The sequence below is a fragment of the Balaenoptera acutorostrata genome, chromosome 6 (genome assembly GCF_949987535.1).
Source record: "Balaenoptera acutorostrata chromosome 6, mBalAcu1.1, whole genome shotgun sequence".
NCBI lineage: Eukaryota > Metazoa > Chordata > Mammalia > Artiodactyla > Balaenopteridae > Balaenoptera > Balaenoptera acutorostrata.
Genome location: NC_080069.1, coordinates 18,356,784 through 18,427,423, shown reverse-complemented (window position 1 = coordinate 18,427,423; position 70,640 = coordinate 18,356,784). Strand labels below are relative to the sequence as shown.

The 70,640-nt window shown below is 51.6% G+C and overlaps 1 protein-coding gene across 2 annotated transcripts; it reads right to left on the bottom strand.

Moving 5' to 3' along the window:
* Positions 1-17,993: 17,993 nt before the first annotated feature.
* LZTS1 (leucine zipper tumor suppressor 1) lies at positions 17,994-68,395 on the bottom strand. 2 transcript variants are annotated; one of them, XM_057549338.1, is made up of 4 exons: positions 68,165-68,395; positions 25,256-25,723; positions 23,221-24,012; positions 17,994-21,758 (listed from the first exon to the last, which is right to left on the bottom strand). In XM_057549338.1, exons 2-4 carry the CDS (start codon positions 25,598-25,600, stop codon positions 21,126-21,128), a joined length of 1,770 nt encoding a protein of 589 aa, XP_057405321.1. In that variant the 5' UTR covers positions 25,601-25,723; positions 68,165-68,395; the 3' UTR covers positions 17,994-21,125. The 2 variants fall into 2 exon arrangements, with proteins under 2 accessions (XP_057405321.1, XP_007167983.3); XM_007167921.3 differs by having other exon boundaries at positions 68,170-68,395.
* Between the last annotated feature and the right edge of the window lie 2,245 nt (positions 68,396-70,640).

Below are 70,640 nucleotides of genomic sequence, written 5' to 3'. Positions count from 1 at the left end.
AAATAATATACCATATTTCCTCCACTGTTAACATTTAGGATTTTTTCAATCCTTCACTTACATGCTGCGATGAATTTTTTGGTATATAAATAGGTTTCTCTATTCTGAGATACTAAGAGATTGCCACCAGTACAGGACAAAGAATATGAACACTACTAAAGCTCTTGACTTACATCGGCAAGCTGCTTTAAAAAAATACTTAAGACAACTTATGGTCCCACTATCAGTGTATGAGCGTTCATTTCATTGTGCCTTCTCTAGCACTGGGTGTTCCTTCTTGTTCAGAAAACAAAATCAAAACCAAAGCCTTAATTTTAAGAAAAATGTTCTATTAAAGTAACATATAGAAAATTACACAAATCAGGGAAGGGCCTGGCAGTCCAGTGGTTAGGACTCCATGCTCTCACTTCCAGGGCCTCTCAGTGCAGCCGAAAAATAAAAATAAAATTACATGAAACATTAATGTCTGTATAGCTTGATGAATTTTCACAGAGTGAACACACCTATGTAAACAGACCCATCTCAGCAGACAGGACATTTCAGCACCTCAGAAGTTACCATCACCCCCTCCCTGGGGAAGCCACCGTCTTAACTCCTAATACCATAGGGGAAAAAAGCCTTGATAATCTTAATGCATAAAAATGTACAAAGTAAACCAAGTTACCACAAAATTCCTAACCCTTTTCACCATTTGTTTCTTTTGGTAACCCAGGGCCTATACTTTGCAAAGATAGGTTTCTTTATTTCAGGTTCCCCAACTGGGTGGGAAAAGAGGGAACCCACATGATTTCTAATCCCAGGGTCTCAGATTTGACCTCAGCTGTGTGCCATGCTTGTGCCCAGCATCCCTCCCGGGAATCTGTAGAACTTCTTCCTTCCTGTCTTGCTTAGGTAATGATGGGCTTTTTCCTGCCCTTCATGAATTATCAACCCAAACTCTAGAGGATGCCACTCTAGGATTCTAAGCCAACGACAGAACTTTCACACAGTGAGTGAAGCATTTTACTCAAGGGAAGACCAGAGCTAAACCCATGGCCCTACTCCTGATCAATTTTTCTATAGGAGATGATCTCTTTCTAGAACAGGAGAGAACAAGTACCTTAGGAAGCCATTGCTCTTCTCCCCACAGACCTGGCAGAAGCTTGGAATGAAGGAACTCTTGTTTTTCCAGGTCTGGGAGCACAGGACATTTTTCTCCAGCCTGCCTGGTCAGCTGTGTTCCCTGGTCTTCCTCTTACATTGAAAGCTAAGAACTTGCATATAGGAAATGACGTCTGCACAAATTCCGGTGACTAGAGCTTTTGGGGGAGCACTTGGTCCTCTGCTGCTGCCACGTGAAGAGAAGGAATACAGAACAGGATTTTCCTCAGAGTCTCTTGGAAGATTCTAACATATTGCTGTTCTCAGCCCTGTCCCCCAACCTCACCTCAACCCACTATATTATATTATTTACAACCATCCCAAGACAGGGTGGGATAACATTATTACCTTTTACCCAAGAATCATGGCGGTCAAGTAATTGACCTGCATTTGATGGCAGAACTGGGGTTGGAACTCGGGGGCTCCTGAAATCGAGTTGAGTGTCCTTCTGTCATTCTGTACGTCTGCTGTGGATAGAAGCCTTCGGACTGTGGCAGCCTATGTGGAAAATCATGGGCTTTGGAGCAATCCCATGAAATCTATGCCCTATACTATAAACTGTGAGAATTTAGGTAAGTTATTTACCAACTCTGAATCTGTTTATCATATAAAGGGAGGCAATACCTACTCTAAGCTGTTAAAGATTAAGTGGAAACACTACAAAATACCTTGCCGACTATCTAGGTTTGAATCCTGACTTCGCCTCTTTCTGATTGGAGGAGAAAATGTTTTAATCTCTGGACCTCCATTTCTATGTTTGTAACAGTATATTATTTAAAACAAACAAACAAAAAAACCTTCTTTTACTGATGATAAACTGATCACAGTTACGGAAAAACTCAATGCCTGCACCTCAATGATTAAGTCATTTCAACTTAAGTTCCCTCATCTATAAAACAATCTGAGCAGGGATCTCATCCTTATACTGTAGGGTGGTGGTAGAAATCAAAAGTCATTGAGAACCATTTAAAAACTCATGATCAAGGAAATATTAAGGCTCCATGTTTCTTAGAAGACTTTGTGATCTTAAGATGCCTTAAGTGTCCAGGGGAAGCTACATTGTATTGTGTCTCTTATGTATCTGGTGAGATACTTTCCATTTTGTTAATGTCAGTACTGGAGCTAGATATTAAATAACTTGCCTGAGGTCACAGAGTTAGTATGATTGACCTGGCTCTGACTCACAGCTTTCTTCTTCAAAAACAGTGTTTTTTCAGGATGAGAAGGTCATGACCAGGACCTTAAGTTTTGTTAGAGAAATGAGACCTCTGGCCATAAAGACGGGTCACGCGGAGTCTTGGAGTGGCACCATAGGGCTACCGGGAATGTATTCATAAGCAAATCAGAGGGAGGATGGGCTCAGGCCTGACATCTTTTTCAGAAGAGCAAAACACAATAGCAAACTCTACTGACCCTGTACTGCCTTCTCTCCTCACCCACCATCACTGCTCCCAACTGGATCAGAAGAGAGGCCTCCAGACAGCTGGTGAGAGGCCAGTCTCCCGGCAGCTGGGAGGTCCCATCCTTTTCGCCCACTGAGAGCACCTCTCATTTCTGCTACCTGGTATCCACCAAGGAGCAGGTCTCAGAGGACAGGGTGGCAGTGACTAGGGAACCCTTGCAGCCTCAGGGCAAGACAGGCTCCTGTGCCTCCAAGAAGGCAAGGAGCAGGGATCAGCTCCAGGAAGCTGTTACCCTGCAGGCTGAGGAGTCTCGGAGACAGAGCCCTGTCCTCTCCAAGAGAGGTGCCCTTCCCCAAGAAGCAGCTCAGGAAGGCATCCTTGGCATCACCCCCAGGCAGCAGCTGAGTGCAGAGAGGCGTCCTTAGACGCCCCCCAGGCCCAGCCACCACTGCTCATGGCTTGGCCATGTCTAGAGAGTGTGCCCTCCTAGAGCCGAAGTATTCCTGAACTCAGTGCCCAAAAAGAGGAGGGGAGGGCTTGCATTCCACCCCCAGCCCCCCGCGACCCTGACCAGTTTTATTGAGATGGAATTGACATATAACATGGTATAAGTTTAAGGTGTACAAAGTGATGATTTATGCATCTATTGCAAAATGATTGCCACAATAAGATCCATCTCCTCACAGGGTTACAACTTTTTTTCCCTTATGATGAGAGCTTTAGACATCTATTCATTTAGCAACTTTTTTTCTTTTTTCTTTTTATTAGGAACTTTCAAATACAGTATTGTTAACCAATCATCATGTTGCACATTACACCCCCAGGCCTTAGTTGATAAGTGGAAGTTTGGACCTTTTGATCACCTTCCCCCAGTTCTCCCTCCCCCCACCCCCTGCCTCTTGTTTGTTCAAGTTCAGTCCCCCCCCCCCATTCCATAGATAAGTGAGATCATGCAGTATTTGTCTTTGTCTTATTTCACTTAGCATAATGCCCTTAGGGTCTGTCCGCATTGTTGCAAAAAGAGCCTAGAATTTAATTCTGAGATAGCTGGCTGACAACTATAGCATCCCAGGACTAATTGGGGCATAGATTTCTAGAAAGGGTCAGGTATGTCCTTCTCAAGCTGTCCTCTCTTCTCTTGCTCTCTCCTCCCCTCCTGCCTCCTTCCCCCCCGATCTACACACTCATGTTCTCAAGCTGACAGTTGTCACCCACGCTGCAGCCTTGGGATTGCCTGTTCAGCCAGGGTTTCTTGTACTAATGGGAGGGCATGAGGTGAGGAAAGTTCATATCAGGCAGGCCACCGAAACTTCTACTCTAGAGAACTTTCGAGGGCACAGAAAGCACTGACTCTTTTCTGAGGCCTGCTCTGGGGCTGGCCTGGGCCCGAGTGGGGAGAAGAGGCTGCCCAGCGGCAAACCCATCAAGAACCATGACTTGAATTCCTCTTCAGTTTGAGGTCCAAGTCGGTCACTCAGAGAGCTAGTTGGGGAAACAGCCTAGCTAAATATCAGAGGTGTCTGTGTGTCTGAGGCGGTGGCCAGTGCTTTTAACACTGTTACAGAAATAAAGCAAACTGGAAAAAAAAAAAAAAAGCCCTCTTGATTCTTGCTGCATTTCCAGTATTCACCACAAGGTGGCAGTGGGCTACAGGAAAAGAGGGAGCTCTTAGGCACAGGGTGTGCTCTTCAGCCCATCTGTCCCTGATGGTGATGAGGGGCCCTCCTTGGCATTCATGTCCCCCTCCCTTAGTGGGAATCATCCCAGGCACCTCCTTTCCCCTCCCTGCCCTTCTTCCACCCCTGGGTCTCACCATAGTCCTAATGGTTCTACACCCAGAGCTCCCTTCTGTGTTCTTTCAGGGATGCATCCCTTCCCCTGGGACTGGATAGCAATGGCTGGAATTTATGTGTTTACTATGTGCCAGGCAGAGATCTAAACATTTACATGAATCATTTGATTTAATTATCAAAACAACACTCTGACGCAGGCACAACAAGTCACCCTGTTGGACAGATGAATTGGGCGAATGGAGATTAAGAGCAGTTTTCTTGGTCACGTGGATCAAAAGCCCTTGGGCCCAGGCTTTACCTGAGGCCGTTTCCCCAGAGATGGAGCCTGCGTCAGCAAACCACAGTATGTCACTCACAGCCAAACCCCCAGGAGTTCCCAGTTACCACATAACAAAGCCCAAACACAGGCTGGCCTCCCATCCCTCCCCAGGCAGCAGTGACTGTGCTAGGAGCAGCCTCCTTCCCACCTCCCAGGCCTTCTCCCAAAAAAGACACCTCCAGGCTCTTTGGTCTGGCCTTTTACCATATCAGGGAGATTATCCTTATCTGGTCACAATCCTATTCTACCCTCAAGTCCTATTATGGGATGAAAGATGTTCCCTCAAAAATTCACATGTTGAAGTCCTAACCCCCAGAACCTCAGGACATGACCTTATTTAGAAATAGGGTCATTGCAGATGTAATCAGGTAGATGAGGTCATACTGGAATGGGATGGGGGTGTGGGAGGCAGGCCCTAATCCAACATGACTGGTTCTTAGAAAAAGAATGTCATGTGAAGACAGTGACACAAAGAGAGTGTCATGTGATGGTGGGAGTGATGCAGCTACAAGCCAAGGAATGGCAGAGATGGCCATCAAACCACCAGGATCCAGGAGAGATGGGGAAACAGATCCTTCCACACAGCCCTCAGAGAGAACCAACCCTGCAAATATCTTGATTTTGGACCTGATTTTCGGACCTCCAGAACTGTGAGGCTATACATTTCTGTTAAGACACACAGCTTGTGGTACTTTGTTATGGCAGCCTTAGGCAATGACTACAAGACCCAATTCCAATACTTCCTCTTCAGAGCCTGCAGGGGCTTCCCCTGCTGTGGGTCAGGACTAACATCCCTGGCGGGCCCAGGAAGGCAAGGAGCAGGTATCAGCTGCAGGAAGCCTTTACCCTGCAGGCTCTAGAGTCTCGGTGGCACAGCCCTGTCCCGTCCAAGAGAGGTGCCCTACAAGGAGATGTCTTGGCATCATTCCCAGGTAGCAGCTGGGCATGCCCATGAGAGGAAGCCCCACTTAGTCCTGGCTCTGGCTGGGTCCTTAGACCCCAGGCCAGCCACCACTGCTCATGGCATCGTCATCGGTGATGTCAAATGTCGGAGGGCCTTGCATTTCAGCTGATGCCTGTCTACCTTCGGGCTGAGAACTGTTCAAGGACAGTGTCCTGTCACCTTCAACCAAGACAGATCCGGACTGGGGACCTGAATGAGGCAGGGGACCCTGGGAAGTGGTAAAGTGACCAGGGCCAAAAAGGGGCAGATAAATGGGATGGAAGGAGGAAGAAGGAAGGGAGCAATAATTTCTCATTTGGTCTCAGCACCAAGGGTGGCCCTGAGGTTGTAGGGTCTGCTATTCCTCACTTACCTGCCTTCCACAGGGCAGTGCTGGGACTGAAATTTTCCTGAGGCCCCTTGGGTCCTAGTGGGGAAAGAGCCTGTTAAGTATTACTGATCTGAGCTTTACATACACATTCTCATGCCCACCCCTAATGATCGATCCAGGAGGCATTGTGATTTCTATTTTGCAGATGAGAAAACCGAGGCTTGCATTTCGTAACTAGACCAAAGCCTCAAGGAGGCCAGGCCAGCAGCAGTCCCCCCATCTGCTCTACCTGATCCCCAAGCCCTGGCTTTTGGAGCAGAACACCGCCGCCCCCATTGTGTTGGGTGCAGACTGTGGCCCTGGGGTTTGAGGTGGGGCCACACGGGGTCACTGGAGCAGCCAGCTGTGACCCCTTCTGCCACATGGAAGCTCTGAACCTCCTTATCACCAACCTCCCTCGCTGAGTCTCATCGAAACCACCAAAGGCCCTGTCCCTGTCTTGTGACGGAGCCCAGAAAGCCCCGGGGGCTGCCTGAAAGTCAGCTGCCTTGAAACAAAGGGCCACTCGTGCCCTTCCACCCCTCCCCCGTCACACAGCCCAGCGGGGACAGCAGGTATGTAAGCAAATGGGGGAAATAGGGCCACAGCTGCCGCCCAGTCCGGGCAGCACTCGGTCTTCTGAATTCCGGTTCCCACTAAGTGGTGATTACTGCAACTGCCTGGGGCCTGCTCCTTCCAGCCAGCTGACTGCAGCCAGGGGGGCGCCGGGAGAGCCGGAGCAGCTGGCGGCGTGCACTTCGGGCGGGGGCAGAGCCTCAGCGGCAGGTGCCAGGCCCTGATTATTCCGGGAGGGCTGCAGAGAGGTCGCATTTGCACGTCAAAGGGGGTTGGGGCCCCAGTGCCCTCCTCTTGGGACCTGGGTCTATTCTGGGGAAAATCAAGTTGCTTTGAGTGAGTTCCACACCCGGGTCCACCCCCTTCTTAACACGAGGGCGGGTTTAAACATGACAAGGAGGAGTTACAGCCCACTCACTAGACCCTCCCAGGGACCCTCTGTCCAGCAGCTCTCCTTCTGGTGGAGTCTGTTCCAGTGGGAGGGGCTTTGGCGTTTAGCCCCGGCTCTGTTTCAACTGCCCTTTCATCTCAGTCCCCCCAACGTCCCTCCTTAGGGGGTGAATCATGCCCCCCAAAATGTTGACATCCTAACCCCCAGTACCTGGGAACGTGAACTTATTTGGAAATAGGACCACAGCAGATGTAATTAGTTAAGATGAGATAGGCCTCTAATCCAAGGTGACTGGTGTCCTTACAAGAAGAGGAGAGACACAGAGGGATGCCAGGTGAAGACACGGAGACACAGGAGAGAAAATGGACAGGGGAAGACACAGGCAGAGAAGGGAGTGATGCTGCCACAAGCCAGCGGACACCTGGAGCTGGCAGAAGCTGGGAGAGGCAAAGAGCAGTTTCCCAAGAGCCTTCGGAGGGAGCACAGTCTTGCCAACACCTTGATTTTGGGCTTCTAGCTTCCAGAACTCTGAGATGATAGATTTCTGCCCTAAGCCACCCTGTTTGTGGTACTTGTTAGGCAGCCCTAGAACACTAGTAGACCCCTGAAAAATAGGGGGTAATACCCCTATGTAACTAAAGAAGAAACAGGCCTGGAAAACTGCTGTTCACAGGCCATGCTTCTTTGCAAAGTGTCACGAGGACCTCGCTGTAACACCTGAGCAGTGTGCTGGGGCAGGGGGCGACCAGCCCAAGTCCCCCCCCCACCCCGTCATTACACCCCAAAGTAATTCAGGTTGTGACCAGGGTCCTGAAACCACACGATGAAATGGGAAAGAAGACTGGACGAGAAGCAGAATCACCCCTCCTTTACCCAAATCCACCTTCTCTCCCTCCTGGGGCTCCCGTGCTGTTTGCAAAGGCTGCCTTGTCATTACTCAGGTGTGTGTCTCCTCGCCCAGCCCTGGGAACGGGAGGCATCCCACAACCTAGCTCCTCCTCCTCTCTGCTCAGTAAGTGCCACTGGCTTTGGCTTCTCTCCTGCTGGGCAGTGGGATAGGGGGTTGAAAGGAATTATCGCCCTAAAGGAGCTCACGGTCTGCAGGAAACCATGGAGGAAGATGTGTTCAACTCCTTCCAGGCCTGACCCTGACCCCTGGGCTAAAAAGCCACTGTCCTGCTTAGCCTCTGCGAAATGGGGCTGTTAACAGCCATGGCGGCCTTGGGTGAGATGTTCTTTGCACGCTGCAAATGCTGTTGTGAGCAGATAGGGTAGGGGGTCCCTGAAGAAAGAGAACCAGGCATGGCTCTCTTGACATAAGAGAAGGCATTTTGGGTCTAAGCCGTTTTGTGACCTAAGCCTGGCCACAATGCTTGCCCTTGAACGGGTCTCAGTATTTAATGATCTTAAGGGAAGTGAGGGAATGCAGGAACAAAGGAAAAGTAGTCAAGAAACAATAGTCCAGTGATAGAACAAAGTCCTAGTTTCTCCTCAAAGAGTATATGTAACGGTCTGATACATACCGTTGAGTTCTGTGGGAACTAAGGCCCCCATCCAAGCGGAGGATGGAAGGATGATGTTGACTCTCCTGACTTCGATGAACTAAGCTAGGACTCTGCTGACCTTCGCCCCAAGTCTATGCTGAGCTCTCCTCTGCCCAAGCCCCTTCATGAATATGCATGTACCCTTAGCTTAAAACTTCCCCAGTTCGGCTGTTCGGAGAGACATTGCTTTGGGAAAGATCCCCGGTGCTCTCCTTACTTGCTGCAAGTCATAAATCCTGCCTTCTGCCCTTTGCCTCAGCTGTCTTTGGGCTCGACACCCAGCAAGAGGCGAACCCAGCTTTCGGTTAGCACTGTGTCCTGTAACACTCCACCTCACTCCCAGCAGTGGGTGACCTAACAGGTGGGGTTGTCTCCTCACCCACAACCCAGGCCCCCCAGTCACGACAGAACGGCCCTCCTCCTGGTCCTCCCCTTCCAGAGACACTGGCCTTCAGCTTTCCAGCCTCCGTGCCCCTCACTCAGGCCTGCAGATGCTGCTAGCTTCTTGGCGGGGCAGGACGGGAGGCTGTAGAGGTAACGATTCTCCTTGTCTGTCCCTCCAGCCTCAGGAGGTGCAGATTGGAGCAGTAAGGGGGAAAGACAGCCAAGTGGGAACCAAGGGAGAGCGTTGTTCCAACAGTCACTCGCTGTGCGGGTGACCCTCGCTGAGGGCGCCTATGTCATGGGGATGGTGTATCTCACAGCACAGGGTTGCCATGGGTCCTGGGGGATGTGGACCTGCAGCCACGTAATCAGTGTGCTTTCGCCACAGGGTCTGGAGTCATTGGCCTCTCACCGCCTAGAGAGAGAGAGGAGGGCCAGTCACTGTGCCTGCCCTGTGGGGACACAAAGCAGGGGACCCCGCCCCAGCCTCCTGGCCAGGACGCTGCAGCAGCCTTAATGATCTCCGCTTCCTCATTAGGCTGCTGAATGGACAGCCTCCGCCCTCCCCAGTCCGGCCTCCCCATTGTCTGGCCATTTGTCTCCAGCCTTTTCCCTCTCCTCTGTGTACAGCACAATAGCCTGGAAATGGCCACTTCCTCTGTCATTTACTGCCTGGGATGGCCTCACCACACAGTCTGAGGATGAGAGCCTTCGCTAAGTACCCTCCAGATCACCATAGCCGGGGCGGGGGTGGGGGGACCTAGACCCTCGGAGGTGAAGGGGTTCGCTCAAGGTCATGTGGGGGAACTGGCAACAGAGCCCCGTGTGACGTCCGATCCCCCATCCAGAGCCCTCTGCTGAGCACCCACTGTGGCTGAGGAGGTGCCAACCAGCTTTGGGGGCCCCTGCCCGGAGGTCACCTACAGCTAAACTGGTGGGCTGGCTCTTGGGCAACCCCGAGAACAGCACAGCACAGCCCGCCCCAAGCCTCCCTTCCCTTGCGGGCCCCACTTCCTCCCCATGCCTAACGTCCCATCCCTGGAGATTTGCTGGGGACATCCTAGGAGTCCTTAAACGTACCCTTCATCAGACACATTACATATATTCAACCAGTGTTCCTTCTCTTCTCTGTAATGGCCCAAATTCATAAACAAATACGGCTCTCGGCAGTGAGCGTCAGTGGGCACCTACCGAGTTGTGTTTTGGAGGCTCGAAGAGGGGAGTTGTGGACGTAAGCTGCACCTGAGCTTCGCACAGGACCCTTGGCTTGATCTTGGTGCCATCCGTGAGGGCTCGGAGGCTGCGGTGGAAAGAGCTAGGACGGAGGCCCCCACGCAGGAGGCTTTGACTGGTGGTGCTGGGTTCCGAGGCGAGGGCAGACAGTAATGGGGAGGCAGCGAGGAGGAGGGGAGAAGAGGGAGAGTAGGGACCGTGGTGGACGCACGGTGGGTGACCCGGATCCCCCCCTCCAGGAAGAGACTCATCCCCCCACCTGTCCGGAGTGTCGTGGCTGCAACTCTCAGCTGAGTCCCTCTCTGCGCTTTGCCTCCTGGTCCACACCTCGTCCCGGGAGTGGGGACAAAGGCCCAGCCCTCCTGCCCCACCCCGTGGGAGGCTCAGCGGAGCCTCACGGTGAAGTCTCCCTGCACGCAGTCCTGCTGGCTTCCTTCCCTGCGGCGTGGCCGGAGGCCTGCTCATCTCGGTTGCAGAGTCGGCCTCCTGGGAAGCCTCTCCTGTGTGAGAGGCGCTTTCTGGAGGTTGACCTGTGCCCCGATGAGAGGGAGGGGTGAGATGGGAGGCACGCAGTGCCTTTCCCCGTTGAGAAGCCCCTCCACCCCCTTCCCACCCACACCCACATGCACACACCTCTCGGGCCCCAGTTTTCAACATCAACTTTAAAAACACTAGAAACTAGGGGAAAGGAGCACTGTCTTTTTTTTTCTGCTTTCCCTTCTGTGTGTGTGTGTGTGTGTGTGTGTGTGTGTGTGTGTGTGTAAGAAAAGTTAATTAGCTTAATAGGCTTTTTCCTTTTCTGATAGAGTTATGCCCTTTGGGGATCTGTAGGTAGAAATACCCTATGAAACTAAAATATTTGAAAGACGGCAGTATGAAATTGAGCCTGAGAACGGTTTGTTTTTCTCGGGCTCAGGAAGCAGGAGGAGTGAGGTGGGAACCAGATTGGGAAAGACAGGCTTCGGGCTGGGGGGATTTTACTTAGGTGTTCCCGTAGCTGTGTCCTTCTGTGATGCCAGCTCTCGCTTGGAGCTGGCCGGCTGGCATCACTGTGGCCCCTCCCGCTTTCTAAGTATAGTCTTTGAGGCCCAGCCAGCTGGGAGCCAGAGCCAGCATTTCCCTGGAAAGCATTTGCTTGCACAGGGGCCAGGCCAGGGAAGCTGGTGCAGGGGGCTGGTGGGACTGGACTGCGGGCAGAGGTGCTCAGATCCCTCCTGTTTCTTATTTCCTCGGATGGGCCTGGCTCCCTTGGGCTCCCTGTGGGTACATCAACGTCTTGGATGGATGGTCCTGAGGCTCCTTCCAGGCTGACCTCTGGGTGGGCGGCCCTCTCTTCCAACCTGGTGGTGACCAAAGTGGGGATCAGAGCAGGCTGAGCTGCAGGCTGAGCTCCAGGCTGCTCAGCCGGGCGTTTGCAGGGGCTGGGGGTCAGCTGGGCCCCCAAGAGCCTGAGGCAGTCAGACGGGAGTGGGGGACAAAGGCAAGGTGACCTTGAGGAGCTGAATCCCTCGCTGCACCCGTGCCCAGCTCCCCCGACCCTGGAGCCGAGCGATCTCACGTGACCTCACTTTTCTCCAGCTTGGGAAATACTTCAGAAAGCAACTCACTTCCTCCGAGGTCACCTGTCCCGGGATATCTATACTTCTGAAAGCTCAGCCCAAGGACGTGCATTGCTAACAGTGGAATTCCAGGACTCTGTGAGGGAAGGGCCTTCTTGAGGGGAAGAGGGGCCTCTCAGCCCGTGGGAAGGTGGGGAAGAGGAGTTCAGAACACAGCCTTTTATGGTCTGTCAGCCACCTGGGGGCTGTCTTAAGGGCGGAAGGAAGAGGCAGCTTCCTGTCAGAGCGAGAGGCTGGGCAGTGGCCACCGTCAGGCCTCACACGCTGGGGGGTCCTGGCCTCTCCGAACCGCAGCTTCTTCATACATAAAATGCACGGTTGCTGTGAAGGGTAAACATAGTGTGGATTTGGGAAGTCATCCAGCCGCAGCCAGGAGCTGATAACTTCCCTTCTAGGGGTGGACCGCACCCCCTAGTCGCCACCCTGTGACCTGCTCTGCTTTGCCCACCCTCCAGCCTGGAAGAACCAATCGAGCCAAGGGAGCCCTGGGCCTTGAACCCTCGGGCTACGTGCTGCCTCGCTCTCGGCCCGCAGCCCAGGAGGGTGCCACCGGGTGATGGATGCTGGCAGGCAAATAGTCCTGTTATTTTTGTTGCAAGGAATTTAATTTGCCTCACCTGTCACCGGTTACAAAAGCTGTCGTGAGCCTACTTACCTCTAAATTAGCCGTCATTGAGGCAGTAGGGGGTGGGGAGAGCAGAAGGGAGAGTGCGGTGGGGACTTTGTGTGTGTGTGTGTGTGTGCATGTGGGCACGTGTGCGTACACGCGTGTGCAGGGCGGAAAGAGGGGAGGGGCCGTGAGAGCCGAGAGGCTGCGCTGGGAGAGACAGTGAACTGGGTTCTAACTGGCTCCCTCCAGGCGGGGGGTTTGGTCATTGCCACAGGCTTGCTCGGGCCCAGGCCTGCTCCAGCCCCTCCACCCCAACTCCCAGCAAATCCCTCTTTGTTCCTTTCTTCCCCCAGCTGTGCCCTTTCTCCCAGGAGCTTCCCCTGACAAGCCAGCCTTCTGGAGTTGAGAGCTGGGGAGAAAAAGCTGGGGGTGGTAGGGAGACAGCTGACCAGAATAAAGTCAGCCGTTCCCCAAGGCGGGGAGCTTTGCTAAGGCCACTGGAGCCTGGGCCACCATTGTAGTTTATCACAGTTTGAAGCAGTGACATTATATTAACAAATAATAATAATTACAGTAACAATAAATTATGATAGCAGTAATAAAAATAATAGCAACACTCGATCTAACTTTTATCGGCATCGTCTCATTGAATTGTCAAAACCACCCTCTGAAGCACAGGGAGGTTAAGTCACTGATCCAACATCACACGGCTCAGCAGCAGTGGAGTCTGGAGGTGAACTCAGCTAGCTCTGAGGCTGCACTTGACCCCTTGTCATGCTTGCCATAGAGGCTCCCTTGGCCAGTCTCACAGTAGAACACGGAACTGGGCAGCGGAGTGGGTTGTTTTTTTTTCAATAAAGATTGTGACTGATGAGAAATGTCTTCATGTTTATTGAGATTGTGTTGATCGTAGTTGTGCTGTTTCAGGGACCGTGCTTTGACGTGTGGTTAGAGTCTGGTTTGCTGAGATAGGTGTTGTAAACATAAAATGTAGGGACTTGAAGCCGGTTAAGGGGACTGAACTTTATTCTGAGGTTAGAGGGGAGCCCCTGAAGGTTTTGGGTAAGGGAGGGGCATGGAGGGAGCAGCACGGGGGGGATAAAGCTGAATGCTGTGTGTCAGTGGATTTAATGGACCAGAGTGGGGGCAAAGAAACCAGCGGGGATCTGAGAGTTGTCAAGGTGACTAGCTCTGTCATTCCCCAGCTGCATGACCTTGAGAAAGTCCTCTCTCCTCTCTGGTCTCTCTTTTGCACATCTGTAAAAGTGAGATGGTTGGAATTAGAAGATATCTAAGATGTCTTGGGCATTCTGTGATTCTCTGGATGACCTCGGCTGGGCCAATAGATGCTGAAAGAAAAGAAGACGCTTTTTTTCCCAATTAATTAATTAATTAATTAGTTAATTTTTGGCTGCGTTGGGTCTTCCTTGCTGCGTGCAGGCTTTCTCTAGTTGTGGCGAGCGGGGGCTACTCTTCGTGGTGGTGTGCGGCTTCTCATTGCGGTGGCTTCTCTTGCTGCAGAGCACGGGCTCTAGGTGCACGGGCTTCAGTAGTTGTGGCTCACAGGCTCTAGAGCACAGGCTCAGTAGTTGTGGTACACAGGCTTAGTTGCTCCGTGGCATGTGGGATCTTCCCGGACCGGGGCTAGAACCTGTGTCCCCTGAATTGGCAGGCAGATACTTAACCACTGTACCACCAGGGAAGTCCCAGGGGGAAGGCTTTAAGGAGTGGAATCTAGAGAATCTAGGATCTGATTGGATAGGATGATGGAAAGGTGGAGTGTGGGGTCAATGATGGCTCCCAGTGCAAGGAGAGATTGATGGGACATCATGGGAAAACAGTCTGTATTAGACATACAGTAGGCTGATAAACTTCTGCTTGGGGACCAAACAAGGCAGACCCCTCCCACCAAAACAAACATATATATATATATATATATATATATAAATTAATTAAAGCTGAACATGTCTCTGTCAAGTTATGTGGAAAGATGCTATTTTACCCTTAGCATCTATGTAAGGATTGTGCTACTTCGCAAAATTTGGTTCTACACATGGAAGAACAATGTTTAATGCTTCAGACTTCTCAAGGGTTTTCATAGGAATTGCTGGGCAGAATTGTGTTTGAGGGAGAGGAAGGTGAGGTTAAAGGCTGCTCAGGCCTGGGAATTCCCTGGACTTCCAGTGGTTAAGACACTGTTTGCGGGGGGCACGGGCTTGATCCCTGGTCAGAGAACTAAGATCCCACATGCCACGCAATCAAAAAATGGGCAGAATACCTAAATAGACATTTCTCCAAAGAAGACGTACAGATGGCAAAGAGGCATATGAAAAGCTGCTCAGCATCACTAATTATTAGAGAAATGCAAACCAAAACTACAATTAGGTATAACCTCACACCGGTTAGAATGGGCATCATCAGAAAATCTACAAACAACAAATGCTGGAGAGGGTGGGGAGAAAAGGGAACCCTCTTGCACTGTTGGTGGGAATGTAAATTGACACAGCCACTATGGAGAACAGTATGGAGGTTCCTTAAAAAACTAAAAATAGAATTACCATATGACCCAGCAATCCCACTACTGGGCATATACTCAGAGAAAACCATAATTCAAAAAGACACATGCACCCCAATGTTCATTGCAGCACTATTTACAATAGCCAGGTCATGGAACCAACCTAAATGCCCAACGACAGGCGAATGAGTAAAGAAGATGTGGCACATATATACAATGGAATATTACTCAGCCATTAAAAGGAACGAAATTGGGTCATTTGTAGAGACGTGGATGGATCTAGAGACTGTCATACCGAGTGAAGTAAGTCAGAAAGAGAAAAACAAATATCGTATACTAACGCATATATGTAGAACCTAGAAAAATGGTACAGATGAACTGGTTTGCAGGGCAGAAACTGAGACACAGATGTAGAGAACAAACGTATGGACACCAAGGGGGGAAAGCAGCGGGGCGTGGGTGTGGTGGTGTGATGAATTGGGAGATTGGGATTGACATGTATACACTAATATGTATAAAATGGATAACTAATAAGAACTTGCTGTTTAAAAAGATAAAGAAAATTCAAAAAAAAAAATCCAAGATCAAGGTGAAAAAAAAAAAAAAGAACCTGCTGTATAAAAAAATAAAATTAAAAAAAAAAAAAAGATCCCACGACCAACAAAAAAAAAAGCTGCTCAGGGCTGCAGGGGATGTTTGGGGGCAATAATGAAAGATGCTGAGGTTACAGCAGTGCCGTGAGCCACCTGGCAAGAAAAAGCCTGCTGAGACCCACCCCCCCCATCCCCCCGGAGACTGTAAGTTTTCCAGGAGAGAGAACTTGGGGTGCAAAGGAGTCCAAGTTAGGAAAGGACAATGGCACAGTCTCCCCAAATGTAGAAATAAGGGGATATTTTGATTTTCCAACTTTCTTTCCCTGAACCAATCCCCCCCCCCTTCTAGATACAGCACCGCCTAGGCCCTACCAGCTATATCATCCTGTTTACTTCCTTCATATCACTTCTCAGAATGCAAAAATCACTTGATTTATTTGTTTAGTTCCAGAGCGTAAGCTCCATTAGGAGAAAGAAACGACCACTTTTGTTCGCCTCTGTACAATTTCCGGTCTCTAGAACAGGGCTCGTCATGGAGTAGGAGCTCAGTCAATATGTGTTGAATGAATCCATGCATGCACACATGAATAAATGTAATGGTGATATTTCAGGCCTTGAGAAGCCTGGGCTGGGGAGACATTTGGGGCAGCATGACCTTCCTCATATAACTCAGAAAGCACCCGCTGCAGAGGCTGCTTGGGAACCATCGCTGGTTTGTCTCCCTCCTGATGGGCCCAGCACACAGTTTGTCTATGGCTCCGCGAGAAACCCTGAGAAACTATATATATATATAGTTTCTCTTTTGTTCTATTTTTTTCTAAAATAATCAGGTTTATGGGGGCTGGGGGTACTCAAGGAAGGCTTGCAGCCTTGACGGCGCTCCAGAGCAAGTGGGGTGGGGAAAGCCTTTGCCCCCCACTTTGCTGCCCTTCCTGCAGCTGGAGCATCTTCCCATGACCGCATCCCTTTCCAGGCACCCCGCTTTTCTGTTACCCCAAGCCCTATGGACGGAGAGAGGCTTGTTGGTGTGGCAAGTAAGGGGATTGCCAGAGGGCATTTGGGTTATCTTTTCCTATGTCACGTAATAAATCACCCTGGGTTTATCAGGTGGCTTAAAAACACTGCCATTTAATGTGCTCTGGTCAAGATTCTGGAAGGGCCGAACAGGGGGAAGCAAATCTCTTGTTCCATGGAGGTTGGCTGGATCCTGGTCACTCAGCTGGAGCCTCGGTGGAAACACAGGACCCCTCCAGTGCCATGGGGTCACCCCAGCAGACTGGAGGGGCTTCTTACATGGCAGCTCGGGGCCCCCAAGAGTATAAAAGGGGAAGCTGCCAAGCTTAGGCTGCCCTCTAAGCTTCGGCTAGAACTGGCAGAGCATCACTTCTGCTGACTTTGATTGGTTTGAGTGAGTCCCAGGGCCTGCCTGGTCTAAAGGGGAGGGGGCTGCACGGCGTGATCCGTGGGAGGCATATTCCAGTGGGCGTCACCCATGAAGCGGCCTGCCAGCCTCGGGCCAGGTCCAGGAGAAGGGGAAGTGTCACCCCAGGCCTGACATGACCCCTTTGCCCCCATGCTAGGGCCTTGGAATTAAGACAGATGTGGCCTCCTGTCCAGGCTTGGTCAGCTAGCTGCCTGACCTTCCTTGGGCTTTGACGGCTCACCGTACCCCGATCCCCCATCTCGCTGGCCTCCTGTGCTGCCCTGTCACCTGCACGGACAGGCAGGGAGACCAAGGCTGTGTGAACGCCTGCTCTGGAATACGTTTCTTGTCTTTCCTCTCCTTCCCACCCCTCTTATGTCCCACCCTTGCTGCCAAGGCCCCCGCCTGCGCACCACCTTCCTGGAGACCCTGATATTTCCCACCCAGAGGCACTGTGTCTTGTACCCTTCGTGTGCTGCACAGGCTGCCCCGTGTTTTTAATTCCCTCTTTACACATCCCTTCTGTCTCCTGCCACCTGAGTAGAAAAGCTCTCTGAGCCTCGGATCTGAGCCCAGAGTAGTAGGGAATGCTTGTCGGGGTGAACGAGGCAGGCTGGCACTGAGAAGGCTGGACAGATGGCCACGGTGGTGACTGCACCTTCCCAGCTGGTAGGCCCTGGGGTGGTGGTAACAATAGCCACCCTGGTCTCCTGCCAAAGAGGCCATACGCTATAGGCCGAGGAGTTGGCTGGTGAGGTGAGCAGCTGGAGGAGAAAGGCAGGGAGGCCTGAGTTTGGGGCTGGGGTTAGGGGGGTCTCTGTTGGAGAACTCTCGGCCTTTGCAGGGGACCATGGCCCTTGGTCTTCTTTTCCCCCCTCCCCAGGGTCTGCCCAGGGCCTGGTCACAGATAAGGTCACAGGGTTGGTGAGGGGTAGGGACCAGCTGGAGGTCTGTCTGATGCCAAGGCCCCTGCTTTCCTACCAGCCAACATAGCCCTCGTCAAGGCTGTCCCCCTGCCCCCCCTCCACCCCGCTCCTTCACTGATGGGAAGGGACATCACCTTTCTTATTCCAAGTGCAAAGGCCCCAGGGAGCTGCCGCACCACAGCCAGGGGAAGGAGGGCAGTTGGGGAGGGCATGAGAAATGGCATTCTTTATTCATAAATAAAAACATAAAATTACCAGAAATAGTTTACATGGCCAAAAGGGGGCATCAAAAATAAAATAACTCAAAGCTGTGAAAAGCAGAGCAAACCAAACAAGACCCGACCAAGAGAAAAATAACTCTATACATTTCTTCCAAATGCCAGTCAATCCACAGCCAGCCCGGGCCGGGGTTCCACAGAAGAGGTGAGGAGGGCAGCGCATCCAAGTGCACAGGTGCACGGCCTCCCGCCACAGCAGCTGCTGTTGCAACAGCCCAGCCCGCCTTCTCCCTGGGATCCCTCTCTCCCAAGAGACGGCCCGGCCTGGGCCGGGACGAGAGCAGGGGCAGAGGCTCAGCAGGTGCTTCTGAGGGGAGAGGTACCCCCCTCCCAGTCCCCACGGAGCTCAGTGCCCCTGGGGGTGGGGCGTGCTCAGCAGGAGTTACCCGAATACAGAGGCCAGAGGAGACACCCAGGGTGGGCGCCGCATTGAGAGTCTGGCCACTCCAAGGCCCAGAGGCAGAGTCCCCTCTTGGTGTGGTGCTGCCGGTGCTGCTGTCTTGCTGCAGACCGCGGAGCGTTTCACCATCCTGTGGGGAGCAGCAGGGGTGGCTGTGACCCTGCGAGCAGGTGTGCCAGCAGCCGTGCTCAGAGGCAGGGGCGGCGAGCTCCCACCGGCCCGGGGCCAGGCCACGTGGTTGACTTTCCCAGTTCCCGCTCAGCCTCTGCTGCTCGGAGCTGCCTTCCAGAGAGGCTAGGTGGGGCAAGGTCCAGAAACAGCAGGGAGGTTTGTGCACAGGGAAGGGAAGGGAAACCACGCTGCAGTGAGGTCGCTATATTACACAACACTCGCTCTCTGGTGCAACCGGGGCCAGCGTGGACCACCCTGGGGTCTTGGGCTGGTGGCAGCCCTGGGAGGGCTCCGCGAGTTGGCCTGGGGCAGGGATGCGGGGTGCAGGGCACGGTCACACCGCGGTGGAGCCCCTTCGCCCCCTTCCCCGGGTTTAGCACCCACCTCTTCACAGCGAGGTCTTGAGGGCACAGCGACGGGCTTTGGGCTGCTCTTTGTGGAGGGAGGGGTCCTCCAGCCTGGGGAGGGACAGCAGCCCCTTTCTCTATCCCGTGGGGCAGTCTCACTGGGAAGAAGGACTCAAACAAGGCACAGGCTGGTGGAGATGGAGGGACCAAGGGCCGTGGCACAGGGGGAGGGACATCTTTGACTTGGGGGTTTGCATGTGCCCAGTGGAGGGGACTGGCCCCCAGGCAGGGAGAGGGCTCTTGGCCTGTCGATTCCAGGTTTAAATCTAGCCAAAGACTAAGAGTAACGGCTTGAAATTCCAGAAAACCTGCTCTGTTACCTGAAGGCAGGACAGGCACAGCTTGACGCAGGGATTGGAAGGCAGAGCCAGCAGCAGGGAAGGTGGCCCTGCCCTCAGCCCAGACTCAGGGGAGGAATGGTGGCCCTGGAAGGATGGGGGGACAGGAGGAGAAGCAGCTTCCCACTCCCACCCCGGGGCAGGAAGGGTCATCAGTCGGGGGACAGAACTGGGGGCACCGGTCTGGGACTGCTAACTACCCAGACGTTCTGGTCCCTCCCACCTCAGTGAACCCCTCTCAGCATGCAGGAGTGAGGCCCAGGAATCCAGCAACGGCTGGCTGTCCCAAGAACAGCAGCTGCGGCTAGAGGCAAAAATAGAACATCGAACAGCCTGGCTGCCTGCGAGATCGGGCTTGCTTCCGAAAAGACGAGAGGAAAAAGAAGAAGAAAAGAAAATTCCCTGAACCGAGCAACTGAGGAACCACCTTTTCCCTGCACATCTTCAGAAGAGAAGCCCAGCCTCCTGCAGGACCTGGGTCCTTGACTACGGGGCTCAGGTGGGGCTGCAGGTGGAGAGGGCCAGCTGGTACCCCCCGGGGCTGTTCAGAGGCTGTGTTGGCACCTCTCACTCTCTTTGGCCACCGGCACTCTGGGGCCCCTCCCTGACCTGTACAGACTCTTGTCTGCACTTAGCCCTGGAGGTGAGAAGGGAAACGGCAGGCAGTGGGATGGAGCTGCAGGTGAAGTGGGGGATGCCCAGCCCAGATGACCCTGCACCATCTCAGGGGACACAGGTTATCCTGGATCCAAGCAAAGGCTTGGTTCTTGGGAAAGAAAAGCAGCTCAGGGTAGCTGCTGGCCAACTTGAAGCAGGTGGGGGAATCCCTACCTCTGGTCCCATGATGAAAGATCTGGAGGCTCCCCTGGGAACAGCTCGAAGTCACACCCTCCCTGTGTGAGGGACAGGGGCGTCCTCAATCTTTCCCTCCCAGCACCCACCCCAGGGCCTCGGGTCTATGGCTTTAAGAAGAGTAGTCACAGATGTCAGAGGCCACCAGCCATCCAGAGGCTGCTCATTTCTGGTCAGCAGGGCCAACAGGAACTGGCCATTACTACCTAGCTTCTCTCTCTGACCCACTCTGGGTCTTGCTGAGTCTAGATAATCCTGGGCTGGCCCAGCTCTCCCCTCCTTTCTGTGGCCTGCCAGGGTCAGGAAGCTCTGATGTTGCTAAGTCACATTCTCCACACCTCACTCCAACCCCTACCCCTCCGTGGCCAGGGGAAGATAGCTCAGGTTATGACCAGGTCAGATTCCAAAGCTTCTGGTCACCAATGCTTGTGTTCTATTCCCAAGGCATCCCAATGTGCTGGGGGCCAGGGAGGCAGGGGGGCTGTGCAAAGAGGGGGAGCGAGAAAAGAAGTTGTGGGAAGAGAGGTGGAAGGGAGCTTCCATCCTGGGGAGGCCACTGGCCTTCACGGTGGTCACCACCCTCGCTGGGAGAGGGTAACTCTAAGTATTTTGAACAAAGGCCAAGGTTTAGGGAGCCCTTAACCAAATGACGTAGATCCGGGGACTCATCTCTTGGCAAAGCTAGAGGTCTGGCAGGCTGCAGGGGTGCTAAGCACTGGAACGTGGGAAAGGCGGGGAGAGGCCGTGTAGCAGCCCCTCCCTTCCCCTCCCCTCCCCTCGAGGTCTCTGCTGCTCTCAGAGGCCTGAGCAGGGGAGATGGGGAGGGGAGCCCCCACTGACGGGCTCAGCACCCCTGCCTCCCAATGCCAGGTCCCCGGCTCCCTCCCAGGAGGCCCCTCAGATCTCCGTGGCGATAATGTCCTCATAAGGGATGTCAGCCCCTTCGAGGTCAATCTCAAAGGGCTCCCCTGCACCATCCCCGCGGGCCAGCTGCTGCAGCGTCTTTTCCAGGCGCTGGTTCCGCTGGTACATGGCCAGGTAGCTCTGCTGCAGCTGCTTCTGGTACTGGATCACCTTCTCCTTCTCCTCCTTCCATACCAGCCGCTCATGCTGGAAGCCCGAGGACATCTGGTCGTGGCCCTGCCGCTCCTCCCTGAGCTCGGCCCGCAGCCGTTCCAGCTCCCGCTGCAGGGCAGGCACGTCCTCGGGGGCGGCGGAGGCAGGCCCCAGGGCGGCCTGGGCCTGCAGCTCCAGCAGCTCCTGTTCCAGCAGGTTCACCTTCTCCCGCAGGAGTTCCGCCTCGTTCTTCTTGCGCTGCAGCTCGTTCTCGCAGACCTCCAGCTCCAGGCCCTTGGTGCGCAGCGCGCTCTCCAGGTCCTGCGTCTTCAGCTCCAGACCCTCCAGCCTGCCCCGCGTATCCTTCAGCTGTGCCTTCAGGTTGAGGATCTCGCTGGCCTTAGCGTTGATCTCCGTCTGGGACTCCTTCAGCTGCTGCTTCAGGAGAGAGATCTCGCCAGACTTCTGGCACACCTGCCGCGGGGCGGGGACAAGAGAGAGAGAGAGCCAAGGGGTGAGAGGCGGCACCTGGGTGTGGTGTCCTTACTTGTAAACTGACGATTAGTAATAGTACCTATTTCATAGGGTTGTTATAAAGATGAAATGAAAGAACCTAGGGCCTGGCATTAATAACCACTCTATGAATTATTATTATAAATATGATGTTTGCAATATATTTCTGTGTTATCGTGAATGTTTAATTTATTTTATTTAATTTATTGTTTTACTCTACAGCCTGACTGGATAACCTGGGAATGAGGTCACAGCAATGTCCAGCTCGGTTCCGGATTAGACAAACAAGGATGGATGCGTTGTGATGCCAGCACTGGCTTATGTCTCTGACATGCTCTGAAGTGTCCCAGGTCCTGGCTGAGATACCATGGCTGGGGTACCATGGCTGGGGTAGGGTCTGCTGTGCCAACACTGATGGGAAAGAGGAGAGGGAGTGGTTGCATGGCTAAGGTCCTGTCCTCTTCGGGAAACCCGGCAAACAGAAAGTGACTCTCCCTTCCCACCTGTCTGCTGCCTCCATCCGTCACTTCCACGGAAAGGATCCTTTCCCTCTACCCCTGATAACACCTGTTGCTCTAATTCCCAGGATGAGTACAGGCAGCTCAGTGCAAACAGATGGCTGTGTGGCCGAGGGTGTGTCACCTCGACCTGGGGGGGGTGATGCTGGTCTAACCAGACGCAAGGAGCCCTCAGCCCCTTCCCAGGGCAGGAGTCTTTGGGGTGAATGCTGTGCACACCCCCTCCCGGTCCCCTGCACCACCTCTCAGGAGAGAAAAGCGAGCAGGATGAGGGGGTTAGGCTGTTCTCCAGCGAGGCCAGGCCCAGGCGCTTCCCTTCCAGGTGTGCCTGAGTGGGTGCAGGTGTATGTGAGCCCCTTTCTTCCTGTTCTGCATTTCCATCTCAGCCCGCCAAATAGAAGCCCCACTGGCACTTCTGTGAGGACTTCTGTCCCTGAGACCTGCACAGCTGCGGCCACTCCTACCAATGGGTGGAGTCCCTTCCCTCAAAAGTCGCAGATGATACTGTGCTCTCTCGTGGCTCTGGGGCCAGCATGAATTCAGGATGGTCTGTGGTCTTCCTGAGCCTCTGTGAGCAGATGCAGTGAGTTGGCCCTCAGACAGCCCAGCCGGGACTCGGCTCTCTTGCTCCAGCTTCTCAGCCGACGACTCGGTTAGTAAATTCAATTCTGGCCACGAGGCACCGGGGTGGGGAGAGGAGGAAGCCCAAACTAAGAGTACCCCCAACTTGGTTTACCGTGGAGCCCCTTATTTGGGTCATGAAACCGGTACTTCAGCCCAGTTTTCCTGGGCAGTTGTGTTCTCCCTCATTGCCTAGAGCCTGGAGGAGACCTGGAGAAGGCTGGGGTGGGCGGGCGCTGGCACCGAACCCCTGCCCGTCCCCCCGCCCACGCCCGCATCCTCACCTCCCACTGCGTCTCCTCCAGCGCGGGGACGAAGCTGGTCTTCTCCTTCTCATAGGACCTGAGCTTGGTCTCCAGCAGGTCCTGCTCCTTCATGAGGCTCTCGAGCTCCTGCCGCAGCTGCCGCTTCTCCTGCTGGAGTTGGAGCACCTGCAGGTGCAGCACCTGCTGGGCGCGCTGGCTCTTCTGTGCCGCGGACTTCAGCTTGCCCTTGGGCTCCAGCCCCTCCGGCTCGTCCTTGCAGCGCCGCGGTCGCTCCTCGTAGGCCTGGCTGGCAGCCAGCTCCTTCTCCTCAAAGCTGCGGTGCAGCCTCTGGAGCTCACCCTCCCTCTCCAGCAGTTTCTGCTCCAGCTCCTGGATGGTGCACTGGTCCGTGGAGATGGGGGAGCGGATGGAGCCCTTGTCCGCCTTGCTCGGGTGGGCCAGCTTGCTGCCCCCGTCGGAGAAAGACAGGGCCTTCAGGCTCGTCATGTTGCTGTCCTGGAGGATGTTGCCCTGAGTGATGTTGTGGGCCGAGCCCCCAAAGCGGCTGGCGGGCCCCACCGGCGTGACCAGCGGGTCCAGCTGGTAGCTGCTGGTGGTGCTGTGAGTAGGCAGGCTGGACATGGAGTTCCGGCCAGAGTCAGACAGCGCCCCGGAGCACAGGCTGGGCTTCAGCTCCTGTTCTTTGGGCTTGTCTGGAGGCGCGGGGTGCAGCTGGTGGCTGGCGCTCTCGGGGGACGAGTGGAGGATGGCGCCCGACCGTGGCAGCACCGGCTTGAAGGCCGTGGGTCTCACAGCACCCTTGTCCAAGTCCTGGGGAGGAAAACAGGCATATGGAGGCCGTGTCTTCCCCCAATGCACCCCCAGCCGGGTATGCGTGCCGGCCACGTGGCCCCTTCCTGGTCGGGAGCCATAGGTGACCTCACCTGTCGCTCTGAAGGAGCCAAAGGTGGTGAATCTCTCCCAAGAGGGAGAAATTCCTCTGTGCCTGGGGACGTCCTTAAGGATCATGAGGCAGTCTGTATTGTGAACTACAAACCTGTCACCATCTTGACCCACCTTCCACCCCAAGGTACCAAACGACTCTCAGATTCACTGGCTGAGACCCCCGTGCCAGGGCTCTGGGGCTCTGTGTGGTGCAGCTAAGGACACTGGACGTGTGTCCTTGAAGAAGTCCATCCCTGCTTCACCTCCACTGCCCCTTGCAGTCAGCCAGGAGCTGGAACACTGGCCGTGGCCTGCCCCGGAGGTTGGGGGAATCGCTTGAAATAATAATCCTTCCCCTAAAGCCGTCCTTTTCATTGTTAGAGGACTTCACAGTTTACAGGCTCTTTACTGTGAAAAGCTTAAAGCTCTATGCAAACATATGGGGCCATTTCCTAGCACATCAACACCACAGATTCATCTTCCCAGGTGAGGCCAGGGCACTGAATAGGAACAACGTTTTCAGTGTCCACTGGCGGGACCCATGAGAGCTTGAGCCAGCATGAGGGCTGGACTTCTGAGTATGTGGGACTCTTTGCCCTCATCCCTGCTAGACTGATGATGAGAACAAACTCCCAGGCCTTAACCAGTCAAAGATGCTTTGGGGCCAGCTTGAGCAGGAGCTGCTGTCCCACCAGAGCAGAAAATGAGGGGAAAGCCCACCTCCATGAATCCTCTAAGGAGAGAAGCTGCCAGCTCTCTCCAAGTGCCCTCTCTACCTGCTCTTCCAAACGGTAAGCGAGCCCCCTCTCTTTCCCACGCGCTTGAAAATGCTGCTGTCCGTCCTACCTTGGCAATCCTGAGTTACAGCCCAGCAGAGCTCAGGAAGGCTTTCACTTCCCCTTTGCTCTCTACTGAAAGCTCACCCAGGACTTCTGCATCAGGGGACTGACCAACGTGCCCATTCCTTTGTCCAGGCTTGCTCTCTGCTGTGGCTCAGCACTCCTGCCCTCTCTGCATCACTCAGCCTCTCGGAGATGTAAGCGTTGAGACCTCCACCACCACCCCTCCCGGCCCCACGCCTCTCTCCTGCCTTTCCAACCCAGCCACCCACACCAGCGACCCCGCTTACCATTTCTAGCTGGTTGGAGAAGGGCATGAGCTTGGGTGGGGTGGACGGGCCGAAGTCCACCCCGGCCTGGCCCCCTAGGTCCCCACTGGACAGTGCAGTGTAATCGGGGCGGTGGGAGCCCCGGGCCTTCTGGCTGACCTTGATATAGAAGAAGTCTTCACTCTTGCCCATTTTGGAGCTGGACTTGCCATGACCCGAGTCCTGGGAGAAGCCAAATCTCAGCAGCCCGTCTGAATACCGATTGAGTTTCTTGAGGTGCGAGGACTTGCGCAGCTTGTACTGGGAGGCCCGGCAGTGCTTGCTGTGGAAGCCGTGGCCGGAAATGAGGCTGCTGACGCTGCCCATGGTGACGTGGGGCCGGGGACAGGCAGGGCAGAGCGGGGGACCTGGCGTGGCTGTGGCAGTCCTGGCTCCGCGAAGAGGCTGCGGTCATAGCAGAAGCCTCACAGAGCCCGGGAGATCCGAGACCTGGAAGGAGACACAAGCAGGAATCAGCCTGGGATGGGGCCGGTCACTGCACGGTCCCCGCCGGTGACTTAACAGAGGAGGCATTCTGACCGTGAGATCTGGGCGACAGAGAAATGCATGTTTCTCCTAACAGAAGCTCAGCCCTGCCTCTGTTATTGGGCTCCCCTCTCATTCTTCCTTTGTCCTCTACTTCAGCAAACATCCGCTGGGAGCTTACATCGGGATGGCCCCTGGTCTCAGCACGGGGATGCAGGGGGGACTAGAACAGGCACAGTCCCCGCACTCATGGGGCTTGTGTGTGGCATAGTGTGGACTGGCCACAAACAGATCAATGTGTCCGACCTCAAGCGATCTAGGTGCTACGGGGAAAATAAAGCAGAGTGAATGGGATGGCATTCTGGGAGGTGGTTATTTTATGCAGAGAGTACGAGGGAGGCCTCTCTGTTGAGTATCATTTGGAGAGACCTCAAGAAAACGAGGGAGCAAGGCACATGGAGATCTGGGGGGAGAAGGAAGAAGCTCAGGGGCACCCCAAGGGCAAAGCCCCGAGTTCCTGTGTGGAGTATGCTGAGCATTTGTGAGACCAGCAAGGAGACCAGTCTGGCTGGAGGGTAGTTATTAGCAAGGGGGGCACAGGGGATGTAGACATCAGAGAGCTAGCAGGTGCAAGGCAACAGAGAACCTGGCTGGCCATTAGGGCTTTGGCTTTTAGCCTGATGAGATGAGGAGCCCCCAGATGGCTTTAAGCAGCTGACAACCTGATCTGACTTAGGCTGTGGAGGGTCACCCTGGCTGCTGAGTGGAGAAGAGGCCATGGAAGGGCCTGGGTGGAAAGTGGTGGGCCAGTTAGGGCAGATGAGGGACTCACATGGCTGGACCAAGGGCGGTAGTTATGGATTCAACTTTAGATGTAATCTTAAGGTTGAGCTGATAGGATTAGTTAAAAGATTGGCTGCAGGGAGTGAAAGAGTGGAGTCTAGGATGACTCCAATAATTTTGTCTAAGCAACTAGAAAAAGTAAAAGTTGCCATTTATTGAGATGCAAAAGACCACAAAAGGAGCCAGTCTGGGATGAAGTCAGGGTGGAAAATAGGAGTTTGGTTTAAGACATTAAGTTTGCAAAGCCTATTAGACATCCAAGGAGTGATGTGGAGTAGGGAGTAGGATGGCTGTGGAGCGGGGGAAGCTGCAGATTTCCATGTACAAGGTGTTTGTGCAGAGAAGCCAGGTTTGAGACTAGATGAAAAAGCAAAGGCAGGAAGACAAGAGAAATGTGAGGACTGGTTCACGAAGGCCAGGAAGGTGAGGGGGAATGAGGAAGAGACACTGAGAAGGCTGTGACAGAGATGCAGGAGACCCACGAAAGGCAAGGATGAGGATGGTGTCAAGTGCTGCTGAAGTAAGATGGTGACTGAGAATTGGTCAGTGGATTTGGCCATGTGGAGGCACAGTGACCTTGACAAGAGCAGTCTTGGTGGAGTGGCGGGAAGAAAGGCCTAGACTGGAGAGCGTCAGGAGAAAAAGAGGGGAGAAATAATTGTATCCTTGGACACTGAGAAGTACGTGATAGACTTGGCTTGCATTCCCGGTTACGCTCCCTGCCAGCTATGACTCAGGAGGTAAACACTTGCACATCTTTAACCTTCAGTTTCACAGACACTTAAAAAAATTCTTTTAAAGTAATAGGACTGCATCTTATAATCAATGCTGAAAACAGTAACAACGACCTTGCCAGTCACCAGACGGAGGAATGCACTGGAAGGCAATGTGGGCACTCTCGCAGACACAGGCAAATCGCTGAGCGCAGGTCACATGATTTTCAGAGCTCGGAAAGGATGTGTGGTTGTCACACATTGGGAAGGGGTATTTCTCAGTCAGTCAAAAGACAGATGATCCAATTAAATGGGGGGACTACCAGTTTAATAAAATAGGAAATGCAGAAGGAACCCTGCATTCTTTATTATGCTCTAAATTACCCTGACAATCCGAAAGGGGCGAGAGACAGCCCAGGTGGGCGATGAGGGTGTATGGGCACAGTTGAGGGAGCCAGAAGACTCTTCAGGCGCTGAAGGTGAAGGCTCAGATTCAAACGTGCATTGTCATCTTGAAGAATAAAGTGGTTATGTTATGAACAAATACATTCTATATTCCAGTCCTAAAAGTACAACACAACAAAACAGCATTGTGTAAGCGTAAAGTATTTTTTCCTATGAAAAGCTTTTATTAAACTGATGGCCTCTTAGAATCAGGGAACCATGGTGATGCCTCATGGGGTCATTATGAGCAGTTTATTGGATCCCATCAGAAGCTAATAGGTCTGGTACATTTATTGAAAGCCTAGAACATAGCTGGTGCTTCATAAATGGGAGGTATTTTCACTGGTATCTATGATTTATATTACTATCATTGTTCTCTCCAGCATTCGTCATCCCTGTGTTGTCTTTAATGGCCATATCTCATTTTCCAGAACTAGTTCTCTTCCTTCCAAATGCAACTTTCCTGCATCTCATTGCCTGACAGCACAACTTAGGAGTATGAAATTACTCTGCTGATTTAACAGCTGACAGTGACAAAATGTGTTTCTCATGCCCCAGGTCATCCATCCCTTGCTTAGCTGAGGCCTTCAGGTCCTATGAGGCAAATATTCTACTGCTGTCCATATGTAGGGAACCTATTTTTGGCCAAAGGACTCTCCTGCACTCTGCACATTCTACCAATTGGGCAACTGGTGACTTACTTTTTGCCCATCCAATTACACATTTGTGAGCATCTACATGGATAGTGTTGTAGAGATAAGGCCACTGGCTATGGCATCAGACAGATTTGGAGTTGAAAATTAACCTCTCTGAGGTTTCTTTGCTTACAAAATGGAAATAATCATTATTTCACAGGATTAGTATGAGGATGAAGCAAACTCACAGACGTCAAGTGCAATGCTTGGCACATGGTAAGTGCTGTCCAGAGGTGCGTGTGATCAACACAAGGACATGACTAGCGTGCCATCTAGAAGCATGTAACAGTTGGAGCAGAACTATAACACTGGGAAGACGTAAAATGAATCTGTTTGCAGCTCATACAACTCAATAACAACAAAAACAACCCAGTTGAAAAATGCGCAGAAGACCTAAATAGACATTTCTCCAGAGAAGTCATACAGATGGCCAATAGGCACAAGGAAAGATGCTCATCATCGCCAATTATCAGAGAAATGCAAATCAAAACTACAATGAGGTACTGCCTCCCACCAGTCAGAATGGCCATGATTAAAAAGTCTACAAATAACAAATGCTGGAGAGGGTGTGGAGAAAAGGGAACCCTCTTGCACTGTTGGTGGGAATGTAAACTGGTGCAGCCACTATGGAGAACAGTATGGAGGTTTCTCAAAAATCTAAAAGTAGAGTTGCCATATGATCCAGCAATCCCACTCCTGGGCATATATCCAGATAAAACTATAATTTGAAAAGATACATGCACCCCTATGTTCATAGCAGCACTACTTACAATAGCCAAGATTGACAGATGAATGGATAAAGAAGTTGTGGTGTGTGTGTGTATAGTGTGTGTGTGTGTGTATACACACACACACAAATACACACACACAATGGAATACTACTCAGCCATAAAAAAGAATGAAATAATGCCACTTACAGCAACATGGATGGACCTAGAGATTATCATACTAAGTGAAGTAAGCCTGACAAAGAAAGACAAATACCATATAAATACCACTTATATGTGGAATCTAAATAAAATATGACACAAATGAACATATCTACGAAACAGACTCACAGACACAGAGAACAGACTTGTGGTTGCCAAGGTTGGGGGGGATGGGGGAGTGATGGATTGGAAGTTTGGGATTAGCAGATGCAAACTATTATATATATAGGATGGATAAACAACAAGGTCCTACTGTATAGCATAGGGAACTATATTCAATATCCTGTGATGAACCATAATGGAAAAAAAATGAAAAAGAATATGTATATGTATAACTGAATCACTTTGCTGTACAGTAGAAATTAACATAACATTGTAAGTCAACTCTACTTAAATAAAATTAAAAAAAATAAAACATATCTGTTTGCAGCTCTCCTGCTGCACCGCCATCTCCTCTCACTTGGGCCTTGAGACAGCCTCCAAATTTGTCTTTTCCCCATCTGCTCATCCTAAGCGCCTGGGGTGTCACAGTCCTCTCCCTGCTGAAAACCTTTCAAGGTTTCCTATTGTTCTTGGAGTGAAGCAGACCCTTCACAAGTCCCGCAGGCCCCGGCAGGCCCTGGTTTTGCCCACCACTCCAGCCTCCTCACTGCAATTACAGCCACGCTCATTTCTTTCTGCTGGTGGAACACACCAAACCTTTTTCCAGAGAGGAGCTTTCGTGCTTGCTGTTGTCTCTGCCGACAGTTCTCTTCCCTTAGCTCTTCCTCTTCGCACAGATTTCCCGTTCTCACCCTTTAGTTTTCAACTCAAATATCACCTCTGCCAGGTGGATGGAAAAATCCATCTCCCTCATTCCTCTCTGTTAAGCCAACCTGTTTATTTCCTTCGTAACACTTGCTTTAACCATAATAATCTTATTTTTACATGTGTTTATGGTGTGTATCTCCACCAGAATGTCAGCTCTACGAGAGCAGGGACTTTGTCTCTAGAGTCCTAGGACAAAAATGAGGAAAATGAGGGGAAAACTCAGAGAGGTTAGATGACTTGACCCTTGTCATTCAACTGGCCAGTGACCAAGGTGGGATTTGAACCCAGACCCAAATTCCATGATCTCCATGTGATAGCAGATTGCTAGGGACTGTAGGTGAGGCTCAGAGATATTAGGGGTTCTGTCCTGGAAACCAGGCCAGTTTCAATGGTTGGCAGAGAAAAAGCCTAGAGGAGAAATCAAGCTGTGGCCTCCAGCCATAGCTTCATTTCTCCTTTGGGCAGAGGACAAGGTCTTAGGTACAGGTGAGCTCCTTCGTTGACCTGAACGGCAGCCAGGATAATGTGCAAAGCACAAGTACTGTGCTGAGCCCTAGGGGACTGAGAGGAAGAAGACAACTTATGCTGGGGAGCAAAGGCGAGGAGTGGGTGAAGGATGCTGGCTGTGACCCTGAGTGCATTCCTGTCCCTTAGCCCCGGATCCCCTGCTCTCCACTGCCCAGGTCTTAACACACAGAGGCGCTTTGAAGTTTGAGATTATCCCCAGATACACTTGAAGCTAAACTAATGAACTTGAAGTGTCTAGACTTGTTTGGTTTTCAGCTTGGAGAGCACATCACAGAAAACCTGGCTGTGATCCATCCTAGTTCCCAAACCCTGGGTCTTCCCACCCTCCCCCACGGGACTTGCTGCCTCTGCCCTCAGACACAAGGGGAAGGGCACATTTTTATTCTTGGGAAAGAAATCCCCACTGGCCAGGAGGGCGTACCCGGGGTGGAAGTGAGCAATCACGCTGACCTTGGAGATTCAAGAAGGGGAAAGGAAGAGGCAAGAAGGACTGGAGAGGAAAAAGTAAAGAAGCCACAGCACCTCAAGCGGAGCACGTCCCAGTAACCTTCTGCCTGGCCTCTGACTGATGTTACAGAAAAAATCCAGCAAGAATTAGACTTTAGGTCTTAAGAGAAGAGAGGAAAGAGAACAACGGCCAAAAACAGCTGGTGGAGGGACTTCCCTGGCAGTCCAGTGGTTAAGACTCCGCACTTCTAATGCACGGGGTGCGGGTTCGATCCCTGGTCGGGGAACTAAGATCCCACATGCCTCACAGTGCGGCCAAAAAAAAACCCCACCATCACCAACAAAAAAAACCAGTTGGTGGAAAAGGACCCCCTAGGCTACACGCCTCAGAATCTGGCCCCAGGGAAGTCAGGAGACTTGCTCCCAGCACCAGTGCCAGCCTCCCCCTTCCCCACATGACCTATCCCACTGAGTGGGGCTCCTGAACCAGGCCAGGCAAGGACCACGGAAGCCTGGGAAGCCCTCGGCTGTGAGCTGCTGCTATTCCCACGGCAGCTGCCCCCTCCGTCCCCATCCATCCTGCACTCTCCTTCCCAAAGGGAACCAGGGCTCACACCAGGGTGACACATTCCTCTGATGTCTCTTTCTGGAATACGGAGATTAGAGGCATGGAGTTGAAAAGGGATCTGTCTGGACTCAGACAGGTGAGAAATACTACTACTCACCTTCCCATCACACGCCGGAGGGGAAGCAGCTATGGCCTTGCCCACATCAAACCCCAAACCCACACTTCCAGGCTGGGGAGAGCGGGGGTCCATAGCTGCCGTCCTGCCCACCCTCCCCGTCTGGAAAGGTCACCCACAAGATCAGGATGCTAGCCTCTATGGGACTTCCCTGGCAGTCCAGTGGTTAAGACCACGCTTTCAGTGCAGGGGGCATGGGTTCGATCCCTGGCCAGGGAACTGAGATCCCACATGCTGCATGGTGAGGCCAAAAAAAAAAAAAAAAGGATGCTAGCCTCTAGCCTTCATGCCTCCTGCTCCCTACCTTCTCTCCTTCCTTTACGCCCTCCCCACCACCACACAGGCCAGGCCGGGGGGCAGCTCTACGCTCTGCCTGGTACTCACCTCCCAGGGGCCTCCACCCAGGGCACCCACTGGGCCTGGGCGGTGGTGCTGCCAGTGGAGCAGTGGGAGGCCTCGCTCGCACCCTGAGGGAGCCTCCTCCGGCACCCAGGGCGAGGGGGGGCTGGTGCTGCCCACCCTAGAACACACAGCGAGGTGTGTCCCCTAAAAGTGCCGAGTAATGTCACCTGCAGGCTGAGCAGACCTGATGAGGCTTCAGTGCCGGGGTTCATTTGGTCATTTATTCAACCAATATCTCTTCAGCATCTGACAAGTGCCAAGTACCCTGCAAAGTGCAGGTGGAGGGGCAAGGAAGGAAGGAGAGGAGTTAAGTGCATAGAAAAAAAAAAAAGAAAAGCCAGACATTTTAAACATGCTTAAGTGTCTCTCACTACCTATCACACACCGTTGCTTTGTGGGTTTGTTTTGTCTGTGTGTTGTACAGTAGTTAAATCTCTGTGCAGAAAAATAAATGTCCTGAATTCTTATATTGGTATTCTTTATTGGCTAATGACTATCATGCATGTAATTGATTTAGAAATGCAGAACATTCTATTAAATGTATATGCATGTTGTTAGGATTATACCAAGGTTTCTTTCATTAGAAGCAGATTGTTTTGGCATAACTGTAACTTATGAATGAATGTTAAATAAAATACACAGATTTATTTTCTTCATTATTAAAAAAAAAAACAAACCCAGAAATAAAAGGGCCAGGTGTGTGTGTGTGTGTGTGTCTGTGTGTCTGTGTGTCTGTGTGTGTGTGTCTGTGTGTGTCTGTGTGTGTGTGTGTCCACTACTTCAGCTGCGGTGTCCAGGCAAGGGCTCTGAGAAGGCGGCTTTCAAGAAGAGCCAGCTGATGAAGGTTTTCGGTGGAATGGTCCCCTGAGGGAGAACCACAGGTGCAGAGGGCCTGAGGTAGGAATGGGCTTGGGCTCGGGGGTTTAGAGCAGGGGGTCTCCAGTGGGGTGATCTGGCGATATCTGGAGACAAGGCATTTTTGACTGTCATGATCGGGGGGTGCCACTGGCATCTGGTAGCTGGAGCACAGGACAGCGCCCACGACAAAGAATTATCTGACCTGAACTGTCAACAGTGCCAAAGTTGAGAAACCTGGCTTTAGAGGAACAGAAAGAAAACATGAGTTTAGAGCCTCAGTTCTGCCACTCAGTGTGGCTTTGAGTAAGTGATTTAAGCTCTGTGCCTCTGTTTCCTCACTTGTAAAATGGAAGTAACCACACTTGCCCTGTCACAGGACTTTATTATGAACACAAAAAGAAGTGAGAACGTAGAATATACTGGAAAAAATCACCAACGCTGGTTATTGTATTATTTCTCATTGTTCTCCAGGACAATTCTCTGAGATATTCGATTATACAATAGGGTTTATTTGAGAAGAGAAGCACCCCGGGGCTGCACCCCCAGAACAGACCCTGGCCTGGCCACAGAGGTCTCAGCGTGAATGCTTGCCCCCGTGACACCCGTGAACTTGGGAGCAGGCACAGACGGGGCTGCAAGATGTAGTCCTCACCTCTGTTGGTGCAAAGCCTTAAGCCCTCTCTGGGCTCAGTTTCCAACCAGAGCATGAGGGGCTAGATTCATTTCAGCTCCTTTTTGAGACCTCCTAAGAATTTAATGAGAGTCATCGATCCCTTCCTCCCAAAAATGTACCCCCCGCTACCCTGCTCCAACTTTTCAGCTATAACTTCTTAGCATTCCTTGACCCCGAATACCCTTCGATGGACCCAGTTTAAAAAGAGATTAATACATCCTGCTCTGGGGGATCAAATGTGAGCTTTGGGGTTCCGGGGAGGAACGAATAACTTGGCCTTAGGTTACTGACTTAACTAATGACTCCCTGCTTCCCTTCAGGGACCAGGGAGGCGGAAGCAAGGGGAGGAAGTGAACTAAAGAAATAGTGTCAGGTCAGTGCAGCCCTACCTCCCACGCTCAGACCCCAGGGTCCTGCAGCCTATTTCCCAAGACTTGGACAGACCTCTGACCTACTTCAAAGGGAATCAGAAGGTAGAAGGCTGGTCGGAGGAGGCAGCTACCTACCCTGGGATGAACCAGGCTCCCTCCGGCAAGGTTTTCACCAAAGCTCACCCCAGTTCCTGACGGGCCACTATGAGAGATTTCTTCTATTTAATCCTAATTTTAATCGATTTTTTAAATACCGAAATCCTGTAAATATCACCTAAGTGACTCGTGCAGAACTGACAACTGTTAAAATGTTGCCATATTTGTTTCGGAAATAAAACATCTCCAAGTGGAAATCCCCCTTCCCTACTCCTTTTTCCTGCCCCACCTCTCCCTCCCCAAGGGGAATCCCGATCGTGAATTTCGTGGGTATATTTGTTTATCATTAAATGTATTTGTAACATATAAGGATACTCTACGTATTGCTTTGGTTTTTACTTTACAGAAATGGTGTCCCGTTTTGTGTATCACTCTGCGACCTTGACTGCTTTATTCAACACTTTATATTCGGGGTCCATTCGTGTCCCTTCTTTGCCTGCAGGGGCAGTGATCTGATGCTCACATTTCTTTCGCCAGTCCCTACTCAGATGTTCCCATTTCATTGCAAGAACCCTCTGGTAGATGATTACTTCTCCACATACGTGGGAGTTGAGTTTTTCTAAGATTTATTTTGAGTCTTGGAAGATGTCTAGTTTTTAGAGCACTCCACACCACCACCACCACCCCGCCCCGCCCCCCCCCCCCCCCCCCCCCCGTCTTAAGCTGAAACCCCTGAGGAGAGAAGGCATCTTAGTCCCTTATAGACCAACACATCAGAGGGCACAAAGAGTGGGAGGAGAGGCCCCAAATCACTCTTCACCATGTTACCCGGGGGTGGGGGAGCTTTGGCCAAACAGAGAGGTCGTCCAGCTGCAGGTGACGGAGAACTTCCTTGCTCTGAGGCAGCCTGGACGCTGAGGACAGCATCTTCCATGGCCGAATCCCAAACTCTGGAGCCATGCAGGACCTCAGAGATGCTTTACCCCAATTCCTTCACTGCACAGAGGCGACACGGAGGTCCAGAGCAAGGAAGGGACTTGACCAGGTCACGTCGCAACTTCCGGACCCGAAACTAGTATCCTTTCCATTTTATCAACAGCACAGGAACAACTGGGTTCCATTTTCCAGATTGCAGGGCTGGGGGCAGTTCCTGGCTCTATGAGGGGCATGTGTGTGAGGACGGGATGTGGGGAGTGTGTGTAAGGCGGCCTGATACAAATGGGATTCCATCCTGTGGGCGGGCGGCACTGCTCCATTCAGAGATGCTCAGCCGTGGGTGTGGTGCCTGAGAAGACAGAAGAAGCTGCCGCAGGCTCTGCGTGGGCCCCAGCCATGGGTGGCGGAGCTGGCCGGCCTCCAGGAATGGCTGCTGGCTGCTGGGCTGGGGCTGGAGCTCTGACTGCATCACTAGTCCAGGACAACTTCTAATCTTGGCCATGGCAACCACACCTTTGCGTTCTCATGTTCAGTTCCATCTGTGGGACTTAGAGAACTTCACACTCACTATTATTCATCCACATGGTCCTCAGGGTAGACCACGTGCAAACATCAGGTGGCAAGAAGGAGAGGGGCAAGTCCTCTCACAAAGAACTTGAATGTGTGGACCTCAGCTTCCTTTTTTTTCTTTTTCTTTTATTTTGCCTGGGCCACGCATCATGCAGGATCTTAGTTCCCTGACCAGGGATCAAACCCGTGCCCCCTGCAGTGGAAGCTCGGGGTCTTAACCACTGGACCTCCAGGAAATTCCCTCAGCTTCCTTATTTTTTTTAAGTTTTTATTGGAGTACAGTTGATTTACAATATTGTGACCCTCAGCTTCCTAAAGGAAGAAAATGACCCTCTTCCAGACCTGCCTTTGTCTCCCTACTGAGGGAAGCCCCGCCTACCATGGGAAGCCCCTTCCTCTGGGCCCACAGTTGCCACTCAGCTCACGTGGCACTCAGCCAGCACAGTCTACAGACAGCTGTTGCATTACTGAGTTTTTCAGAAGCGAAGGGTTATCTCTCCAATGATCTTTAAACCTCCTTGAAGGCCAGGATGGGGCCAAAGCTTCCTAGTATCCGACATCGTATTGAGCATAGTGCTAAGAACACAATCAGTGCTCAGTAGATGTTTTTAATCAAATCAGCTCACAGGGAGCTCAGGCATTACTGGCCAAGCTCGTGGAAAGGAGGACATGTGACTTCAACTGGGGTCCCACACATGTGGATTGGAAGCCAAGTCTACAAAACTAGACTCCAAATCTGGTTTCAACCCAAACTTTCATCTCTTGGACTTCACTTGAGTCAACTGGTCACCTTGGGAAGAAGGAAATTTACCCTCTCCTTGACCTCCTAGTCCTTTTCAAAGTTTTGGGCCAAGACAAAGAAATATCGGGCAGAGTCTCTGTTTTCAGTGGGTTGGTTGAACGACAAGGCAGATACACTTAAAAAGAGCTTAAAAGGCAGCACCAGGATAACTAAAGATGCAAGATGAACTGGCAAGACCGTGCTGGATTAGAGCCAGCTCTCTGCCTCCAGCACGTGATAAGTTTTTAATTTTTTCTCTTGTATAGAAGTGAGGTAAAGATTCTCACTCTACTTTCTGCCTGTTATGGACTAAATGTTTGTGGCCCCCTAAAATTCACATGTTGAAGCCCCAACCCCCAATGTGATGGTGTTAGGAGGTAATTAGTTTTAGAAGAAACTGTGGGTGGGGTCCTCATGATGGGATTAGTGCCCATATAAGAAGAGACTGGAGAGCTCTTGTCTTCTCTCTCCCTCTCTCCCCGTGCCACTGCCCCCATCCTCCCCTCCTTGCTTCCTCCCTCTCCCTCTCCCCTCAGTGGGAAGACAAAGTAAAAAGACATCCATCTACAAGTCAGGAAGAGAGGTCTCACCAGAGACAGAATCTGAAAGTGCCTTGATGTTGGTCTTCCCAGCCTCCAGAACTGTGAGAAGTAAACGTCTATTGTTTAAGCCCCCCAGTCTGTGGTACTCTGTTATAAGCAGCAGAGCTGACTAGGACACTGGCCTCCCCCACTGCCCAGACACCTGGCAGAAGATGCTTATCTGGGCCGACAGGTCACCCTGTTTCTGGCATTGTCCTTTCCTTACATTTGTCCCTCCTGCTTCTCTGTCCACATGGTGCTGATAGCCCCAGAGTGTGGAGATCTGCCATTCTTTGTGGGGAGCTCTATAATGGATGGACACTTGGTGGGAAGTCAGGGACTCAGAGCTCTAATCCTGGTTCTGGGACACCAGCAGCCAGGTCACTTTCTGGCGTCATCTGCTGTGACTTGCCTGCCCCTTCAGGTAAACTCCCTGGGGGCAGGGCCTGTGCCTGCACAGTTGTGGGTCCACAGGAGGGAACCGTCATGTACGATGCATGTATGATGCATTCATCAGGTCCCATCCATGGAGTGAGCTCTACCTGCATTATTGCATTAGGCCCTCGACAGAGAATCACAGATTGATGGATCTGTTTTGTCAGCTGGCGGAAGAGATAACCTTTCAGCATCTCAATTTCCTTCTGCGTTAGATAAGCACAGCTGATACCCACCTCACAGAGCAACTGTCAGGATTAAATGAAATCGTGTTTATGAAAATGCTTGACCACAATAAGAAGAACAGTACACGATGGATGAATTTAAACCAAAGTGCTTGTGAAATTATAAAGCAGTATGGAAAGGTGCTAGAACTAGATCCTCCTATATCATGAAGTTAAAAGAGCAGGTCTTTAGGGAAGGACTACACACCCCCACCCCCACTATCTCCCTGTGGTGGCAGGCTGGGACTTGGCAGCTGCCAGACGGGCCTCTCAGTCTCCAGGAGGGTAGCTGGGGCTTGCAGAGATGTGAGAGCAGTCCCGCGGCATCTGCCAGCTGGGCTTGGGGTAGGGGGGAGCTGGCTGCACTAGGCTGGTGGGCAGGCCCCCAGCCAGCTCCCAAGCAGAGGTCTCTCTGGGGCTAAATGGGGCGCGTGCCCAGGATTAATTGACTCCCCTTTCAAGATGCCTCTTCCCCCTGCCCCTCTGCCCCTCCCCTCAGCATGTTGCCTGATTCAGCTTTCCTTATCTGGAATTCCAGGGCTTGTACTCCTGTCCTTGACCTCTCCTCCCATTTGCTGTTCTAAAGGAGGGTCGGGGCAGGGGTGAGCCGGGGAACTGGTTAATCATCTCAGCCTAGTCTGCAAACCGCCCGGCGCTTGGTTTGCTAATGCCTGGAGGGCTCCACTTGCAAAGCTCAGTACATTTTCTTTTTTTGAGTGAATGGATGAATGAAAGAGAGGCGAGGATGGAGGAGGGAGAGGGTGGGCAGCGTGGGCAGCGTGAGGAGAGGCTGAGGGTGTGGAGGGGGATCAGGGGCCCACGCGGCTCTCAATTAAGTGCACTTGGGTTCCGTGGAAAGGCAGAGAGTGAAAGGGAAATCGCTGGCAGGCTGAGTCATTCCACTGGGGTGAACAATCGGAAGCAATTCTGCTTCCCACTGCTGGGAAGGAATCAAAAGCCATTCTGCCCCGCAGCCTTTTGTGTGCAGGCCGTGGTGCTCAGCTGCTGGCAGAGCCTTCCTCCGTCCCGGTGGGCAGCTTGTGTGCTAGCAGCGCTGACTGACAGTTCTCCCCAGGAACGCTGTTACCCACCGATCCCAACCTGCCCTTCTCCCTTCCAAAAATAAAGCCACCGTTACATGCAGAGCTCATGCAAATTGAACCCCACAGCTGCGAGTGCAGCGGCTGCTGCCACATGAGGGAACAGAGGGCGAGCCTCATGCACATTCATGACTTGGGTACCACCAGGCACCAGGGCCCCGTGAGCTGCGCAGCGCCGGTGAGGGGAGCCGCTTCTCCTCCTAGCGAAGGGGGCAGCATCTAAAGAACCAGATCTTAAATGGGGGAGTGGGTGAGACATCCAGGAGGGCTGGGAATCTGGCTGGACTCCTTCCCATCTCCCCCGGTCAGAGATAAGGAACCCAGGACCAGTTAGGACTTCGGAGGCCAGAATGCAGGGGACAGATGGACCCCCCCTCTCTGCCAAACCCCTTGCCACCCTAGAGTGCAGACTGAGTGGGTACCTTTTGGAAGGGTAATTTGAAGATACTAGGTCTGCATCAGAACCAACAGGGTCTCGGACAGGGATTCAAACTTAGGTTTGACCTATTTACCATCTTGGTGGCTCCCTAAAGGATTCTGAGTTCAGGTTCAGGTTCAGTAGGGACGAATCTGTATTAAATTAGCCATGTGGGCCCTGGGCTTAGGAAAGGGCAGTGGCGACACACTGTTAGCTACGTGACATCCCTGGTCCAGGTACCAAAGTTGGTACCTGGTTAGCCTTTGGCAAATCATATGACCCAGCATCTTTTTTTAAATTTTATTTATTTATTTATTTTTGGCTGTGTTGGGTCTTCGCTTCTGTGCGAGGGCTTTCTCCAGTTGCGGCAAGTGGGGGCCACTCTTCATCGCGGTGCGCGGGCCTCTCACTATCGCGGCCTCTCTTGTTGCGGAGCACAGGCTCCAGACGCGCAGGCTCAGTAATCGTGGCTCACGGGCCTAGTTGCTCCGCGGCATGTGGGATCTTCCCAGACCAGGGCTCGAACCTGTGTCCCCTGCATTGGCAGGCAGATTCTTCACCACTGCACCACCAGGGGAGCCCTGACCCAGCATCTTAAATTCAGTGGGAGATGTCTCAAGTTCCCTCAGGATCTCTGAGGCTGCGGAATGCCTTTGGGGCTCCACCTCTACAGAATTCTGACCCTTCCTTCCCCTGACCCAGCTCCACACTGTGGTCCTCTTCACTCTCCAGGCCAGGTTCCTTGGTCCGAGGAAAATCCAGCAGGGGAGCGACCTCACGTTCCATATCATCAAGGAGCCAGGGAGAGGGAAATGCAGGGAGCCTCTCACTAATGCAGCGCCACTTGAGCACAAAAAGGGCTCTAGACCCCTTCCATGGCATCACAGAGACACCCATCTAATTACTCCACCTGCGTATGAGGCCTATCCTAAGGGGGCGGGAGCCCCCGGGCAATCTGTAAGATGGGAAACAAGTTGGTACCAGATCACAGGCGGAAAAACAGAATGCAGAAAAGCTTTTACAGCCCAGAGGTGCTGCTTCAATGCTCCATGATAAGAGGCTATGAGGCCCAAAGAGGTGGGGTGACTTGTCCAAGGCCACACAGCAAGGCAAGAGCAGAGATGGGGCTGGACGCCTGGTCTCCTGGCTTCCTAGCCAGCTTTCTTCCCACTTACAACTTTCTTTAACAAGAGAGAAGGAAGGGCTGGAGTGAAAATATCGTTCTATGCTGCGAGGTACTGCTTTAAAAATACTCAGATCAAAGGATCTAAACCAAAGATGAAATGAAGTCCCCCACCCCACATCCCAGCAACCTGTGGTGTGTTACCATCAGCCATAAACAGGGGCCGAGGGCAGGTGAGAAATGGTATCTTTCCATGAAAAATCAATGGCAAACTGGAGCTCATAAGTTTGGTTGGTGCAGGGGCATGTCAAGGGACAGAGGTAGCAAAACAGAGTAGAACGAAGCAGGTAGAGTAGAAAGCCCTCAACCACCTACAACACCCCTGGGAGAGCTCTGCTTCAGGAATAGAAGAGGGAGATCTTACAGCAGAAGACACTGAATCTTCTAGAAGGCAGGTAGGTGTGGGAGAAGGATGGAGGGTGGGTGGAGGAGGGGAGTGCTTGTCCTAAAGAAGCTCCCCTTCCCGCCTCACTTCTCCCCTCATCCCCACCACAGACTGGCTTTTATACCCACTGAGTGTATTCAGTATGTGTGAATGTATACATGGGGTGCAGCGGAAGGGGGTGGGGGGAGTACCTGGTAGGTTTCAGAACTCAGGAAGGGACTGGAATTGGGGAAGCCCTTGCTCTGGATGCTGGAAATGACCTAGAATAGCTTGAAGAGTTTAAACGGGTCCCTTAGGGAGTGTGGCCTTCGGTATTCGGAGTTGTCTGTGTGCACCTGAGTGTGTTTCGTGTGCTCAAAGGCATGGCCCGTCTGTTGAGATCTCTGTGCACGGCAGGGGAACAAGCCCCCCTCCCCGACCCCGGCCGCCATCATTCCTGATGAGTCTCGACATGTCCCGAGTTAATCCTCTCTTGATGCATCTCATGTGTCTAGTTAGTTGGGGAATTCTGACTTCTGTGTCACCTCTGCCCTGATTTCTCAGCCTCCTGCTTCCTCCTCCAGGGCGTGTTCCTGGCGGTGAACCGGAAGCCTCACGTCCAGCAAAGGAGCCTCTGGTGAGCGTCAAGCAGCCCCCCTACCTTCCTGAAGCCTGCGGCCCCCGCTGGCCCCGACAGTGAGATAATTAACCTCTCTTCAAAGCCCAGGGATCCCACAGGGCTGGCCCATGGCTGGCCCCTAAGTCCTCACTACTGTCCTCTCCACATCTGTGACACTTTACCTGTTAGGGGGACTACCTGACAGAGCCGCAGGTGTGTAAAGACGCTCTGCAGTGCCACGTGGAGACGCTGGGCCTCGGAGGTCCCTCCAGCTGCGCTCCTATCCCTCTTTGCCCTTCATGTTCCAGTGATGCTGAAGGGCTCCTGGTTCCCCAACTTGCCTCTCACTGTTTTCTATCACACTCCTCCCTCTGCCAGGATGACCTCCCTGACCTTGGCTGCTTCGTGGGGAAAGATGGACAAGTACCCTTCCTCCCCCGTTGCCTTCTTCAGTGTGTCTGAAGGAAGCAAGGCCAGCTCTACACCCTGCTAGCAAATCAAATCCAAGACCACAAATACCCACTCCCTGCACTCTGGGGGAGGAAGAGGGCTGGGCACACGGCAGCTGCTGCTGGAGATCTCAGAGCAGATGCTGAGATCTGGGCAGGAGGAGGGGACCTCCACCCGGGGGTTCTTAAAGAACCCTCTGCAACATCTCCTGTGCTGTCGTTTTGAGCTGGTATAGCACATTGGGTCACCCAATCTCCCAGTGCCTCTATGAACAGAAACCATATCTATTTCATTGGATTTCTACGAGGATTAAATGAGCAATATCTGTAGAACCCTACACTCAGCAGCCAGTACATTGTAAGCACTCAATAACTGTTAGCTGTCATTGTTCAGTATCTCAAACACTATTCATCTTTCAAGGCCCACCTCAAATGCCGCCTCCTTCCCAGATGAATTCAAGGCATGTCAATCTCCAGATTCTTCTGGACAATGGTTCTCAAAGTGTGGTCCCCAGACCGGTGGCAGCAGCTTCACCAGGGACCTTGTTAGAAATGCACATTCTCAGGCCCACCCCAACCCAGACTGCTGAGACCCAACAAACTGTGTTTTAATGGCCCTCCAGAGGATTCGGAGGCAGGCTAAAGTTTGAGAACAACTGTTCTGGTATTTTCTTTGTATTCTATCATCATACTGATTATAGCCTGGTTTGAATTACAATAAGCTCCTCGAGGGTAGGCATTATGTCTTATAGTCCAAGGAAGCTGGGGAAGTCCTTGTATTTTGAGCTCCATGAGCATTTTCATTAGATTTCATCTGAATAACTCCTAACCTTGCATCTCCTCCCCATCTTCCCCATCTGCTCAACCTTCCTACCCACCCGAGGCCCTGGGGAAAATATTACTCCACTCAGTAAAAGACTATCATCTCCCTCCCTTCCTCCCTTCCTCCCTCACTCCCTCTCTTCCATCTTCCCAGGTGGCCACTTGGGGCTCATAAAATTGACAGTGAGTAGAGAGTAGGGGTAGAGTGCACTTCTGGAGTGTCAGGAAACTCCAGATATTTCAGAGTTTGGACCAGGGGTATAAGACATTGTCCCTGTCCCAGGACTGTTATGAAGACTTCTTGGGCTGAGATGTCCTCTCAAAATGCAAAACCAGGGCACAGGATTCTGGATCTCATTCCCTAGCACACAGATTCCTTCCAGGATACCCTGAGTAGCCTGAGTATTGTAACCCATTGCACTGTAGCCAGGTGGAGAACAGCAGAGGGTACCAGGACTTCCTGATCACCACTGTATTGGCTATGGGGTTCCTTCCCGGGGCTCGTGGGCAGTGTCACTGAAAGACGGGGGTGACTACAGCCAAGGAGACATGTATGAAGCATCAACATGCCAGCCAGACTTGATTCTCTCTCTGTCCAGCTAAAGCCACTGATTGGCAAGCATAAGCTTTCCCAGGGACACAGAAGCTTTGAACACAGCACAGGCTGTAGGTAGGGTGACCATATAATTTGGACACTTTAAGAGTGAATAGGGGGCTTCCCTGGTGGCGCAGTGGTTGAGAATCTGCCTGCTAATGCAGGGGACACGGGTTCGAGCCCTGGTCTGGGAAGATCCCACATGCCACGGAGCAGCTGGGCCCGTGAGCCACAATTGCTGAGCCTGTGCGTCTGGAGCCTGTGCCCCGTGACGGGAGGGGCCGCGATAGAGAAAGGCCCGCGCACCGCGATGAAGAGCGGTCCCCACACCGCGATGAAGAGTGGCCCCCGCTTGCCGCAACTGGAGAAAGCCCTCGCACGAACCGAAGACCCAACACAGCCAAAAATAAATAAATAAATAAATAAATAAATAAATAAGAAAATCCTTTAAAAAAAAAAAAAAAAGAGTGAATAGGATCACTAGTATTAAATACACCAGGACAGCAGACATAAACTGGGATGTGTGGTCACCTTACGTATCAGCCATATTTCTTCCCATGAGCACCAGGCCAGGGGTAAGGATGTCAAGGAGGGAGTTTGACATCTCTTGACCCGCTGTCCCCTCCCCTCAGTCACTTAGCATTTTGTTGACTACACAAGGGACAAGGAATGGGAAGCAGCTAGGAAGTAGTGAGTCCCAGCCAAATGGACCACTTACCAGCTGCTTTGTGTACAGTGGTCCGTAGGGAGCTGTGGAGCCATATACTTCAAGCACCTTTGCACTGGGTCCTGACCTCATCTGTCCTCACAACAACCCTGGGCAGGTATTGAAAGCAGAGTTTCAGGGGTCACAGCTAGAACAGCTGATTCTAGAACCCAGGACTTGCTGGTCATGGGCCAGAGCTCATCCGCTGCCTGTGACACAGCCTAGTCACAGGGCAAGGTGAAGGCAGGATTGATACACCTGGTGGGGCAGGCCCACCTGCATGTCACCTCCCAGTACATGTGTCAGCAGATGCTGCTGGGAGCACCCCTGTCTTTGTTCAACATTCCCAAGTATTTGGTGAGCATTTACTATGTGCTTATAATGATGATGATGGTGTGTCATCATCAGGGCCCTGTAGATAAAGCAGTGAGCAGAACAGAGTCTGCCCTTACCGACATGTAAAATCATGTCAGGAAGTAAACAAACCTAGCTTGTCTTCAAGGCCCTGTACAGTCTAACCTCAATCTCCCTTTTCTCTTCAGCTCCCATTACGGCACTTCCCAACTGATCCCAATACACAGGGTCATTGACACTCAGGGGTGCATCTGACATGAAGAGTGACCTTGCCAGCATCCCTGAAGCCCTCGGGATTTTCCTGTCTCCATGCCTTTGCTCATGGGGCTTCTTCCCATCTGAAGCACGGTGCCTTTCTCTCTCTCTCTCTCTCTCTGATCCAGCCCTCCCTGGTTTCTTCTGCTCAGCAGACTTTGTATTGTTGGGCAGTGCTTTTGTCAACCAGATAGTGAACTCCTTTGAGCCCAGATTCTGAGGGACACACCAAAGGATCAAGATCTCCTAGCAAGCCTGGCCTTTGACTACTGACTTTTGCACTTCTCAAGTCATATCTATTAAACCTTCTTCACTCTAAGCCCTGTACCCACCTCTGCATCTCACCCCCTGCAGGTGACTTCATTTCTACAATACAGAGATAAGTAGAAGCATTGGGAGGAAACTCCCTCAATTTCTTCAACTCCTAAACCTACCTGCAGTTGACATGATTCCTGCCTCTTTTTGCCTGTCACAGTGAACTGTCCTCGCATCAGGCTAAGCCTTCCAGCTGTGGTATGATTCTATCAACTCCAACCTTCCTAGAGGTCCGGCTCTAAGAATTATGTTCTTTTCCCTCTATTTCTTCAAGTTCTTGCTTTCTGTTATTCTCCCCCACGAGCACTTAAGCATGCACAAGTCTGCCAACTCCAAAGAAACATACCAGCTCTTGAACTCCATTTTCCCTCCAGGAACCATCGTCTTTCCTCCTGTGCACAGCCAAGCTTCTTGAGAGAGAAGGCTATCCTCACCTTTGCCCCTTGCTCCTTCCCACTTGGCCTCAGTCCACAAAAGCCTGGCTTCTGTCCCCACCAATCCACTAGAACTGCTCTCCAGGGATGTTGCTAATCCAACTGATACTTTTCAATAATTATCAAACTTGACTTCCCAGTCACTCCATGTTTTTTTTTTTCCCACTCCATCCTTTTGGAGACACTCTTTCCTTGGCTTACAGGATATTACAATCTCTTGACTTTCCTCCTATCACCTTTGACCTCTCTCACTGTCACTTTTATCTCTTTCACCCTGAAATGCTGGTGCTCTTCAAGGGTCCATTGTGGACCCTGTTCTCTTCCCCTGGTTGGCCCATCTTTTCCCATGGCTTCAGCTGCATCCACAAGGTGATGAATTTTGGATCCAGGTCTGCAGCCCAAACCTTTCTCCCAAGCTCCTGACTTGAATATCCAACTGCCTGCTGGTCACCTTCACTGAGATGGACCGACACATCTGAAACTAACATGTCCGAAATGGAATTCACTATTCTCTCCTCCCTGCCATTACCCACCTTCCCCCCACATGTCCCTCCTTCTGGGTTCCTAGGCTTGGAGAATGGCATAACCCAGCCAGAAATCTTGATTCTGAGAAATCTGACCAAGCCAGGAACCCTTGATTCCTTCTTCTCTCTCACTCTTATATCTGATCAGTTACTAAGTCCTATCTTATTACTGATTTTCCTCAAAACCAGCATTTCGGGCTTCCCTGGTGGCACAGTGGTTGAGAATCTGCCTGCCAATGCAGGGGACACGGGTTCGAGCCCTGGTCTGGGAAGATCCCACATGCCGCGGAGCAACTAGGCCCGTGAGCCACAACTACTGAGCCTGCGCGTCTGGAGCCTGTGCTCCGCAACAAGAGAGGCCGCGATAGTGAGAGGCCCGCGCACCGCGATGAAGAGTGGCCCCCACTTGCCGCAACTGGAGAAAGCCCTCGCACAGAAACGAAGACCCAACACAGCCAAAAAAAAAATAAAAATAAATAAATAAATAAAACAAAAAACAAAAAAAACCCCAGCATTTCCCTGCAAATCCACTGCACTTAGTCTAAGTTTCTATTATAGTTCCCTTGGGATACTGATAGGCCTGTTTTTTGCTCTTTTCCAAGCTTTCCCAAGGATTCCCTATTGCCCAGAGAATTCCCTAATGTGGCAGAGAATGCCTTCGTGATTAGGACTATTTATCCTGTATCTTCATATTATATGGTACCGCAGTCCTCCCTTCCCTCACCTCCACCCATTCTGACTGACTTGAGTTCTCTAATTGTATAGTATCTCCCACTGACCTTCTCCCAGGTTTTCCCACACTGCTCCCTACACCTAAGTCCCCAGGACTTTGCTGAGACAGGGCTTCCAGTCTGGGGCCTTCCTACATGTCCTCAACATACCCTCTGCTAATTCTTACCACGGCCTCAATCACCCCACAGTGCAAGTCCTCTTCATTCATGTCTCTTTCTCAACAAACTATAAGACTGTGTTTTATTCAGTGCTGTATTCCTAACTCCTAGCGCCGTACACAGTCTAGAGTTCCATAAACGTTTGCTGAATGAATGGAGAAGCATATGTTTAAAAATCATATTCTATTTCAGGGTGCATGGGTTCTGTGAGCTGCGACACCACAAAACAGTTCACAGCGGTGTTTATGAAACTTTTCATCCCTAAGCCCCACCCTGGGGGGGGCTCCCTGGAATGCATTAGGCAACCTGGAGCACAGCTGTGACCATCCCAGCCCCGCCACGCTCTAGAGAAGGCTCCTTTGTGTGACACTAGTGCCTCAGTGGCAGCCTCGTCTGAGTGTCCGGCCCAGGGCTAGGGGTGTGTTGGAGTTTGTAGCCCTGTGTGTTAGACCTTCATCGTGCACTAAGTGAACAGCTTAATGATTTGACCTGCTAAGTGTGTGTGCGTTGCATTCAGTGCCCCTATCAGTGTTGGGTTTTTCTAAGTCATCTGTACTCTGAGCTCCATTTTGTGAAAAGAATCTGGGACTCACAGAGTGACCACCTGTCCTGTTGTGCTAGGAACTTGGCCTGGGATGCGAGACTTCAGCCCTAGAACTGGGAAAGTCCCAGAGAAACTGGGATGAGTTGGTGGTCTTATCTAGTCTGGAAGTTGGGATTAGTACAAGAGAAGATTGAATTAGTCCTGGTGATACCCTGACCTGCCCCTTGGCCTCTGAGCGGCTGCCTGGGGTGATGTGATCAGAAACCAAGGTAGCGTAGCTGCCTCCATTACCTCTCAGGCTGTGATCTTGGGCTCGTGAAGGGAACTGTCTGTCGGGCTGTGTCATGAGTTGGGGGGCAGGGGGCAAAGAAGAACGTGTGTGGAGGGGATAGGTGAATCATGAAGTTGGGGGGAGAAAGAAAGGGAAGAATTGAGCATATGGGTTGGCCCCCATCCTCATCCTTCCCACAGACGCCAGAGAGACAGGTAAGCAGCAAGTGGGGGAAGGGCCTGAAGGAAGAGGAGGAGGTCTAAGAGGATCTGGGAGGGGAAGGGTCCAAAAGGCTGAGGGGAAATCTCAGGGGAGGGGAAGAGCATGGAAAGAAAAAGATGGAGAGGGAGGAAGATGGAAAGTGCCAGTAGGTCCAGTCTGCTCTGGAGGGACCAGACAGGGCTGCTGGGCTGGGGGTGGGACTTCATTGTGATGTAAATGCAGTGATAGTGAGGAAGGGTGAGGGTTCACTGCAAAAACAGCAGCGGAGATGAATGCAGAGATTATATCAGAGCTGCTGGTTATGGAGATCTGATTTCTTTTGTGCAGATGTCACATGCCGGGTAAGCTGTTATTAACTAGAAGAAGTCAGGGCTTAGCAGAAAGGAGATGTGTGGTTGAGTGCATTTTAGCATGTCAGGAGAAATCGTGTAGCCTGCAGAAATGAAGGCAGCTTTCAGGGACAGGGGCACATTTTAATAGGAAGAGACATCTGTAAAGCTAGTAGCTACTACTCTTTCCTCCATTACCAACAAAAAAAATTTTTTAAATAGTAATACATAAGATAGATAATGACAGCAAAATTAAACAAATAAAAAACCAAAAATTAAAACAAAAACATTTTAATTAAAAAAATAAAATAATTTAAAATAAATAATGAAATCCTGGGATATAGTTGTTTTGTTTTATTCGTTTTTTTTTTAATTTTTGAATTTTATTTTCTTTACTTTTTTATACAATAGGCTCTTATTAGTCATCAATTTTATACACATCAGTGTATACATGTCAATCCCAATCGCCCAAACTGTCCTAAAAGCACCTACCTTCTTCTCTGTTTCTACCCACTGCAGAGCCAAGAATCTCATGCAAGGTTCCCAATGACAGGATGTATCTGGGCCCTCTGTGTCTATTGCCGATCCTGGCTTAGCGCAGGGTTTGGGGATTCTGGGACTGGAGGGAAGGGGGAGGTAAGAGATTGTGTGTGAGAACCCCTCCATGCAACCAGGAGTAGCCCGTGCCTCAGCAAAGAAGGGCAGAAACAGCCCCACTGACAGTGAGTCCCTTGGAATATCTCACCACTATATCATTTAGCACAGTGCCTGACACACAGTTGAGCTCAATAAATGTTCAATGAAGGTATATATAAAATAGATACCCAACAAGGACTATAACACAGGGAACTAGTCTCAGTATTTTGTAACAACCTATAAGGGAAAAGAATCTGAAAAAGAATATATATACACACACACACACATATATATATATATATATACATACATATATATATATGACATAACTGAATCACTTTGCTGTACACCTAAAAGTGACACAACATTGTAAATCAACTATACCTCAATAAATAAAGTTTAAAATAACATGTTTTTAAAAAGTTCAGTGAATGAATGAATGAACTTCCTGACTTAGGTCTCTCCTAGCGCAAATGGATCTTCCCCATTGCAACAGCTGGAAGTTTCATTTCTAAAACACAGACCTGATTGCTTGAGGCTGAGATCCTTTACAGCCTATCCCCTTGGCAACAATTGTCCTCATTTCCTTCCTCAGAGACCTGCACTCCCAGGGTGCTCATGATTCCACATGACCTGGTCCCAGCCCCCTTTTCCAGCTCTGTTCCGCCCTTCACCCTCCCCTGGTTGCTCACCATTTCCTCCAAATACCACTCAGCACATCCTGCCCTCAGAGCCTTGCTCAGGCTGTTGGCTTAACCTAGAATCTCTTTTACCACTTGTCCCTGTGACCCCAGCCTCCAGTCTGTGATAACCCACTCTTTAAGGTCCCACTCAAATACCACTTCCTCCGGGAAGCCTTCCTGTGTCTTCCTTGCTTCTTTGTGTGTCATTTCACAACAGGGGGCCTGGAGAGAGCTGATGCCCCACACTGATTTCACCTTCCCTTGCTAAGTCCCTCGTTCTTTACCTACATCCTACACTAGTTTTTGGGTTTCTTGAAGACTAGTGCTGTTTTCTGTGTCTCCACAAACTCAGCCAAACGACTCTTAAAGGAAGGAGGGAGGGAAGCCAAAGAGGTTGGAAGAAGAAATGTTAGTGGGTTGGTATTTAAAATGGCAGATCCCTAGCTTTTTGCCTCAGAAATTGCTGTCGTCAGCACTCAACTTCCTTCTCCTGATTCAGCTTCTATCCCAAGAAGGAGAATTGCTACTGAAAGAGTGGCGCTGAAGGAGCCCTGGACCACCCTCCTATCAGGGCGGTAGTGAAGATGCTCTCATTCCCTTAGGCCCACCACCCCACCCCGTTTCATCCGAGAAAAGAATTGGCCTTGACCCTCTTAGAGCATACCACAATCAGGCTGCGCCCTTCCTCCCGCCTTAATCTGCCCAGTAATAGTGCTAATTGGAGGGACTTGGGCTCCTTCTGCAGCCTTGTTCTGTCAGGCGTAAAAGTCCTCTCTAATTTTCTGGATGCGGATACCGTTCGGGCTGGCACCCTTCCTCGGGAGTTCCACTGTCATTCAGGCCTCAGGAAAGGCCCCTTACAGCTCACTCATTCACTGTACCTCATTGTTCCCGACCATTCACTGACATTCATTGGGATAATTCCTCCCCGGCGGCGCATGCACGGAGGCGTGTGCACCTGTGTTCAGACCTCATGTCCCATTAGCAGTGAGGACACTTGAAGTAAGAGGGCAGCGCCGCCTGAATGCAGAACAACCCTCCCCCTCTAATGGCTGGGGAGTCCACCGCACTAATGTGATTTCAAGAAGGGACCAGGAGAATTGGTGGCCTCTGCAGAGCAGGCAGGGAGGCAGGGTCGGGGGTGTTCCTAGTCTAAAACACCGTCAGCTACATCACTCTGGACAGATGGCTTTCCCCTCCTGTTCCTCCCAGAACCAGCTGGTTCTGGAGACCCAATCTCCACCCTCCTTCTTGGCTGTTAGCCTGGCATTCAAGGCTCTTCAGAAGATGGCTCTCAAGTGCCTTCCAGGCATTTTTGCTGCCTCCTCCCTGCACTGAATTCTACTCCAACCAGCCAGGTCTGTTCCTATGATCCGTAGCTCACGCTTGCTTATATATTCTCTCCAATCACTGCTTAGGGACTGGGCAGTTGTTAACGGCAGAGCAGTTGTTCCATCTCCGCAACTCAATGAAAACAGTCTTTCAACATTTTTAAGGTAATAGTTAACAAGATGGTTGTTAGGGCTATGGAGAAAGTCATTAGAGGCAGGAGAGCAAAAGTAAGTCCATGAAATAGGTGATATAAGAGAAAACAATCAGTGGAATGGTAGTGCTTTCATCATGGCCTAATTCTATCTCCTGCCCAGCAAACTACAGCCTCAGCCCCTTACCCACCTAGCCCCAGAATCAGGCTCATTTCTCCCTGATGTACTCTCTTGAGTAATGAAATCCCACCACCAGGCCTTCCAGGACCTACTCTAGCCCTGCCCTTCCACGAAAGACAGTCCCTGATCCCCACCAGGGCTCACAGTTCTTCTGAGGCCCAGGGGCTTCTTGGCAGTACCCTCAACCGGCACTTAGGAGGCCTCTGCACGTGCACATATCGTAACTACTCAGATGAGAGTCCCGATTTCTGGAGGCAAGAGGCAGGGGCTCATACCTCTGTAACTCCCCAGAGCAACCTGCGGGAAAAGTCTGCACCCCAGCAGCTGCTCCCTGGGCTTCTGGCTGGCGGTGCAGATTGGTGTTTGCTTGCCTTGTGAGAAACAATGACGTCTGTTCTGCCAGGACAGATAGGACCTGGTGGCCCATTGCTCTTGAATGGGAGCATCTTGTAAGCAAAAAAGCAGAGGCTTTCAGGTCAGACTGATGTTGACTGTACTGTCACTGGCCATTGACTACTAGCTGTAAGGCCTTGGGGAAGCTACTCAGCTGCTTCGAACCCCCAGCTTTTCCTTTTGTGTCTGTAAATTGCAGTTGAATTTCCTGGGCTAGGAAATTCTTTATTATAATCAGTGGTCCTATGTACTGCAGGAAGTTCAGCAGCATCCCTGGCCTCTATATACTAGATGCCAATTGTACCCACTCTCTGCCTCCCTCCCCTGCAATTGTGACAATTTAAAATGTCTTAGATGTTGATGAATGTTTCCTGGGGGCGCAAAATGGATCCCAGCTGAAAACCACCGATATGTATACCCTGGGGTTGTTCTGAAGATAAGATGATGTGATAGCAAATGTAAAATAAAGTATCTGCATATAATAGGTGCTCAATAAGTGCTAGTCCCTTTTGAAATTTTAAGTAGAATTTGGCATTTCCCTTCCATCCTCTGGGGCTTCAGAAGTGGGTGGGGTGGGGATGGCTCTAGAGAAGAGCTCGGTAGAGGATGTCTGGAGCCCAAGGACCTCTCCAGTGGCTTCACTGGTCTCAGAGGAGAACTTTCATGGATGCTCAGGTGTGTCCTGGAAGTATCTGATGAGAAAGAGGTGGTGGGAGAATGCCCTGGCGGTCCAGTGGTTAGGACTCCACGCTTCCACTGCAGGGGTCCTGGGTTCAATCTTCGGTCGGGGAACTAAGGATTTTTTGGCGGTGCAGCCAAAAAAATAAAAAATTTAAAAAATAAGGAAAGGGGTGGTGGACCTGGAGGCCCAGAGGGGGATGAGGGTTCAGCAGTTTCCTTGAGAAGACTTTTCCAAGCAGGCAGCCCATTTCTGCTTCAATTTCCCCTCCCCACCTGGTTGTTCAGGGGAGACATGGCCCAATCCAGACCAGGGACCGTGGCTCACATAGAGAAGCAGTTCACACCAGGAAGGAGTGGAGAAGTACTGCTGAGATGCTAGCTTGGCTGGGGCACAGGAGGGAAGGACCCAGAGCATCCTGGCTGTACCGCAGGCCCCCGAGGACAGACTGCTGGCCCGCCTTGCCCCCAGCACATCTGGCCTGTGTAGCTGCCAAGTTCCGCCTGCCCAGCTCCAGGCCTTTCCACTGGGGTGGGAAGACAGAGGAAGGAGAGAGCTCTCTAGAGGCTGCACTTCCTTCTGGACTGGAATCCATGGAAATCTTCCAAGTGTACAGTTGGGCTTTCATGAGAGGTAAAACTGACCCGATACAGGGAATCTCAGAGTTGCTCAAGCTATAGCTACCCACTAACTCCCGCATGGGCTTTTTGGTTTGGTTTTGTTTTTTAACAGTGGAATAGTAATGACAATGGACAAGAGGCTTGAACTCGCTCCTCTGGGCCATCGACTAGTGTGGTCTTACGTGGTCTTGAGTGAGTCATTCTCTCCGGGGCTCCCCTCCGTCATCTGCTCTTGGCCAGCGTGGTTAACTGCTCTCACCAATACAGACACTGTGAGAGGCTCTGGTGAGATCAGGGGCCAAACATGCTTCCAGTGGAAAGAAGGGATTGTTGGTGTACAACCACTGCCAAGTTCAGCCTCATGCTGAGGGAGCACAGGCCACAGCACGGCCATTTAAAGGGACTCACTGGATGAAAGGACCGAGCTGAAAGGGTGAGCACAGACCAAAGCGGGCCGTCTCTGGGAGGCCGGAGGAGACTGCCCTCTGAAGATTAACGAGGTCACCGTGTCAGGAGCTGGGAGCCCGCAGCCCTCAGCAGGAGAAAGGGGCCCAACAGAGCAGATGAGGGGGGCCAGCAGAGCAATGGATGAGGGGGAAAGCATTTATTGTGTTTTGGTTTGGTTTTAATCATGAGAAGGGGTAAAAGATATGGACGTTTCACGTTTTTTTAAATGGGAAGTTGAGATTCAGAAGCCCCAGAGGTGTGTTCTTCATGTGGATGTGTCCCATGCATATGGAGCTGTGGTCCTGACCGGGTGGGTACCTGGTCCATCTGGGGTTCCTCCCTCTGCACCCCCTGCTTTGTCCTCCCTGAGTGCCTGCACCATCTCTGCTTGGCATGTGGCAATAACCTTTAAGAGGGCCTGCACCTCTCTTCCCACTAACCCTTCTTCTGCACAAAGGTCTTCTAAACACAGATTTCAACACTCACATCACTTGTCTTCCTGATAACCTTTTCCTGCTCCCAGGGCCTATCTCATCAAGACCCACAGCAGCATCTGATAGTGTCAGTAAACCTCTCCTCTCAGAGGGGAAATCAAAAGGCTTGTGTTTGAAACCTATCTTACCATTGACTTCCTCATGGACAGAACTCGGTCAAGACTCTTAACTCTCTGAGCCCCTTTCTTATCTCTAAAAAGGGCATAGAGATCTTACACGTGACCTCATAGCTGTGCAGTGAGGGTCAATGACACGGTGGATGTGAAATGGCTTTACAAACTGCAAAGTGCAGTACCAACATTCCATCCTATTCAGGGCTCCGGGACCTTTCTCAAGGTCGATTCAAGGTGGTTTTCTTATGGTTCTTGTGTAGTTTCTCTCCATAGGAATTCTCCCTTCTTTAATTGGCCCAGCAAATCCTGCCCTCGAAAGCTCACTGATTTTCCCAACCTGATGTTCTCCTTCCTTTATTAACTGCACCCTTAGTATCGAGTCCCTGACCTGCCTCAGTTCTTCTGCACACAGGTTAAGAGTTAGCAAGTCCCCAACAAGGTGCTTGGGGTTTACCCATTATCTCAGCCCCCAGAACTGTGAGAAATGAATGTTTGTTGTTTTAGCCACCCAGACTATGGTATTTAGTTATAGCAGCCCAAGCTGACTGAGACACTCAGTGAGAAAGAGAGGAAGGCCAGAAGCTAAATCTATAAACTCGCCCACCTACTCTTTCTCTCCCTCCTTGTACTCTCCTTTCCTTCCTGGCTCTCGAGTGTTCCTGAGCTTGCCTGATTCTTCACTCAGCCTCCCTATCTGGCAGAGTGAGGTCACCTTTAGGACAAGGTTGGCAGAGTGGCCTCAGTAGTGCCCGGAGGTGGAATGGGAGGGAGAAGGGGGAGGAAGAATGCGGTCCTGGCTGCCTTCCTCTCCCTCAGGCTACCTGTGGCTCAGCCGCCACCAGGCAGGGTAGAGTCTCCTCCACTCAGCTGCTCCTGGTGAGGTCCTCTGGGCGAGGGGGGCTGGACTATCTTGCTCAGCTCCCCTCTCCCAGCCTCCAGGGCTTGGTCCTCCACCTCCACCTCAGCTCTTTTCCTCCTTCCCACAGACAAGAGGGAGTGAAGCTGTCTGTGATGACAGAGCACTGAGCAGGGCTTCCTTCCCGCTGTCTCCCTCCCTCCCCGACACAGCTGGGGAATTCTTGAGCCTTTGCCTTGCTGAACAATCGGGATGGACCTGGATGCCGTTGGGAGCCTCCTCTGAACAGGCTGATGGACCAGCCTCCCACAGCTCAGGAAGGAGGTCACCGCTGCCCAGGAAAGGCTGGGGGGTGGGTGGGGGGACAGCTGCCCTCTCCTTTCATCTCCTCTGGCCGGAGGAGGACGCCCAAACTGAAGAGCAGAGTCCAGGGATGTCAAGCAGGGGGACGGAGCTTCCTCTTAAGCGCCCATCTGCTGTTTCCTTAGGTACTGGACAGAGCACGCTATACACAAGACTGGATGCAAGCTGCACCCCAAGGTGCCCTGAGAAGGAGCGCTATTATTATCCCCACCTGACAGATGCAGAAAATGAGGCCTCAGGTTTTATACCTGGCACGTGGCAGTGCTTGGCTTTGAACGTGGCTGCAGTCAACAGCGCACTACTTCTTTATCTCCAGCGGTGTCAGGGTCAGGCACACAGCGCTCTGCCCAAGGCCAACCTCACCACCAGCCAGGGACACCGGCTCCCACCCAGGCTTGCCAGCTCCTCCAGATCTCACCCTAAGTCTGTTCCCTCCTTCACCAACCCTTGTGCTCTGGGTTAGGTCTGTAACCCCCTTTATCTCCTTTCAGCCCTAGTCTTGGGCCCCTGTGGCAGCCTCTCTAAGCTTCAGTTCCTTATCTGTAAATTGGGACTGACAGTAGTACCTACTTCATAGGGCTTCTGTACGTATTGAGTGAAGTTTTATTAGTAAAGGAATGAGGAAATAATTAAGAGATCAGTAAATGGCAGCTAGTTTTTTTTTTTTTTTTTTAAACATACGGAACTTGGTAACTCAAGACACTACTGGGGTCTAACCCTAGGCTCAATCTCCTGATATATTTTCCTCAACTTTGCAGGTCCCTGGGCTCTATTTCTTTTCTTCCATTATCTAAAGAAATGGGGACACTTCCATTTTGGGTCTTTAGAGATTAGATTAAAAAAAAAAAAAAGATGAGTAATCACCTATCAATTGTTAGTCAGAATTGCTCTTAAAGTGCTTAGAAATCACCAATAGACAGTCAACTCCCGAGGACACTCTGATATCCCTGGGGGCTAGCACAGAGCCTGCCAGGCAGGAAGAACTCAGCACATTCAAGGAGAGAAGATAGTCACAAACACGGTATGTCCAGCCTCTTGTCAGGGTAGTACAGAGGGTTAGAGGCTGGGGTGTAGCTAGAGCCACCTTCTCGTGCCCCCCCCCCCGCCCCGCCCCAGGTTTGGATGAGATCAGATGCCTCTGTCTTCCCTGGAGGCATTTCTGTGAGTCTCTGGCCCTCATGTCCATGCTGGCCTCCTTTTATCTCTTGCGTCTACTGTTCACCCGACGCTTTCTGCCACTACCTCCTTGAGGAAGACTGAACAGGACCTCCTGTGGGCATCCTTTTCACCTGAGTCCAGGGAGGAAAGAGGGGAGGACAGAGTGGGGGAACCCAGGGTACCACCTCCACTCAGTGGCTGGGGGCAGGGAGAGCGAATGGCCCAGAGGCGAGTCCCATGCTTCCTTTGTTCTGGGCAGCTCACTTAGGTCTCTTCAAGCTCCCTGAGTCCTAGCATCTGACGCCCCACGGCTGAGCTGGCATCCCCTCTCCCAGATGTTCCTAAAAGCCACGTGCCTTCTCCCCAACAGATCCCAACATGCTAGAATGGAGAAATTGCTGGACTCTGAAGACAGGATCTAATGTCAGATCAGGTAAAGGAAATCACCTCAATTCTGTTTTCTCCACTAAATACACACACACACACACACACATATCCACAGAGGAAGAGGAGAAAAAAGGCAATATTGAGCTCTCCTGGAAGGAGCATTAAACACCAGCTTGCTTGTTTCACTTGGGAGGATTCCTGTACGTGATCCTGGAGGGGAATGTGTGTCCCAAACAGGAGCAGCTCTCCTGGGTCCCCCAGGTTGCCTGCTCCCGTCTTGTTTAAATGCCATTTAGGCAGAATAGATGTCCCTCTGATTTTCCAATGCAGAATTTGATCCCTCAGTCTTTTGCTTTCTCCTATAGGAGTGTCAGCCAGACCTGGGCCATCTTGCAGCTGTACATCTCCCATGAACACAATGCAGAGAGAAAAGTTTCATTTTATTTTTCTTTCTCCCCCTTTCCTGACCTTATGTGCTACATAATCCAGAAAATGATCCAGATGGGAAAGACATCGGCTTTGAAGCAAGAGGCAGGAGGAAGGAAGAAAGGGGCGCAGGATAAACCCCTTCTACCCAGCCGTTCGCCCTGGGGAGAAATCCTCCCCGCCTAAACTCTGTCCCACACGCATGCTCAGGATGGTGTTGCGGGGTCTGCCTGAGGCAGAGGGAAACTCCGCTGATTGGCAGGATCCCTGAGCCCTCACCTCTCCCCTCCTCCTCCCCTGCACACGCATTTGGCATAAGCCAATGTGAGCAAGAGATCCACTTTCAGTGCTGAGTCTTGACATCAGGGTGTTCAGTGATGTCTTGCTCATCTGTTCTACATAATTTCATTAAGTCAATTTTAATTTAGTCAAATTGACAATGGGGATGGAGACCCAGAGTGACAGAGGTGTCAGGGCTTCCCTCCCATATGTTTTTAGCTACAACTAGCCCCCTCTGCCAGAGTAAGCAGATAAGGGAAGCTGTCACAGGTGGCATTGCCTGACCCCTTGGACATGTGCCTGGACCGAGGGCTCATGACCCTCCTGAATAGACAACTCAGCCTCCTGCTGGGTTTCCTTCCATTAGAGCTGATGGAAAGGGGATGAGACTGACATAAATTGAGCTCTTACTATGTTTCATGTGCTTTCACTTACATTGGCTCTTGTACTTTCCATAAAAATTCTATGTGGGACACAATACATTTTACAGATGAGACTGAGACAGACAGCTGTCTGTCTCATTTTACAGACAGACAACTGAGGCTCAGAGAGGCTAAGTGACTTGCCCAATGCCACACAGCTATTAGGTAGCAGAGCTGGGATCCGAACACTGGTCTGTCTGATTCCCAAACACACATTCTTTCTGCTGTCCCCTCGCAAACTTGCCCCCAGGATTGGCAAGCGTGAAAAAACCCATGCCTCACCTTTAGGACTCACCTGCTCTCTCTACTAGGACTGTAGGTTGCATTCAGGTGAAGATGAACTGCTCTGGGAGCCTAAGGGCGCATGGCATGGGCTGGAGTGTTTCCCGGAGGAAAAACCTGTCTCCAGGTATCACCTCACTGGAGACTTCACAGGACACTGCCACGGCTTTGCCCCTCCCTTGGCTAGCTGGGTTTTCAGCAGGCAAAAGGGAAGCTCTTGGGCAGGTACCTGGTTGAGAAAACTTCCAGAGGAAGATGGGGAATGGTGTTCTGAGAGGTTCAGAGCTGTGGGCAGGGGATTCCTGGTACCCTGTTCTTCTGAGACTGAAGGAGGTCCCTGCTTGGTGAGAGCTGCCTCTCCTGACGCTGGGATGCACAGCTGCCTCCCGTCTGGGAATCTCTCCCGCTGTGGCATCAACGCGCTGGGTGGTCAGTGTGGCTGGGGGCACCTGCAATCCTCCCGTTCTGTTTGAGTTTGCTTTAAACTGAGTACACATGAGACAGAGGCAGAGACCTTGTTTTTCATTTTTGAATGGTGCCAACTGGTAGCAACGGCCACTGGCCTCGTAAACCTTCACTGTCATGTTAGCCGGGAGCTCCTCAGAACACTTAGAACAAAGGAACCGGCAGAGGAACAGAAGGAAATAGAACATCCGAAGCACTCAGAGAAACGAGAAGGAAGACAAGAGAGGAAAACGGAGGCCGTGGGTATCAGCTGTCACTGGAGTGCAGAGAGAAAGCCACAAAGATGGCTGAGAGCATCCCACTACCAACAAGCTCTCATGTGTCCCCTGGGGCAAACCTGCCTGTCACCCCAGGTTTGAGGATCTGATGAATCCTACTGGTCCCCAGTCCTTGTCCACAGTTAGCAGTGGGTGAGTGCAAGGAGTCTGCAGTAGGGCACCAATCCTGGTTCTGCACTAACCAACTGTGGGACCCTGAGCGAGTAAGTCCCTCCCCAAGCCAGGCCTCTGTCTCCATCCATTAAAACAAAAACAGGCCCCCACCCCCTCCCTCCATGATTCCTTCCAGGTCCAAAGCTAGGAGGTGTTCCCTATGTCTCCTGTTATAAATAGGGCCTAGACCCAACACATCCACCTTTGATCTTGGACTAGGAACTTCCCTCTTCTCGAAGCCTTGGCTACCCCACATTTCCAGGCTGCATGGGATCTCTGGGAATGTGTGCTATCAGCTAGGAGATGGGAGGAGGCTAGAAAGGTGTTCTAATAAATAATGTTATTTCTGGAAAGAAGCCTCTCCACCTGAAATCCATCCTACACTCCATTGACAGATGAACTTCCTAAAACAAAGGTCTGTTCCACACCACTCCTCTGCCTATGACTTCCATGGCTCCCCACTGCCCACCAAGTCACATGCAAACTCACGAAAGGCCCTCCTCGATTTGACTCCACTTGCCTTTGTTTCCCTGCCACTTCCGTCCCTTCCCTGTGCCACCTACTCCTCCCATCTCTTCAAATCACACCCAACCCACAGGGCCCTTCTCAAATTCTGTATCTTCCAAGAAGATGTTTCAGACCAACTGGGCTTTGTACTGTGATTTTTTAAAAATGTGTCTGTCTCTTGTCCCAATACCAGGTCAGTGATGCCCCCAGGATTTCAGCAGAGTATTTGATGTGAACCTACCATTCTATGACTTTAAATGAACTGAACTAAAGGAGAATGAACTGGGTTCCTGGGGTCCAAAACAGCAGCTCTTAGAGGTAAGCAGAAAAAAGACTTCAGGAAAAAGATTTTGAGGGGTATAAAATGGTATTTATGGGGATTCCCTGATGGTCCAGTGTTTAGGACTCTGCGCTTTCACTGTCGAGGGCCCGGGTTCGATCCCTAGTCAGGGAACTAAGATCCCTGCAAGCTGCACGGTGAGGCCCCCCAAAAATGGTATTTAAGGGTCCTTTCCACCCTGAGATTTTGTGTTCTATGCAGAGCAGGGGTGCATTGCTTCAAGGCAGGCTCTTTAGTTTCCTGATCAATCTTGGAACCCTGGCCTTGGAGGTCCTGATATAACTCTAGCATAGAAATGAGTCCATCATGCAGAGAAGTTTCTAAGTCAACACTTGGCTGAGGCACTGCTAGGAGGCCAGGGGAAGCTGAAAGCCTGGTGCTCCTGGTTATCCTGGTAGATGAGATGTCATCTCGGGAAAAGCCAAGCATCCTGCCCCTACCCGCCCACAGCCGGTGCAGAGCCTTTGAGCCGGGCAGCTGCATGCCCTCCGAGGGGAGGGGTTCAGGCAGCTGGGACTCCTTCCTGGGCCCCTTGGGTGGAGCCCTCCCTTCCCAGTGCAGGTGGAGGCTAGGGGCTCTGCCCGGCGGCTCTTGTTTTCCCCACCTGCCTGCAGTGCGGTCTGTCTGCTGGCGCTGCGGAGGCGGAGGCGGAGGGGCTGGGGGAATTTGATCAGCCAGAAGGCCGAGGCTGTCTCCCCACGATGTGAGCACAGCCTAATCCCTCCCTCCCTCCTCTGGGTGTACTGCTGAGATGCCCTGCCAGGCGGAGGAGCAGAAAGGAGCTGAGGCTGAAGTATCTGAAGGTTGCCAATAAATCAGGGAGATGCCCCAAGTCCTTAAGAAGTGTCCTTCTGAAACTCTGCTGCCCCTGACCTCGCCGCTGAGGTGGTGAGGCGGACACAACCCAGGCATATCCTCCAGACACTCGCGACAGAGCTGCCCCTCGGCGACTGGCAGAAGGTCAAGGGCGGCCTCAGGGCTCCTTCGCCCAGACCTGTGCCCTTGACATTCTCCGTGTGGTTCCCCAGTGTCCCTGCCTCCCTAGCTGTGTGGAAGCTTCTGTTCTCAGGGTTTGCCCATTATCTTCCTTGAGAAAAGGGTGGGAGGGAAGGAAGCTGGGTTGGGGGGGGCCCACCAGGTTTCAGGCAAGCTTGGGTTGGCACTGAGTTCCCCTTCCAACCTCTCCCTGGGAGACCAAACAAACGTTATCAGGGACTCAGAGAAGCTCCTGTCAAGGTCACTCTGCTCTGCCTGATGCTGTCTCCGCTGTCAGCCATGAGAAACGGCTCTGCTGTCCAGCCCCCGCCGGCCCCAGGGCACTGCCCGGGCTCTGGACAAGCTCTCCAAGACAGCCCCATCTCCGGGCTGGAGATCACTCCAGCCTTCAGCTCCAGGACAGAAGGCCTCCAAGTTTCTGCTTCCCTCTCTGGTCTGTCCTTCTGTGATATTAACCCTTTCCCTCCCTGAAGTTTCCTCACCCAGACAGTAGACCAAGCCATGAAAGCTCCCTTGTGATTCCTCCTCTTCTCGTGTGCCTGGGATCCCAGACCCCATGGCCACTGGGCAGCACAGGGAGATCTGAAATGGCTGTGTAGGAAGGGCCACCGTAGGCCTCACCACCACCAATCTCAGCCATGTGGGGGGCTGAGCCCTGACTGTGTCCAGGGCCTGGTGCTACACCCTGGAGGCATGACACACTTTCTCTTTCAAGAAGTTTATCATCGGGAATTCCCTGGTGGTCCAGTGGTTAGGACTCCACACTCTCATTGCTGAGGGTCCGGGTTCAATCCCTGGTCGGGGAACTAAAGATCCCATAAACCATGCGGCACGGCCAAAAACAAAAAACAAAAAAAAAAACAGAGAAGTTTATCCTCTAGGCAGGGAGGAAGGATAGAAGCTAAATTTTAATACATGGAAACAGATGCTCAAGGGGTGTGACAGTACCTACTGGAGAATTAAAGGACCAGACCAGGCAGGGGCAGCCCCAGTAGCGAGTGTACCCCTCTCACCCTGAAATGCCTGGGTCTCCTCCTGGTCTCCTCCTCGCCACTGGGCCAGCACCCACTCACCTATGGCCCACTGCCCCAGCACCCGGGGTGACTGGGGTCACGGGAACAGGTGTTGGCAAGCCCCAGCTTTGTTTCCCTGCCTCCTTCGATTTCTCTTACCTCCTTCCCTCTCCCCTTTCCTTGCGTGCCTATGCTCAATTCTCTCTCTTCAGCAAGAATATAATGTTCGGCTGCTTTCCACCCACTCTCTGAATGCTGCCAGCGAATAATGACTAAGGTGGTGGGTGGAAGTACAGCAAGTTGAGACCAATTTAGCAGTCCAGGGTGCCAGGAGGAGGGTGATTTAGCAGCAAATAGCTTTGCAAACAGCAAGGAGAGTGAAGATGTCCCCAAAGCCAACAGACCAGCGAGCCAAGTGCGCTGCCCTGCCCAGGTGCCCGGGGCCGGGATTGCCTCAGCCACCTGGCAGTCTGTGCATAAAGGTTAGGTCAGGCATGGAGCAGGGTTTGCCCTGAGACACTGACTGATTTTCAGAGCCATGCCCACCCCCAATCTCAGCTCTACTCTTGACACCTTTGAGAGACCCGTGTCCTTGTACACCCCTGGGGCTGGGAGTTTCACCTAGATGGGCCCCTCTTCTTCTAGTGGATGCTGGGGCCTGGGAGGATATGCAGCCCTGAAGCCCGAAAGACTGCCCTGGGCATGGCAGAAATGGAGGTTCTGTGGTATTGGGGAGGGGGCTGCCCAAGCACACTGCCGATCATGCCCCAGAGAGAGGCCAACCCAGTGGACACAGGTGCGGAGCTTGCAGGGCCTGCCAGCCAGGAGTCTGAGGACTGGTGTTATGGGATGTGACTGCGAGTGTGGGTATCAGAGGAGAGCTTACCTGAGATGCAGAGATGATGAGAATGCAATGGGTGGGGTGTGTGTGTGTGTGTGTGTGTGTGTGTGTGTGTGTGTGTGTGTCTGTCCACAGCCATCTTGAAGGCAGTTATCTTCTCCCACAGTGATTAGCTGACATGGAAGCAAATCTGTGGGTGATCTGGGGAGGGCAGCTCTTTACTGCCTTCGTTCCAGACACTGAAAGAAGCCTACATCATATCTGTTCAGACAACAATTTGGCCTGTCACTTAGTAAGAAAAATCACCTCTCTGTTGGATTGATAGGACAATTAGTTTTAGTTGTTAGTGCGCGCTCTCTCTCACACACACACACACACACACACACACACACACACACACCCTCTGTCCTCTGTCTCTTCCACCCTCCCTTCGATCCTCACTGCACCCTCTTGCCACCTTCCCTCCATCCAATTCTGTCCTCATCTGGGCGGCAGCCTCCATGTGTGATCACCTCCCAAGTCTGGTTTCCACACTGCTTACATTACCAGCAAAGAGACTGCTAATCCCTTTTTAGTTTGGGACTTATTTGCATATGGATAAGATGGAAACACTGAATTAGATTATGGAATAAAGTTTGCTATTCTAATGAAATGTCGTTAATTCAGATTCTGTGAAGACAAAATTTGCATAATTTCACTGTGGCGTGGACTAAACCTTATGAGTTGGCTAGCTATAAAGAGAAAGAACCGACATAGGATACATTTCATTCCTTAAAGTAAGTCTCAAGTAGAGATTCCATTATGCCAGATACTTCCTAGTTTATCATTTACTGAGCTTAACCTATATGCCTAACAAGTGCTTAGGGATAAGAAGGGGGGGGGAGGCACAGAAAAAGCAAAGAAAACTCTAAGACTCTCATCAAGCTTGAATTATAATAATTATGGAAGAAATCGAGTTCTTGTAATTTTAAGAATCTCTTTTCTTCTGCACTTTAAACACTTGTCAACAATTCATTGAACCTAAATCCATTTAATGAGGCCTAATGGTTGGGTGGTTACAGCCGACGGGGAGTCAGGATGGCCTGATTCAAATTCCAGCATTCCACTTAAAGTCTTGGGTGAAACCCCTTTACCTCTGACAGGCTCACTCAATTTTCTCATCTGTCAAATTGCTGAAGAAATCTGAGTTGTAAATAATAATATTGATAATAATAATGTTCCTTTTAAAATTAAAAAGCGCGACTAAAATCACTACAATAGGAAGCCTAGGGATGGTTAGGCTGTCTGGTGGGAGTCTGTGTCCGGGAGGAAGCAAGAAAGTGAGAGAAGCAGGATGGAGATCGCATATACAGAGGCAGCTTTGCCAATCAGCAGCTAGAAGCCCAACTCACCCCTGCCTAACTTTGGCTGACACATCTCTGCCCACTTTTCTGGACCCTGGGAGGGGGCCATCCATGGCCAAGCTGCACACTTGTTCGGCTGGAGGCAGTTCTAAGAGGTGAGTGACCACCCACCCTGCATTCCCCAGCTCTGTCTGGTCCCGGTGGCTGGCCAAGCCGGGCAGAAGGAGGTAACGGGCTCCTTCTGGGGCTCTCCTTGGAGAGAGAGAGATCCACCTCCTTGGCTCTCAGCTTGCATCTTGGAGCCATGACCTTGCTGCTGCTATGCTTCCTCTCTAAAGGGAAGGTATAAATCCCTTCCTTAGGTTCAACTTCATGGTTCCGTTCTGGCCACCTCCACCCTGGAGAGTTCTAGCTTACCTCCCCTCCTGGGAAGCAGCTGCTGTGTTCAAAGTTACCATGATCCAGTTTTCAATGTACTTGTCACTGATTCGTGGGGGCTGGTTCCTCTTCAATCCTCATCACAAGTTTTAGTCTCAAACTATTATTTAGCCATTTTGTTTATCCCCCATCTCCCTGGCACCTTGCATGGCTAAGACCTTTAGTAAAGAGTGAAATGCGGAGCTTTTCAAACTTGAGCGATGATCTTTGAAAGGAAAACGAAAATTGTCACGGACCCCTGAGAAGGCATGTGAAATCCTGATATGAGAAATAATGGGGTGGTGCAAAGGGCACGGGAAGGGAGTCACTGGACTCTGAACCGTGTGACCTTGGGCAAATCACAAGCCAGATGACCTCCCCAAACATGGTAGCAACTCACACTCCCAACAGCACCGTGAGAATGTCCATCTCAGAACAGTGGTTTTCAAACTGCAGCAGCACAAAGATCTATTCAAAAGCAAACTCAAAGACTTCACCATGTAAATCTCCTAAAGATTCCTCAGGCAGTTGGATACTTTTTTGTTGGCCAAACCCCAGAAACACCTCACCATTGCCCTGGAACCACTGCCCCCTGGGATTCCAAGTGCAGGATTTTAAAACCCCAAATCTACATCACATCTAGCACTTCCCACTTGTATAATTGTACTTCTCGGTCGATGGACCTGGAGATAGAGTGCGTGGGTTGGCAGGGTGGGTGGAGGCTGAGTTTTCTTTAGGCTCCCGAGCTATTGGAGGCAGGAACCAGGATGGAGAAGCCCCGTCTAGGCAGAGGCCCTGAAAGCGATGGCCCAATAATAGCAGCAGGAAGTCAGAGGTCACGCCAGCAAAGTGTCCCCAAGCAGAAATCTGCTGCTAGGAAAAGTGCTCTCACCAAGAGTCTCTGACAGCTCTTTTCTCTCCCATTACTTTATTAAACATGCATTTCCTAAGGGATTCCTCCTAGCAGCCAAACACCACTCTGAGCTGGGAATTCACGACAAGATCTCTGCCTCTAGGAACTTTGGAGGCTCTTCAGGGGCCCGTGGGTAAATGCCAGGAGAGCAAGGAATGACGGTAGGACCTCAGAGGAAGGCATGTGAGCCAGACTTAAGGAGAGAAGAGGGGACAGGTTCTTGGAGGAGTCGATCCTTACGGTTAAAACCTGAAGTGCAAGCAGGGGCTGGCTGGGTGGAGGTAGAGGAACAGGGCAAGAATATTTTGCACAGAAGAAACATGTTCAAAAGTAGCAGAAAGTGGAAAGAGTCAGGGGCAAGGCTGAGCTGAGTGCAAACCCTTGCTCCCCCATTTCCTATCCTGCCAACGTTATTTAAGTCTCTTCCTCTAATAATCATACATACCCTGTGGGGCTGTGCTGAGCATTAAAGGAGATAATGAATAAAAAGTACTGGACACACAGGGTACTTAGTGAGGGGTATTAAGTTTTGCTAAATAGTCCCCATTACACTAGTCTGTAAGCTGCATAAGCACGGGTTTGCCATCATCACCTCCTTTGTCTTCGTAGACTCACTTTCTGCCCCAGAGCCTCGCATTTTGTAGGCACCCCATGAATATTTGTTAAACGAATGTGGAAAAAGTGCAAAGGCATATACATACATTTTGGGGAGTAGAAAGCCATTTTCCCATAGCTGGAGCCCATCCACCTCTGTGCCCATACAGGCAGACACGTGGTTTCTCGAAACGGCACGGTACATCTTTCCCCCACACACTCCCAGTGCATTGGCTCTCCCCAGCCTCCAGTGCACAGCGGCACCCCTTTGACAGCAGCCAGCCCGACACACATCTACCTGGACACAGGGGCAGACCAGACGAGGGGCTCCTCCTACAGACAGACAGACGCACAAGCTCAACTATTCAAACAGGTTCTACCTTGTGAATCGCAGAGGCTGCCATAAATGTTAATTAAAAAAAACCCCACCATCTCAAATGTCCCATCCTCCTTCTGGCTCACACGCTGATACCTTCAAAGAGACACCCTGCTTTCTCCACCTGAGTTTCTTCTCATTGCCGGCAGAGCGAGTGTCCCACGTTCACATCTACCCAGCTGAGCCCTCTGTGCCTGGGGAGTCCACTTGCTACGCCTGACTTTGCTCCCATTAGCTGTGGACCTTGGGAAAGCCCTGCTGCTGTGGGCCCTCACTTTCTTCACTGGCAGAACACAGAGAGTCAGCCGTGCTTCATGCTCACCTGGTAGTTATGTCACGAGAGTAAAGGAGATACCAAATGAGATAACGTCTATGCTGCTGTGCAGAAAACACCTCAAGAAGAAAGGCGCTGGAGAAATACAAGGTGTAAACCCCACACCTGATTAGTGTGTACGCTTCTGTCCAGACTTCACCCACAGACTGCTCTCTCTTCCACCCTTGAACGCAAACAGCCTTCCTCCCCGTACATGCTGTCTCAGATACCCATCCTCATGTGCGTACATATATACATGTACTTCCAACACCTGTATTTTCCTCAGCGTGTCCAGGGAAAATTGTTTTTGAACTTAGAGGAAGCTCAGGTTACGAACGCTCTCTTGCCCCTACCTACAGGCTCTTTTGCAGGGTCTCTGGTGCAGGAAGAAGCTCATCTCTCTGTGGCTGGGCATCTCAGCCCCCATGATTAGGCTGCACTTCCTCCCAAGGGCTCTGCAGAGCTTGGTACCTCCTCAAACTTGCCAGCACCCAAGACCAGAGCAGAGGGGCTGGTGGCAGCGAGAGGATGTGGATGGAATGGAAGGACCCAGAAACTTCAGACGCTCAGCGCCCTAAGTACTCCTTGTTCCTGGGAAATCGAGGACCCTGAAGCTAAAGAGTCTGCAGCACTTTCCTAGGCATGACACAACCATGGGCAAGCAAAATGCTCATGTCTTTCAGTTTACTCCTTTCCACCTGCAGGAGGAAGGGGAAAGCCCTTGGTGTTTTGGTCCTGTTGCTGCTGAGTTGTGTGCTCTAAAGGCTGGAGATAAGCATGTGGAAGGGGGGGGGGGGTTGTGTGTGTGTGTGTGTGTGTGTGTGTGTGTGTGTGTGTAGGGGTGGGGAGAGGGTGAGGGGCTGGCTGCCTGCGGTGGGTGAGAGAAAGAAATGAATGTGGTGTGTGTGTGTGTGTGTGTTGCTTTGGCTGAATTGCTCCAGCGGGCCAGGTTCATCAACCCCGCTCTATCCACCTCATCCCCTGTGACCTATTCCTTCAGTGAAACAATCCAAACCTCTAACTGCATCCGTGTTCCCACCACCAGTGCAGACACAGCCCACCTCCAAAGTTCCAGACAGCGAAGTTCAGTGGCCAGGCCCCAGCTGTCAGACCCTCACGCACACCTCCAGCTTCCTCATCTCTGGACATCGGTGTCACCCAACACCTATGCCCCCCCAGATCAGATTCTGGGCTTGGAGTAGATAAACCCCGTCTGCAGGAGAGGGAGACAAAGACGGAAGGACGGACGCACCCTCCTTTCTTCCGGGCTGGTACCAGACCCGCCGCACGCGCCCAGACAGAGGGGAGACCCTGACAGTTACATGCGGAGACAAAGACACCTGGACAGACGCCGGCACAGACAGACAAAGACCGACGGACGCGCTGGCACGCCGCGGGGAGCGCAGTTTCCCCGGAGCTGGGGCGCCCTGTCGGGGCCATAGACCCTCCTCTGGAGGGAGCGAGACCCTTGTCCACCGCACCTTACCTGCCCCTGCGCCTGGGGCTGAGTTCAGGTTTTTCTTTTTCAGTGCGTTGTGCGATGCGCTCCCGTCTTTCTTCTCCCAGAGCTGCCGGGCCAGGCGGGTACCGCGGCTGCTCGCGGCTCCGGCTCGCTGGACTAGGCGGGCAGAGAAACTTTCGGCCTCGCCGCCCTCCCGGCGCCCGCCCGCTCCCGGCGCGCCGGCCTCCGCGCGGGTCCCGGAGCCGCGGGCTGGCGGGAGGGCAGGGCGGGCCGGGGCGGGGTCGGCGCCGCTCACTGGCCAGGGCGGGCCGGGGCTGGGCTGGGCGGGGCCCGCGCCGGCACCGCTCATTGGCCAGGCGCTGCCGGCGGCTCGTCCTTGCGGCTCGGCGGCCTTTGTTCCCAGCTGACAGCTGGGTCTGCTCTCGACCTCCGGCTCGCCTGCATCCGCCTCCCGCGCGGGGTCCCGGCTCCCCCAACTCTCCGATCTCAGCTTCAGCACATCCCTGTGGGCAGACCCGTCTGCTCAGTCTTTTTCCTCCCCCTCTTTCTCTTTCCCCATTCCTTCTTTTTGTCCTTTTCTTCTTATTTCCCCCCTTCTTTTTCACCCCCTTCTTTTTATCACCCCTTCTTCTTACAAGTTTCATTTTCCTAGCACCATCTCCCCACTCCAACCCCCAAACCCTGCAAAAAGGCTGGACTTCTAGGTTCAAAGATGGCACAAGCACCCTAGTGAGGGGCATTGGTTCACCGTGCCAGGATTGCAGATTGGAGCCTAGACCACTGGCACTCCCACTCCGAAGACAATTCAAAAGCAAAGGTTTCCAGCTCCCTCCCAGGGACTGAGTTTCAGGTGAAAACTGAGGCCTGTTTATAGATAGTAATCTTACGCAGTAACTTTCTAACGCTATCATTTTCTCTACCACCCTCGCTTTCAACTTCTAGCATTTGAGCTAGGAGGGAACCTAACCTTACAAGCTTTGGTTGGACAAAGGGCCAGTTAAGTGGGGTTCCAGGTGCTGCATGAGGTTCGGGTCCTGAGGGTGCACTAAGGCTAATCCGTTAAAACCAGGCATGGCTCTGCCCAGGGAGTGTCAGATGGGGGAAGACTGAGGTGGCTGACTTCTGATTATAACTAGAATGGGGGAAGACAGCCTGAAGGGAAGTACACCATTTTGTTTCTGCCACCCCTCCACTCAAACCCTCCAGGGCAGCGGTCCCCAACCCCCAGGGCAGCACACATATGCTGTGTGGATGGATGCGGCACAAGAGGCATGGATGAAGCTTTAAAAAAAGGAGCCATCATTCTACCTGGGATGATCAGAGAAGGTGTGAGTAAGGATTGCATTTTAGGTCTCAAATTTTGACAAAAAGAGAACGGCTTTTCGAATGAGGGATGAGTGTACACAAAGGTGGGGAAGAAGTGCTGTTCAGAGGAGGCTGAGTAGCCTTGGGGTTGACACACAGAAATTGTAGTATTACTTGTAATACCTAGCATGTGTATGTATTGGGTTGGCCAAAAAGTTCGCTCGGGTTTTTCTGTAAGCTTTTGGGAAAAAATGAACGAACTTTTTAAGCCTGTTAGGAACCGGAACACACAGCAGGAGGTGAGTGGTGTGCAAAGGAGCCAAGTTTCATCTGCTGCTTCCCATCGCTCGTATTACCACCTGAACCATCCCCCCGCCAGCCCCTGTCCGTGGAAAAATTATCTTCCACGAAACCGGTCCCTGGTGCCAAAAAGGTTGGGGACCACTGCTCTAGGGGATCCTCACTATCTCCAGTTCTTGACTGTGAAGACTGCATCTCTCAATTCCAGGCTTCCTGGGAGGCAGCAAACCATGAGGTTTAAGAGGTCAAACAGGCTCTGCTACTTATCAACTGTATGACCCTGAGCCAGTGCCTTAACTTCCTTATATGTCAGTTTTTTCCTATAAAAGATGGGGGTAACAATTCCCCGAAAGGAAACTCCCTGAGGGCAGGGACTTTCTCTTCTGTTCATGGCCGAGATACTTGGTGCGTTTTGTCCACACATGTATCCCCAACACCCAGAACTTGGTTGGCACATAGTAGGCACTCAATAAATATTTGTTGAATAAATGAATTTCGTGTTTATAGATTTGTTGTGAGGATTAAACAAGAATCCCTAGTAAGTATTGGGTTGGCCAAAAAGTTCGTTCGTTTCCCCCAAAAGAGCTTACAAAAACCCGAACGAACTTTTTGGCCAACCCAATACATACACATGCTAGCTATTACAAGTAATACTACACTTTCTCTGTGTCAACCCCAAGGCTACTCAGCCTCCTCTGAACAGCACTTCTTCCCCACCTTTGTGTACACTCATCCCTCATTCGAAAAGCTGTTCTCTGTTTGTGAAAATTTGAGACCTAAAATGCAATCCTTACTCACACCTTCTCTGATCATCCCAGGTAGAATGATGGCTCCTTTCTCTGAAGCTCCATCCATGCCTCTTGTGCTGCATCCATCCACACAGCATATGT

Excerpts from the sequence above, each read along its gene's own strand:
- LZTS1 (XM_057549338.1), bottom strand. The coding sequence starts at position 25,600 with ATGGGCAGCGTCAGCAGCCTCATTTCCGGCCACGGCTTCCACAGCAAG. Across the intron at positions 24,013-25,255 it reads TCTCCAACCAGCTAGAAATG|GACTTGGACAAGGGTGCTGT; the intron begins GTAAGCGGGGTC and ends TTTCCTCCCCAG. Across the intron at positions 21,759-23,220 it reads TGGAGGAGACGCAGTGGGAG|GTGTGCCAGAAGTCTGGCGA; the intron begins GTGAGGATGCGG and ends GCCCCGCGGCAG.